We start from the raw sequence: 72,089 nt of genomic DNA, 5'->3' as shown, positions 1-72,089 counted from the left end.
AGCTATTAAAAAAGGAGGTGGCCAAGGAAAATATTACAAACAAGGTGGTTCTTATAGAAAGTATTATAAAACATTGGAACCACAATGCAAGATTGCAGGAAATGGCAGAAAACTGCATAAAAAGCATGCCTAAAAGGGTACAGGCAGTAATCGATGCAAAAGAGGGGGTTACAAAATATTGATTGTAACTAAGATATTATATGAATATTTTTTATTAAAGTGTATTTATTCTTATAAAATGGTAATTTTTTATTAACACACAACCTGAAATTTTATTAGAATACGTCTTTGGTAGATAAAATTGTAAAAACTGATGGAAAATCACAATTTTTCTAAAGTTTCTAAAAAAAATGTAGGTGGCCATAATAAATTGTCATACGACTGTATATATACTTACATACACACGCACACATATATATACACACATAAATGTATACAAACATACACATACACACATACACATCCATGTATCCATATACACATACATACATATACACTCACACTTATTCACATGCGCTTTTCACAAACACTTAACATAGATACACATATCTTTGGATTTATAAACTGTATTTGATTAGGAAGGAATGGAATAGGTTACTCTCAAAAACATAAATTAAATGAAGAGCTTTTAGGTCATAGGGAAGGTTATTCCAAGATTTTATACTTTGGTTTTTTATGGACTTATATCCATAAGTAACAGAACGATGATTGACTGCAAGATTGAGATTATTAGTTGATCGAAGATAGTATCGGTTATTTGCATTTTTTAGGAAGAAATTGTTGAAGGTAAGAGGTAGTTTTTTGTGTTGGTGGTTCCAGAAAAACTGGCAATTCAAGAATTGAACAAGGTCACATAGTTTGAGGATCTTAGAAGTAAGATAAAGCACATTAGGATTGGATTTGTAATTCTGAAAATGTATTATTTTTAAAGCTTTGTTTTGAAAATGAGATATCCTTAAAACTTCTTGATGTTGAGATTGTCCCCATATTTGACAAGCATATCGTATATGCGAGCCAAAAATGGCATGATATATGTTTAATAATGCTTTTAGATTGACATAATGGCGAACTTTAGCCAGCATTCCATTTGATCTGCTCAATTTTAAGGCTAAGTCTTTGAGGTGGGATACAAACGATAGGTTGGAATCAATTATAATTCCAAGATATTTGATTGAGTTTACAGGAATGATTTTCTGGCCACTTAATCTAAAGTTTAAATTTTTATTGATTTTTGTTTTTTTAGATTTGAATATGACCAGTTCAGTTTTGTTACAGTTGAGGGAAAGCTTATTTGAGCGAAGCCACTGAACTAAATTGGCAAGATCATGATTAATGTATTTTTTAATTTTTTTTAAAGATTTGTTGATAATGAGCAAGTTAGTAACATCAGCAAAGTGGTAAGGAGTTGCATACTTAATTGAGTTATTGAGGTCATTAATATAGAGAAGAAAAAGTAGTGGTCCTAATACTGAGCCTTGAGGAACACCGTTGGAACATTTTATTTGAGTAGATTTTGAGTCTCCGACTGAGACAAACTCAGATCTGTTGTGAAGTTAGGAGGTAAACCATTTAGGAGGTATTCCTCTGATTCCATAATATTCTAATTTCTTGAGTAGGATAGAATGATCTACTATATCAAAAGCTTTTTGTAGATCTACAAAGACACCGCATGTAATGTTTTTATTATCAAGAGCTTTTCTAATTGATTCAGTAATTTTAATAAGTGAGTGAGTCGTGGAATGATTAGCACGAAACCCATACTGGTGTTTGTAAAGGCATTTAAATTTATTCAAAAATGCATAGAGCCTCTTATGCATAGCTTTTTCGAAGAGTTTGCTTAGGTTTAAAAGAAGAGAGATAGGTCGGTAGTTAGACATATCCATTATAGAACCTTTCTTAAATATTGGAATGACTTTAGCAACGTTGAAAGCATCTGGGAATAAACCGTTTTGAAATGAGTTATTTATAATAATACTGAGAGGTTTAGAAATTATGTCTGGAATAAGTTTAAGAAGGAATGTAGGAAGGCTATAGGACCAAAGCTTTTTCCAGTTTTAAGAGTGGTTTCAATAAGACCAGAGATTTCATTCTCTGTGACAGGATCAATAAAGAACGTATTAGAATTTGGAGAGTTGAAATAGTCAATAAATTTGGATGTTGAAGGTATGTTTTTGTTTTGAAGTTTGTTTTGGATAGTAACAAAAAAAATGTTTAATATATTTGATACAGTAGTTGGATCTGTTATAATATTTTCTTTCAATTTAAGTTTGAGAATTAAACTATAGTAGGAAGGTTTTATATTAATGATTTCTTTTATCCCTTTCCAAGTATTCTTAATATTGTTTAAGTTTTTACTAAAATAGGTTGTGTAATAAGATTTTTTACTACTTTTTAGTAGATTGCTGATTCTGTTTCTATAAAACCTAAATTTAGAAAACAGCTCATTTTTAGTACTATTATCTTTACATTTTGTGTGTTTTTTATATAGTTTGTTTTTAATAGAAATAGATTTAAGTATGCCATTGGTGATCCATGGTTTTGATTTAAGTTTAATTTGCTGCTTATTTAGTTTTTTGTATGGAGCATGTTGATCTAAGATTTTTTCAAATGTCTTTAAAAGAAAACTGATAGATTGATTTACATCATCATCTTTTTTTATATATAGGGCCCAGTTAGTGTTGGAAACATCTTCAATAAATATATTTTTGTTAAAGTTCTTGAAGCATCGCCTGTAGAATATACTTTTGTGTTTTGTTTCTCATGTAAGTTGTTTGGTGACATGGACATACATTTGAAGGCAATCGGTTTTCGAGATTGGAAAAGTTTGCACAGACAGCTGAAGGATCATGAAACTTCTGAAAATCACATTTGTTCAATAAGCAAATGGATGGAATTAGCAAACTAACTAGGTACCAACAAAACAATTGATATATCACAACAACGACTTCTCAGTGCAGAGATACAGCGTTTGCAGTTAGTTCTGAAAAGATTATTTGCAATAGTGACATTTTTAGGAGAACAATATCTTGCCTTTCGTAGAAATTATGATGTTTTACAGAAAAAAAAATAATGGAAACTTCCTAAAACTAGTTGAACTGCTAACACAGTTTGATGAAGTTATGGCAGATCATGTTCACCGAATAAAGAATGAGGGGATTAACATCATTACTTGGGGAAAAATTTACAAAATGAACTTATTCAAATAATTGCATAACGAATTCGTGAAGGAATTTTGTCAAAATTGAAAATGGCAAAATATTTTTCCACTATAGCGGATTGTACCCAAGATGTGAGTAAGGTGGAACAAATGTCAACTGTGCCACGTTCTGTTCAGATGGAAAATGCTGAAGTTAAAGTCTGTGAACATTTCATCGATTTCATACCTGTAGACCAGACAACTGGTGCAGTACTCACAGATGTTATTCTACAAATACTGACTCATACTGGGATTCCAATTGAAAATATGCACGGACAGGGCTACGACAACGGTGCGAATATGAGAGGACATCAGTCAGGAGTGCAGAAAAGAATATTGGAAAAAAACAGTAGAGGCTTCTTTGTACCATGTCATGCTCATTCATTAAATTTGGTCGTTAATAATGCTGGAAAATTATCTAGAGAGGCTATTTTGGAATGGTGCAAGCCATTTTTAACATTCTTAGTGGATCATTCGTAGATGAACAGTTTTGAAAAATCATCTTTGAGTGCAACAAAATAGGAAGGCAGGATTGATGCTGTGCGGCCTTTTTGATACTGTGCTGGAGAAATCTTTGATGCTCTTTTTGAAATCAGCCAGGACATTTCTTATGATCCATCTTCACATCATGAAGCAGAGGTATTAGCTCAAAAGATGAAAAACTCTAAATTTTGTTGCTGTACTGTGATATGGTTCAATACTTTGTACCAAGTAAACTAAGCAAGCAAAGTTATTCAGAATAATGGAGTTGAGATTGCTGAAGTCAAACAAACTTTGAACAAAACTGTTGAATTCTTAAAGTTATATTGCTTAGATGAAGCTTTTGAAATAATTATTTCTGATGCAGAATTAATTGCAGCTTAATTAGATTTGGAGCCATTATTTTTATTTGAAGTTTCTATTAGACCAAAGTTTAAAAAACAAATGCTTTCTTATAAAACTTGAGATGGTCCCATTATAAAACCAAAAGATAGATTTAAAATAGAATGTTTTAATTGCCTTTTGGATAGTGCTATAAATTCGATTGAAGAAAAATTTAACCAGTTAAATGAACATTGTGATGCTATTCAATTCCTGTACGATATTGCAAATATTAAAAAAGATTTTTCAAAGGGAAGTCTGAGAGAAAAATGTTTAAATCTTCAAAAAACATTAAGCACAGATACTTCTGCAGAAATTGATGGCATGGAATTATTAGATGAATTGAACCAAAAAAGTCACCTTTAAAAGTACTAGCGTTTATTTTAAGAAACAATAATTTCACTCCAAATGTTTCTATTGCTTTACGAATTCTGTTAACACAGCCAGTTGCATCTGGAGAGCGTAGTTTTTCAAAACTGAAATTAAATAAAGATTACTTAAGATCTACTGTCACAAAATTGTTTGACAGGTCTTTTTTTAAATTCCATAGAAAGTGATATAGCCAAAAAATTAGATTTTACTGAATTATTGAAGCCTTTTGCATCTGAAAAGAGTAGGAAAGTAAACTTCTATCACTAAGTCATGTTAAAATATGCCCATTTTGTATGTATTTTGCTTGCTTTTTGTGTTTGTACTGTTTGGATTTAATGTTTTGCAAATATACAATTTTATACGCCACTCATAGTTTTACTTTAAGATATTTTTTTAGTATATTGGTGCTTTTTAGTTCGGGCGGCAAACAGGGATCTGGCCTTGGGCGGCAAAATACCTTGAGCCGACACTGTATATGACGAATATTTGTTTTATTGTATAATGTTTGGCTATATATTTAATAAAGTATTAATTGCTTTAAAAAAAAATCCCAGCATTTTAAAAACAATAAAAAAACTTTATTCTAGTATTTATGGTTTATTTTATGACAAACATTCATTTGCTTTACATTAAATACCATATTTTTACAATTGTAAATATATTTTTTTAAAATATGTGTTAGAGTAAGATAAAGATGGTACAGATTTGGTCGAAATTAATGATTTTAGAATGAAGAAACTAATTCCTATTAATAAAATAAAAATCATATTCAAAAAGGAGAAAAGTATTCTTAAAAGGCTATGTACCCAAGTTAGTAGTTTTGATCCACCAATTTTGAGTCAGACCTACCAATCTTTACGAAATTAACTTTAGTTTTCAATTTTTGAATTCGACCTTTAAGGTAAGGATTTTATGAGATCACATGATATCAAAATAAGTAAATATAACAATAAACATCTATATTGATATTCATGAAATGAGATTGATATGATCTTTTATTTAAATATGTTTTTTTACTTTATTTAAAGAAATTCAAAAATATTTTTAAGTTTTTCAATTGGATTTTATCTATTACAGTGTATATATAAAATTATTCCATTTCAATGTTTAAAAGTAAAATAATAGCATAATCAAAAAACCTTATATTTATAAAGCGATAATAATTGATTTTTAAATGACTCTACACCTTTTGTGACATTGATGTATATATATATATATATATATATATATATATATATATATATATATATATATATATATATATATATATATATATATATATATATATATATATATATATATATATATATATATACACACACACACACACACACATAAACTTATAAAAATGTTTTAAAATGTTTTAAATGATTTCAACAACATCGCTATAATGGTACTAAAACTAAGTATATAATTTTTTCAAAACAAAATGCGTTTTTAAAATACCTAGTTGACGTAATGCCAATGTATATATATATATATATATATATATATATATATATATATATATATATATACATATATATATATATATATATATATATGTAAATAGATTAAATAAAAAACTATATAAAAAAATTTATAAAAGCAAAAATTATATTAAAAAAATTTACGCAGCAAAATTTTGTTTCAAAAACTATAACCTATATATATATGTATATATATATATATATATATATATATATATATATATATATATATATATATATATATATATATATATATATATATATATATATGTATATATATATATATATATATATATATATATATATATATATATATATATATAAATATATATATATATATATATATTATTTTCAAAATGCGGTAAGCGCCATTTAAAAAAAAAAGGAGAAAACTTATGGTTACTTTTTAGTATACGAGAACCAAGACTTTTTGTGAATCTGAATATTTTATCAATGAGGTATAACCCTATATTTTTCAATGTTTAAAAATGATTTTATTTTCAAAACACAGTTTGGAGTTTTTTATTTAATATCAAAATGCTGTATTTGTTTTGTCCAATCCACGGCAAGTATAAGTTACTTTTGCGCAAGCGCAGCTAATTTTATCAACTTATGTTGTTATCAACTCGTGTAAAATGGCGGACTACGATGGTTTAGATGAAAGTGTTTTCCTGTCTCCTAATACGCGTAAAAGAAAGATACGTTGCTCGAAACGAGAAAAAAACAAACAATTTCTTCATTCTAGTGGAGGAAAGATTCATTTTTATTATGTAGTCATAAAATGGGCTTTTGCAAAGGGAGTTTAAATAACATTATTAAATGATAAGGAAATAACCAATAAAAAGACGATACTTTATTTTATATGGTTTATCTTTAGAAACAAATTATGAATTTTTTTTGTAGTACAAAACATAAGGTTAGGTTAGGAATGCTCTTCTTTAAAAAGAAATAATTGTTTCATTTAAAATTAAACGATTTTGACGTTTAAATTTTCTAGCAAATTTGACTATCAAATTTATTATTACTTTTCGAAATTTAAAAAAATAAAAATAATATTGTTATTGAATGCTATAAAAAGAAGATAAATAAGTAAGTGTTAAACAAATATGGATTTTTAGACACGAGAAATAACACCAGAGAACCTGTTGACGATTCATTCTAACTTTTACCAGCGCTCAGACAAAGTATCACAAGATTCAGCAATTTTGGCTATGATTGAAGTAGACATTGTTAAAAGAGCCAGAGTAAAAGATGATGTCAGGAAAAAGTTAAGACGTATCACCACCAAGTACTTCTTAAGTCTGGGAATTAAGTTACAAGTTTGTCAGGCCTCATTTTGTTCTGCGTTGCGTAAGTGCACCATTAATTATACTACTTTTGTATGATAGATATTTAACCATCTTAGAATATAATGCCATCAAAAAGTCCAACCACCATTTAATTACAGGCAGTTTTATAGCCAGATGGTAAAAAGTATAATTATTTGAATTCGTCTATAACATTATTAATAAAATAAACCTAAATAATTTGTATTCATGAAGTCAATTTTGTAAAATTAGTATAAATATCAAATTCAACAATAGTCTTATTTCTACTTCATTATATTTTTTTTTTAGCAATGAAGTCGGATAGAGTGTTAAGGATTGCCAATCACTGGATCTAGCATGGGACAGCCAGACTTGAAAAACGAGGAGGAAACAGAAAGTTAATGGCCCATGCAAATAAGAGAGATGCTGTAAAAAAACACATTCAGAAATTTACTTGTAGAACTAGTCACTATGGACGAAAAGGTTCTCCACATCGAAAATATCTCCTTTCTGACTTAAATATTAAACAAATGCTTAAACTTTACCTAGAACTAAATAAAAATCAAAATCATTTGATTGTGGGATATCATTTTTACTATGCAAGTTTTATGTATAATTTTAATCTTGGCATCGGTCATCCTGCTACAGACAAATGCTCTACTTGGCATGCCTTTAAACTGGCAATGAAAGATGTAAATCTCAGTGACGCCTCAAAACAGTCCAAAACAGTTTTGTACATTCTCCATCAAAGAAAAGCGCGAAAGTTTTACAGCCGTCTCAATGATATACGACCAAATGAGATAACCATTTGCTTTGATATGATTGAGAATCTGGTTTTGCCAAAGCTGCCTATAATAGAAGCCTACTATTCTCGGCAACTCTATCTTTATGTACTAGGCGTTGTTGTACACAGAGATGCAACCAGACTCAACATTTAAATGATGTTAACTTTTTCTTCCGGTTGGAATGTGATAATTGTAAAGATTCCAATATGATTTGTTCAGCGTTACAGCATTTTTTGATTGCATATCTTTTTGATTCGTGTTCAAATGCATCGGTTCTTCGTTTACTTTCTGATTCCTGCTATGGACAAAACAAAAACATAAACATGGTGTCAATGCTTCTTTCTTTGAGAAAGCAACATTTTAGAAATCTTCTTATCACTCATACATTCCAAACATATCAAAAAACATGAGTAGATTCTAGAACCTGATATCTATAGAGACTTTCTCAGCCGACATGGAAAAGTGTTTGTTTTTGGTTAGGATTGGTCAGCTTTAGACTTTAAAGCAGAAGTAAAAAAATTTGTGAAAACAATAAAAACATTTAAAATAAGCAAGGGAAAAAAATTGATTATCAATTCCGATCATCTGGAAATAGCATAGTGCAGCTATCATTCTGAGCCAACCTCACATAGCCTACTTAAGACAGGTAAGGAATAGGACACTTTTAAACCAAGCATCCTAGCAACAAAAAACTGTGTAAAACATGCTGAAAAAAAAGATGTTTTCCGTCTCCTAAATGCTGTGGGTGCAGATGGCACAGTACACACACTGTATGAGACATTACTGAAAGATTCCAGAGAAGATACTGAACACTCTAGTGATGACGATATCAACGATTTTTTTTTAATTTTTAATGTAAAAGATAATATCTGTTATTTTAATATTTAAGAGAAAATAGTTGATAAAGTTATAATTAAAAGTTATACTTTTAAACTAGAAAATAATATTTCACATTTTATTTAATTTACGAAAATAATTAGTTATTTTAAAGTTATTTACCTTTCCATAATATCTGTTAGGTGGATATTCATATTTATTAAATGGATATACAGCACTTTGAACGCAAATACGATTTTTAAATAAAAAATAGGTATTTTTTTATTTACTTAGATTTTTATTTTTAACATACCCTTATATACTTTATGTGTATATAAATTAGACAACAAATGGTTTTTGAAATATAAGAGACACCATTGTGCGGCAAAAAACTTCAATTATCTCAATACCACAAAAATAGATATACCGCAATTTGAAAACACACTCTTTATTTGTATATATATATATATATATATATATATATATATATATATATATATATATATATATATATATATATATATATATATATGTATATATATATATATATATATATATATATATATATATATATATATATATATATATTTTAACTCAGGGTGTATGTAAAAAGGTCCAATATTTGCTCTAAATGAAATAATAATTTGGATTTTTTTTAAACTAATGAAATAAAATATTTAAACAATAAAGTTTTGTAAAATCAAATATTATTAGGTATGCCAATTCAAGTTCTAATTAAGCTATACAACTCAAAAGTTAGTTTAACCTCAATCAAATTATTTTAATTATTTAATTAATCCCAAACCTTTGAAACTGAAATACTGCTACGATATCCGGTTTTTAATTTTTTTCCAATCGTTTCAGATAATTAACCGTCCATAATTTGTAATTGATTCGTTTTGACAGTTATATATAAAAAATTTTTTTCCACAATATAACAAAGTTGATAAACTTTTATTTAATTTTTTTGGTTACGTTCAATGACGTAGCAGACATCACTAGACACGCCTATGTATATGTAATTATTATTCTAATCTTAAATTTTTCAGTAGGAGTTTCGAGTTTAAGCTTTAAAAGAAAAACTCAAACGAGTTAGACGACATCTTGGTAATGATACCAAAGTCATTAAATACGAAAAAAGTATGGACATGTCGATGGAGGTCGTAAAAGAAAATCTGACATTTTAAATGAGTCAATGATTCAGATATTGCCTGCTAAGAGGCTCTGCCACTAGATTTCATAAGTATATATATTTTTTCGTATTAAAACGAAAAAGTCGAACGAAATAAATACACTAACAATTAGTTTATGGTTTTATATATATATGTTTGTAGCAATATATTTAAAAACATAAAATATTATTGTTTACAGTAAGAACATGATAACACTGATGACTTTTTAGCATTAATATCAGAAGAATGCAACTAGCAACATCCTGATATCACTATCTTAAAAAGCCAAGTTGGTTTAACCATTGACACTATAACGAAGCAGCTAGAACAGCATTGTGAAGGATGTTTTAGTTATTTCCCGATTAAAGGTCCGATTTTTGGACCAATTTCTATTGACCCATTTGTCCATAAAATATTTATTGCTAAAGACATACAAGATTTATCATATAGCTTTACTACCCAGCGAATCAGTATATACGGGCTTGGATGTGGGACCCATAAGTTTTACCCAACGGGATTCTTGTAGGAGTTGTTCACGGGCCCCATATGGGCATGTGGACAACTTCGTGGACATTTCGGTTTTAATACAACTGAAAGGGTTGCACTCTGGGTTGCCCATAAGAGTCCCGTATATTTCCCTTTTTTGCTGGATATGTAGAAGTCGTTAGAAAATAAGTAATTTTTACATAAAATACTACCGATTTTGGTGAAATTTTTTCTTCATTTATATCATTTATATAAAAAGAGATAACAAAAAACAACTCATCTTGAAAAACGTTGGACAATGTTTTTTCTTAATCCATCAATATGAACTGGGAGCCATCATTGTATTTTTCATAATTGCATTTCGATGACCATCAGTGCCACTATCTTTTACGTTGAAAAACTATTTAGATAATTCTATTTCAATATCTTAATCATTGCATTGTTTTGTATTTTGGTTTTGTGTAACAGCCTCTATGATTGCAATAAAACTACACTGTATTAAAGCGATAAATTATCTTATTTAGGGATATGTTACTTATGCTTAAATTTGACACAATTCGTCAAGTTTTTACTAAAAAAAACTTGACGAATTGTGCTTTAAACAATTTCTTCCGCTTCTGCCCTGTCAAAGTGAATTGGCGAGCAAACTGGCCATAAAGTAAACAGACATTGCTCTCATGATAAAATTTCAAGGTCTTCGCCACCAATTTCCGATATACTTTTTGCCGAAAAGAAATGACATACAATGAAAATACATAATTGTCACTCTAAATCGTGCAAATTCACGTTTTATCGCACTTTCTTTAAACAAGCCAACCTCACTCAAACACGAAAATATCTTGACCAAAAAAATTTTTAATAACGTTAAATATACAAACTTTAAGAGACAAGTCAAGTTTAATTAGAAATAATTTAATATTTTGCAGTAAGTGATGCGACTAAAGTAGAGAATTTTTATCAATCAGAAATCAGGAAACAAAATTAGTTTATTTTAAATGATATAATTACCCCAACATAAGAGTTTAGCCCAATCATACCTTTTAAATTGATAGCTTGGCATGCAATCTAATACCCAAATTATTTCATGCAATTAATTCTTACTTAACGTGAGTTTGTAAATATAGAGTTAAATTTATAAATATTTAAAACATTATGCATAAACAAAATTGATGCATAAACAAAATTTCTTTAAATATTCCAACTTTTGCTGTAAATTTCAGTGGAAACTTTATATCTTCTGGCAAACCATAAGTTACTTCTTCAATCACTAGTACTTTTGGTCTTATAGAATGTAATAATGTATGCACTTTTAAAATTTTTTTTCAATCTTCTCATCATTGCTAACCGATATTGTTTTTGTAACCAAAATTAAATACTGTTAGCAGGTTACCAGATTAAACTGGAGCCTGAGTAAAAAATTTATTACAAACTTTTATCGTGTAATAACATGGGTACAGATTTATTATTTAATTATAAATCTTTAACCATTACCACAAAATTTAACAATGTAGTACTCAAAGAAAACCTTTTTTTTAAAGAATTTTGAAAACATTTGTATATACATTTGTAAATGTCTCATATTAAACCGAAAAAATTATATTTTTTTATATGATATCGTCTATTTTATATGATATCGTCTATATATGTACGAATTTGAAACGTGGTAACCCTTAATTAGTTTATTACAAACCAAAGTTCGTTTGAATCCCGCTAATGTAGCAGGAGGGGAGCTAGTTGTTTTGGTTAGCGCAATCCCAATTTTTTGTAAAAAAAATTCTAAAAGAATAGTCAATATCTGAAAAAAGGGGAAAGAACATGACTCTCTAGTCACCCTGTTGTTCCCTGCACTAAAAAAAATAATTATCGGTTCTTCAAAAAAGCGATTTGAGTTTTTAGAAAAACGCAATATTAGAAATTTTTGAAAAACCAATTATGATTTTTCAAAAATCCAAAAAAAGTTTTAATCTAGCTACAGCCTAAAAAACCGACTTTGGTTTATTGTTGCCGCGTTTTATTTTACCGTGTATAACGGATTAAATTAACGCCTATTTAACGGCTAGTATTCCATCAACATAATGGTAATATAATGCGGTAATATAAAACAATAATATAAAACGGTAATTTAATGCCAATATAACGGTAATATAATGCTAATATAACGGAAAACTGGTGTTATATTTGATCAACTAAGGCGCTATTTTTTTCTTGTTATTTTGGCGTTAGTTTTTTTAGTGAGTACTTTAAGAACTATATATCTACACTGGCGTATATATAAAAAATAGTCTATTAAATCAAAAATCCATATTATTATTTGTTGCAAAATTTAACGGGTTTTCTAAGTACACTTTAACAAAAAAAAAACAAAATTCCTTCCAAATTAAGGCTGTTTGTAGCAATTTTCCCCGCTGAACTTTAAATTTGTTGTTGTTTTGAAGCAATAAAAAGACTTTATTCAGTGTACCAACTTCCACTACGTCAAACGTTTCATATACAAGGGGCTATTACTGCAACATTACTTTTAATTGCTCTAAAATATCCTACGTCTAGAAAATTCATATCTGAACTATTTGATGGTTGACAAATTATGCAAATGTCAAACTGATGCTGTGAAGCGTTGACCATAAATTCAATATTGTCAATGGCTAAATGCGGTTTTGCATTGTTCTAAATAATAGTTTAAGTCTCTTTAGTACGATTTCCCAGCGATTTTAAACGTATGGTAAAACCTTGTTTAAAAGCATGTTGTGATACTCAAATTTATTTACAACAATTGGAGTTGCAACTAGTATTACCCTAATTCGATTCTTATTGTTTCACTTAGCAAACTCTTACTTTACAAATGACCAAATAACAATCTTTTTACTGAAAGATTCATTTTTATGTTCGTCAAATCTTGGTCTATTAACGGGTTCCAGGAACATAATATTAGTAATGAATCTCTTGATTTCACCTGTTGATGGGGTTTAGATTCATCAAGCTCTTTGTAGTACCGCCTTCATTTATTTGTTAAATAAAACTATATTTTATCAACATAAATGGTGTTGAACATTATTGAATACAATTATTTATATTTTTACCTGTTAAAAAAAGCTTTACAGCTGACGTGCACACTCTCAAATCACAATTCTTTAGTCGAAGATTGGGGATTGTTGCTGGAACAGTTAAAGGTTCTGTTAATCCTCAACTTTTTCGTTTTTTCAAAGAAATTTCAGAAATTCTTCCTTGCAGTTGAAAATGTTTTTTTTTTCAAATTCTTTTAGATCTACTCTTTTTTTAGAGTACACGTTTAATTTTGCCCCTTTCCAAACGCCACAGATTACTGCTTGTGCAGTACTGCTTGTAAAGATCTTGCTCCTTTCTCGACACTAAAGATTACTGATTGTTTATGTAAATAATAAAACAAACGTTAACTTTTTCAGCAGTTTTTTTAATAAAAACCTTTTCTTAGTTTTCCATGAATGCTCTAGAAAAAAAATTCAGTACAGAGCAACTACTAGTTAAACAACAATTTTAGGCAATTGTATATTACATATTATTTTTATAGCAATTATATATTTACATAAATACACTTTTTAATAATATTATTTTACATTTTTTTATATTATATTTGCATTATATTTTTATGTTTACATTACATTAGATTATATATTTATATAATATTTTTATAGCGATTATATATTTACGTAAATATACTTTATAATAAACTATATCATTAAATAATAAAAAAAAAGCCGCCATATTTAAAAGGTAAAATTCAATTTGTTGAAAACGTTTATAAATTATCCCTTTTTTATAAACTGTTTGACTTATAGCAATTAAATGATCTATTTTATAGTTGTTTTTGATATGTACAATAAGCATAGATTCGCAACTAAGCTACTCTACATTTTTAATTGCGAAAAATCTGGCCTTTATTGTGATCAAGAAAAATTTGAGGTAATGTGTTGAAAAGGTCCAAAAAAGCCTGAGAAATTTTGCATTAGCAGCAAAAAGACTTATACCACAATTCTTGTCAAAAGTGGTGCTTTATGACATTTTTGACCGTTCATGTTTTATTCCAAGGCTAAAAGTAATAATATTTATAATGAATTTGGGTCTTTATTTTAGAAGCATTTAAAACAGACGCGCAAAGAATACGGAAAACCTCGTTTTTTACAAAACTACTATTTAACTATTTGAATTTTTAGAATAATATGAAAATGACTTTGAACTCAGGACAAGCGTGTAACTGTATGGTGTCACGCAATCTGGCTGGATGGAAAGATCTACTTTCGCTAGATAGTTTAAAACGATATTTGCTCCATATTGTGGCATGCTTGAATATTGTTTGCTTCATACTGTCGAATACTTAAAGATTACAGAGTTCTTTTTATAGATAGCAATGCCTTAATTGTAACACTGAAACTAGTTCACTCAGCAAAAGAGGAGAGTATTATTGTTTTTTTTCGCTACCAGCCCACACATCTCACATGCTAGAGCCACTTGATTTAGACATATTCAGGACAGTGGAAGAAAAAGTTTGAAAATTTTCTGCTTTGAGAGAAAAATTAAAAAAAACATTTATTATAGTTGATATGTTACTTAAAAGAAATAAATTTTTTCGAGATTCATGAATAAATTTAAAGTTAACTTTAAAATTATTTAAATTTCTTAATGACCAATGTGTTTTTAGACAATGTAAAGATTTCTCAAGACTTAGCAGAGGTTTACACAAAAATAATGTAATGCCAGGTCGGAAATTCTGCAGCAAATTGTTGCAAAGTCGGTAAAAACTAATGAAGATTTTAGTTCAGAGGAGGAATGAGAATCAAGAAGTGAGAAAAAACTTAAGTTTGATACCTTAACAGAATTGCTTTGGACTTCACAAGTCATATCGTTTCAAAACACTGCAAATTACCTGCAGCAAAATTAAAGTTTGGCGACATTATAGACAGAGTTGCAAAAATAGTATCATTAGCATATGATATTGATGAAGCTTTTTTTTTTGTTCATTTAATTTCTTAAATATAAGTTTGAAAATATAAGAATGAACAAAACACATTAAGTAAGAACTACAAATTTTTTTAACCTTACAATATATACGCGGATACTCGCAGAAGATCATAAGATCTTGCCATCGAAAACCGCCTAAACAAATTTTAAATAAAAATAAGTCTTTAATAATTCATATATAAATATTCCCATATAAATAAAAATATAATTATTGGCATATACGTAAACAACAGACATATAAATATATACACTTACACATACAAATTTAAATATATAAGTTAAGATAAAACATTTTGTATATATAGAAATTACGACAAAAGATTTCTTAAGAGTAGTAATAAAAAACAAAACAAACTTAAAATATAATAAAATGTTTCCAATTAAGGAAAGAACTTTTTCAATTTTCTTATAAATAAGAAAAGTTCCATTCTTAAGAAAAATCAAAAAGATTTAATAAAACTTTGTTCCGTAAAAATGCTTCTCTAAATGAAATACAAAATTTACCAAAAATAGTTTTGAAAACTGGTTGAAGAATAAAATTTTAATCACGCAATATATATTTATTTTTAACTTTTATAAAATATAAATTGTGAAAAGAAGTTGGAGATGTACGAGTTATACACTTAAACATAAGACACAATACATTGAAAATATTAAGTTTAGGGATTGCAATGCCACACACTTTTCAATCCCGCGGGATCCGCGCGGAAAATTTTAATTTCTGTGCGGATTCCGCGGTTGGTTGACTTCTTATGCATATTATAAACGGCAAAATGACAATTGTATTTTTCTTTCAAGTATCTCAGAAAAAATATACTCTACTTATTAAATTGATAAGATGAGGTAAATAAAGCCAAAAAACACAATTCATTTGTAAATCAATATAATTCGTAACATTTTATGAACAAAAAGAAAAGCCAAAATACGTAGAAGATCTTTTAGCTTTACGTAGAACGTCTATTAGCTTTATTTATTTTTTTAAATATCAAATATGAGACAATCATTTTAAGAAATGCGCTCCTAAGAAACAGACCCTATTTAAAGTATCATCACTTAATCAACTCCTCATATAACCAGCAGCTGAAAAAGCTCGCTCGGCTTCTACGTTTGTTGGTGGTATGGTCAACTATGCGCTATATCTAGAAACTTGCCTCTTACTCCATTACTTTCATAGACAGACATTACCTGCTTCAATAATTTATCAAAGTCTAAAAAATATAAATTGGGTATCTGTTTAACATTTTCTGTCCAGCTTTTCTTGTCTTTCTGGATTTGATTTTGCAATTCTTATTCCAGCGATAGAATTGTAGGAGTAAATATATATGGGAATTGTTAATAGAATCTACAGCTTCGTCTTTATTTCTTTTAATTATATAAACCCTTATCAACATTTTTTTGTTTCTTGACGCATAACGGTTTTTTTGACATTGAAAAAGCATTTTCATTTTTTTTAATTTCATGTTCATATATTTTAGGATTTTGAAAGTAAACTAGTAGTCCATTTAAATTCTTATTACGACGTTGTGTAAACCTCTCACGAAGTGCCGCAGCTAAATCTATGCTCAAAAGTGATGATTGCTTTTGTAATTTGTATATCATAAATTGAAAAGTTGTTTCCGCAGTGAAAAGGATCGATTCTCTTCTGCATAGTATTTCGAGACCAAGTTTTGGTGGAGCCCGGCGAATAATTAAGTCATTGATTTGGGACCATTCTTCTTGCGTGAAACGAATTTCATTAAGGCTTTTTCATTACACACTTTTAGCCTATGAAATCTTTTAAACATTTCGAAGATACTGTTTCACCTAGTTTTACAATCAAGAATCAACTTAAGCTTTTTCCCGTGTTCTTGTAGGATAGACTTCTGTAAATATGAATCGTTTTTGACAGGAGAGTTTTTAAATATTTTCACAACCTTTCTCACTTTTTTTATGATGAGATTTTTGTAATTGCTAACCAATTCAGCAGATGGTCGGTCCAAAATTATTTTCACACTATATTCTTTTTCTATAACTTCATCATCATCAGTATTACCATATTCATTTTCTTCCTCACAATTTTCATATGTAGTAAACGATTCTTCAACTTCTCCCTTTAAGTATCTCTGACTATTTTGTGATATCCATTCGTCAAACTTTATTGAAAACTTTTAATTTTACTTTTGTAAGCCATATAAATTTTTGCATTATATCGGCTTTGCAGAATCTGAGAATTTAACTACCATCGTTCTTATAGTATTAGGTGGAGTAGGGAGCCGGAAACTGAAATCTGAAGACGTGCAAATCCTATTAAATGTAAAGCCATCTTTTGCAACCATGCGCGATACCATTTTTTCCATATAAATTTCTTCTACGAAAAACCTGTCAATTGCTCTGACCTTTTTTGATAGAATTACTTCTTCGTCTTCGCAGTCTATGTATATTTTAGACTCTAGTTCAATTGATTCATGCTGTTTTGAAGTTGAAGCTCCGTCTTGTTGTAAAACGTTTGATTTTAAATCGGTGTTATGTTTAGTTTTTAAATGGATTAATAACCCTTTAATTGATCTTTGACGAATTTTTAAAATACCCAAACATAACACGCACTTCGCATTTTCTTCTTTATCACTTTTTTAAAAATAAGTCCATATAGTTTTAATTTGAGACATGCTTAGATGGTACTTTTGTTTTAAAATAATGATGTAAATAACTTTTAAAGTCTTTTTAAAAAGTAGTTTTTATAAGCATATTTTTTATTAATATGCACGCACGTTTTCAATTTCACGTTTTCAACATACTCATTAGCAAAAATTTCAACATAATCATTAACTAAACAAAAAAAAATTTGAACGAGTTCGACTAATGTTTTGCTAAATAATTGTTTATTATTGAATAATTTTTTTATATTTATAACTAAAAAATATTTGAATAGCTGAAGATATATATACAAGCACTAAAAAAAAAAGTTTACAAACTTAGACAGTTTCTGATAAGTTGCTATTACTTATTTATTAATAACACATCGTTTCTCAGACAGTTATTAAAACATTTCAAGCAATCCTGACTCAGTATCGTCATTTCTACATATAGTACAGATGTTTCTCACTATACAATTCATTGTGCATTTAATGACTAGTAAATTTTTAAATGGATTTGTTTCGCAAACACATTAAACACTTTAAATTTGATATCTTTTTTGATTATAAGAATTGACATTTTGTTTAAAAGCAATAATTTCAAAATCCTGCAAATCCCACGGATTCTGCAGTAGATTTTGCGGGATCTCGCATGCGCTAAACTAATGCGGGATCCCGTTATGCGGGATTGCAGTCCCTAATTAAGTTGATATATATTAAGAATATTTATTTCATTTAAAGGAGGATTAGCATGATAAAAACGATGTTTAACATTAATAAGTCGCGCAGCATGTTTCTGTTGGCGATAAAGTGGTTTTAAGTTAACTTTACTAACACTACCCTAAGCCACATTAACATAGTTTAGATGATAACGAATAAAAGAGTGGTATAGCTGAATTAAAGTTTGTCTTTATTGCTTACTTTTTAATTTGAATAATATTCCTATACTTTTGCAAATTTTTGAGAATATCTTTTTAATCTGTTTTTTCCACGTCGGATTTTCATCAATAAAAACCCGTAAAAAACTTGTAGCCGTGACTCTTTTAAATTGCATGACATCTATAGCAGGCAATTCAGTTGGTAGAAGAGGTTTCTTGTAGTATGGATGAAAAAAAGACCATTTTTATTATTATTAGAAGAAAGTTTATTCAATTTAAACCATTCAGACATTTTAATTAATTTAAAAAAAATGTTCATCAACAATTTTTTACCAGCAGAAACAAACAACACTATTTCTATTAATACAGTTATGGCCATTGAAATCCGACTACTGCTGAATATAAAGAAAAACAGTCTATGCATGCGAATAATCAATTTATTTTCTTCCCTGATATCAATGATTAGTTAATTAGCTTTTAGCCAATCACATTAGCGTTTATTTTATTGCAGTGTAAAATTTATTAAGCTATATATCTCATTGTAGGGTATGGATTATCATTTAACTGTCACAATTTAATTATGACTACGAAGGAAGGTCTTCTTGCTAATATTAAACTTTTATGGGAGGATGGTGCAAGTGAGCGTCAGATATCAGCAAAATTGCGAATGCCAAAATCTACTGTTCATGATATTATACAACTAATCAAAGACACGGGATCCACTGCGCCCAGAAAACGTTTTGGTAAAGCTAGAATTACTAGCAAACAAACAGACAATATGATACGCAGGGCTGCTGTGAGAGATCCAACAATATCCAGCACACAAATCAGGGCAGATCTTCCTAATGACGTAACAGTCAGCACTCGAACAATTAGAAGACGTTTATTGAAAGATGCAGGTCTACGTTTTTGTCGTCCAGCCCTCAAACCGCGACTGTCTTTAAAGAACATCCGTGATAGGATCGCATTTTGTAGAGCTCACAGACACTGGTCAATAACCAAATGGCGCCAGATAATGTTTAGCGACGAGACACAAATAAAGCAATTCGCTCCGCATAAGTCATTAGTTCGTCGCCCACCTAATCAGCGTTTTAATGCAAGGTATACCGTACCAGCTGTCAAGCAATGTCCTTCAATTGTGGTGTGGGGCGCAATAGCTTCATCTGGTCAATGTGGTATTTATTTAATGCAGAAGGGACAGACTGTTAACTCCCAACAATATCTAAAAATCCTTCAAGAAAAGGTTCCAAATTTGATGGAAATTCGTCGTTGCAAAATATTCCAGCATGATGGTGCACCGTGTCACCAATCTCGTCTTGCAAAATCTTGGTTAAAGGATCACAACGTTCAGGTTCTGGGTCCTTGGCCGGCATCATCCCCAGACTTGAACCCAATCGAAAATTGCTGGGTCAAGTTAAAGTCAGCAGTATCCAGAACTAACCCTACATCACTGGACGATCTAGCGCACAAAATTCGTCAAGCTTGGATTACTGAAATAACGCCAGAATATTGTCAGGCTCTCGTGGATTCAATGCCAGATCGCATTAATGCAGTCTTAAAAGCATATGGTGGTGCCACTAAATATTAAAAACATTGAATATGTACGATATGTTACATTATAATCATTAATTGTTACTGTTATTCTTTTATTGCTATAATACAATTGTTTATTACTACATTAAACTAGTTTTAAGTAAAATGATTCTGGTGGTCGGATTTCAATGGCCATAACTGTATATTAAAAAAAATTCACGATCTTGACATTTTATTATATGAAATCAAAAAGAAAATTTCTTCAACTGACTTTTATTGCGATAAAGTACAAATTTCAACACTTGTAATAGAATCTCAGACACGTAAAAGGATATTAAGTTATTTTGAAGTGTTTAAGTATCAAGTTTAAGATTAGTTGTTTTTGAAAACGCGGATTATTTAATGAATTCGATGTATTATTTGATGCTCCAATATATTCAAGCACTATAAAGTTGTTTATTGCATATTTGTTTATAAGAACTAAGAAGATATGACTAAATATATCAAAAAGAATCTGCTAGATTTATCATGTGTAATGTTTTTTTTTGATGGCTGTGCTGCACAATTTAAAAAACTTTAAAACTTTATCAATCTTTGCCATCACAGTAGAGACTTTGATTTAAAAGCTAAATTAGTATTTTTTGCTAACAGTCTTGGTAAATACCCTTTGACGGTACTGGTGGGGTTGTTAAATAAGTAATTTGTTTAGAAACTCTAAAGCAAGTAACAATAGGCAACAATTATTTAGAAACTCTAAAACAAGTAACAATAGGCAGATTTTGGATGTTAGTTTAATAAACTATTTTTGTAAAGCAAAAATAAATGGAAACTTTTAAAGTTATTTTCAAAGGCTAAAAATAAGGAACTTTAGAAAAAAATATTTAGATGGTAGAACGATACTTGGCACAATGATGTATCATCATTTTATTTCCTTAAGTTTAAACACAGTATTTGAAAAAAAACAAGTGTTGATACACGTATTGAAGTATTTGATATTATTCCAAAATCAAAAATAATAGAGATTAAATATTAAAAAAAAGAAGTATATTGCATGTTTTTACGATGAAATTTAGTGGATAGGGAATGCTGTCAGATTTATGCTACCACATGACCCAATTATAAATTTCTTTGGTCCAATGAGAAATGATTGCTAGGTGCTTAACTCTGAAGTTATATAACTAATTTTTACACCTACAACAATATCAGATTGTGCGTTCAACAAGTCTGATCTAGAGTTTAAGAATATAAGGAGTTGGTTAGAAAAAAATAAATAAAAGTAAAAACATTAAAAATAATGTTGTTGTAATTTATTAAGAAGTTTTTAGTAAGTTAGTATTTGTTTTTTTATTTCAAATCCAGTGGGAGGTGGGGGTTGAATTGGTTAGGGAGAAGTTGCACTTCCTCTTGCCTCCTTTGTATGACCAAGACTAAATATGTGCTAAATCTGTCTGCAATTAACACTATATTGAAATTTTAATTTAAAAATTGTTTTAAAAAAGGATTTTATTTCCATTGTTTCAAGATTTTAAAAATATGAAAAGACCTTTTTTTAAACGTCTACTTTATTAAAATCAATGAAAGAAAATGTATGAATATAACTTTTTTCAGGAGACCAAAAATAAAGTAATATTATAATCACACTCTTAACTTTTTTTTCCATACTAAACTGATTTGGGTATTGTTGACTGGCCGACTTAACTGATAACATAAGTGCATTGTGATAATTATAGTGTCAATTTAAATGAATTTAATGTTCATATGATCTTTTATAATGCGATAGGAGACGATTGACTTTGATTGAGTTTGACTAAATTCATGGAGGACTATTAAGTTTGACTAAAATTTTCATGAGGAAAATGTTTTGTTTATAACAAAGCTCTTTTCAACAAAAGTTTGTACACGCTTCTGAGTTGAAATCATTTTGATAATTTAAAAAAGTTCTTTATGTTTGGTTTTATCCAGTTGATAAAAAAAGAAAGCATCTAAATAAGTTTTTTTATCAAGGCTGAGGAAAAGATTTATTATCATGTAATTACTTTAGTAAATACTAATATACTCATGTAAATACTAAAGTATTGAATACTAATTAACGTTTGATGTTGAGAAGATTTTATACCTGCAACTCTAAAATGCTTATCTACCTTTGCACAAGTATGACTTATTTGACATCGCCCACTATATACTTTTCGCCCATTTTATTTAGGTGTTAAAAATTATTAAAATGTCATAAAATTTATGTATAAAATATTATGTAATAAAACGTAATAAAATTTGAGAAAACAAGAAAAACGTGAAACTATATTTTAGCTTTGGTTCTCAACTTTTGACGGGATAAAGTTATTAAAACCATTTGCCTTTTGGAATTGAACAAGCTTTCGTTAAAAATAACCAACTTGGGTAGCCGATCATTTATAAAAACAATATTAAGTGATGGGCGGCCCATATGGGTCCCATGTTGATTCTTAGAGCAAGCGCATATCAGCTCATATAAACTTTGTAAAACATACAAAGGTTCTATAAAAGTGTTTGCTGGGTAATATATTTACATGTATATAGTAATATATAAATTTTCGAATTTCATTTTTATAAGATTTTTATTATCATTATATTTCGTATTTTTTGATTATATTCAAAAATTAATAAATACTTTTTCTGTACGCAAGCAAAATTAAAGATGTAGAAAAAAGAAAATTGAAAAACTACTGACAACGATAGTTATTTTTTTATAAAATGTTAATAAATATGTTTGAAAAATAAAAATTCGAAATTTGCAGTCCGATCCGTATTTAAAAATCTTTGCTTTGGTTTACGACTAACGTTTAATACTCTAAAACTTGGAAACATCGAATGTTAAACCTGGGAAAAGAAAAAGCTCATTATCCGCATTAATATAATTTGTCTAAATAGAGTAGTTTTAATAAATGTTTGTTTGTTCTTGGTTTTTTACTTATTTGTTTTCAGATTCTTAAGAACAAGGCAACTTAGCTAAGCAGGATTTGTTTTATTTTTTACACCCATCAGTATGGATTTCGTGCCAATCACTCCACAACTCATGCTCTCATTGAAATGACTGAACTGATTAGAAAAGCAATCGATTATAAATATTTTGCATGCGGTGTATTTGTCGATTTACAGAAAGCGTTTGATACAGTAGATCATTCAATTTTGTTAAAAAAATAAAAGTATTATGGGATCAGAGGCGTACCCCTTAAATGGTTTACTTCAGACTTAAACAATAGAACACACTTTGTTTCTATTAATAACTCAAAATCTACCCTTGTAAAATGTTCTAATGGTGTTCCACAGGGTTCAGTATTGGGACCACTGCTTTTCCTTCTTTATATTAATGATTTACATACGTCCATTAAGTTTGCTACTGCTTACCACTTAGCTGATGACACTAACCTAATGATAATTAATGAATCCTTAAAAAAAGTTAACAAACACATTAACCACGATCTTGCCAATCTAGTTCATTGGCTTCGCTCCAACAAACTTTTTCTAAACTCTAATAAAACTGAACTTATTATCTTTAAATCAAATAAAACAAAAATCTATAATGAACTTTAGACTAAGTGGCAAAAAAATTGAACCTGTTAACTCAATTAAATGTCTTGGTATAAAAATTGATTCAAATATTTCCTTTTTATCCCACTGTGAAGACTTAGCAATTAAACTAAGTAGATCTAATGGTATGTTGGCCAAAGTTCGCCATTATGTTAATCTTGAAACACTTTTGAACATATACCATGCTATTTTCGGCTCACATCTTATAAATGCATGCCAAGTATGGGGGCAGTCCCATTAAAAAGCTCTTATTAGGTTATCCCATCTCCAAAACAAGGCTTTAAAAAAAATTTATTTTCAGTATATTAAATTTTATGTGCTCTAACTTCTAAAGTATTAAAACTATGTGACTATATTCAATTTTCAAACTGCCAATTTGTCCGGAACCACCAACACAATAACCTACCTTTAACTTTCGTCGGTTTCTTTTCCAAAAGTGCCAACACTCGTTATTACCTTCGTTCCAATAGTAATTTAAACCTGTCTGTCTCTAAACACTGCTCTCTTAAATACGGGCATAAATCTATAAAATATCAAAGCATTAAAACTTGGAACAACCTTCTTTATGAACTAAAAGCTCTTAGTTCATTCTCAACCTTTAAAACTAGATTATTCTACTTTTTATTAAAAAAATATAGTTAATGTTTATAATTTCTATAATCAATTTTTGTTGTCTTTAGTATTTTTATTATTTTTTAATTTCTATTAAATATTTTGTTGTCATTACTATTGCTTAATGTTATTTTTATAAATATTTACATTACTATTATTAAATACTTTTAACTATTACTACTAATATTAATTTTGTTATGATTATTATTATGATTGTTATTATAATAATTATTATTGTTGTTGTTATTATAGTTATTATTATTATTGTTATTATTATTAGAAGTATTATTAACACCGTTATTTTAATGTTATAAAGTTATTATTAACACCGTTATTTTAATGTTATAAAGTTTATTATATTTATTATATATTATGAAAATTAGCATTATATTTATTTGAACTAGATATTATTAACATTAGCAGGAGTTTACTTTATATTAGTAAATTTACTATTTCTAAACATCCTTGAATGTAAAATCTTATTTCAGAAATGAATTATTGATGGATTGATTGATATTTTATAGTGCAGTTAGAAAGAGCTGCAGTGCTTTTTAGTCACTTTAAATCAATTGTTATTTTTTTTTAAATAGAAGGGTTATTAATAAATAAAATTTTTAGACATTGAAACTGTTACTGGTTTGAGCAAATTTAATATTTTGTTTTATTTTATATTAGATTTTTTCTGTATCTATATAAATATTTTTTCTAAGAAAAATTAACTGAGAATAGACAAAATAAATAAAATCCTGCTGGAAGTAGGTAAAAAATAATTAGTAGTGCTTCTCCATATTTTGTTATATATATATATATATATATATATATATATATATATATATATATATATATATATATATATATATATATATATATATATATATATATATATATATATATACACACATACATACAGTGCTGGCCAATGAATTAGGAATTCAGAAGGATTTGATCAATTTTTGTTTGTTACATAAGTTGCTGTCATAATACTTATTTTATTGTTTGTTGTCATGGACTTTTCAAATTTGTTGCTAAAATATGATTTTTTCGTAATTTGTATAAAATTTGCTTTAGGTTCTTAAAGCACTTGATTGCGGTATTTGGCGATTTCTGGTCATTAATTTTGGCGTCTTTTGTAGCTTAATTGTAATTTTACTTGTATTATCGCCCATAAGTTATTACTTTGCTGTTATTGAAACAAGCTTCAAGTGGTAAGAGACACTATTTGACAGAAATGGGTAAGAAACAGGACATCAGCGTAGCAAAAAAAAGTGAAATAATACTGTTGTTAGAAAATACTGCTCTTCTGAATTCCGAAATAGCTCGCAAGTTAGAAGTTTCGCGTCAGACTGTTGGAAGAATCAGAAATAAGCTGTCCAAAGGCCAATATGTCATAGCTACCAAGAGAGAAAATTGTATAAGGGCTTCCAAGACTATCCCTAAGAATGATCGCGTACTTCTGAACTTGTGCGGAAAAGGACGTAAGAAATCTTCCGTAGAGTTAGCACAGGAATGGAATGGCATAATAGGACTAACAGTAAACTTAAGAACTGCTTAAAGACGTTTGTTGAATTTTGGCTACAAGGCATACAAACCCACGAAGAAACCCAAGATGACGGTTGCAATGAAGAAGAAGAGGCTGACGTGGGCACGTCAACACGCCGATTGGACCGAAGACGATTGGTCGAAGGTAAGCAGTTTACATACTCTTATGAAATTATTTAAAGTCAGAAATATATGCCCACTTTATGGTGATAATAATATTTATTTTTTCATTAGTTTTGTCATTTTATTATGTGTATTTTCCATATCATAAAATACGGTATGTAATACCGTACTGAGTACCGTTATTTTATAGGTTAATATTTGTTATTCAGGTGTGCTTTTCTGATGAGTCTACGCTGGAAGACATGGCTGAGAGGGCACGATTTGTTCGAAGGAAGAAGGAAGAGACAAGCCTCCCCGACTGTATCCTGGACACTGTAAAACACCCACAAAAGATCATGTTTTGCAGTTTTATTTCTGTCAAAGGACCGGGGCGTCTGTATTTTGTGGAAGGGATATGCAACAGGACCAATACAAGAGAGTAATGGAAATACGTCTCATACAACAGGTAAAAGAATGGTTTCCACGTGGAGATGCAATATTCATGCAGGATGGAGCTCCACGCCACACAGCCAAATCCGTGCTGAAATTCCTGAAGGACCAGAAGATTCCTGTTCTGGAATGGCCGGGCAACAATCCCGACCTCAACCCGATCGAGGGGGCTGTGGAACGAGCTGAAGAGGGAAGTTCTGAAAACTGCATCTACTAACAAAAGAGAATTAACTGAAAAACTATTTAATATATGGTGCCACAGTGATCGTATCCGTCGTCTCTGTGCGGAATTTATCCAGTCGATGCTATTTTCGATGCCATTTTCGTCGCGTTTTTCAGCCAATCTAAGAAATAAGGGTGGACACACCAAATATTAGGCAGCAAACTTAATGATCTTTCAGAATTTTGCATTTGTGACAATTTTTACATGGTGCTTCTATATTTAAGTCATTTTTAATATTTTTCGGGGTTGTTAAGTTATTCTTGTTGTTCTATTTTATTTTCTTCCAATAAATGTGATGTGATTCCTAATTCATCGGCCAGCACTGTGTGTATACATACACATACATTCATACATATTACTTTAGAGTAAAATATACTGACTGGCATTGCTTCATTTTTTATACAAGATTCTGCATTTATTATTATTTATTAGAAAAGATAATAATTTGTAAATTTCTTTTACGTTCATTTATTATTCAGTTGTAAGAGTAGTATTATTACTGGTAATATACTTAATGATAACAGTGAAATTGAAATTAGACAATATTAGGTTCGAAGAAGTTGCTCGTGTAAATGGTAATAGACGACTTGAAAATAATTGTTGTTAAATGAAAGAAATAGATCATGATGAAATTAATTGTCATTAATATGTAAGAAATGATGCTCAACGAGCAGAAGACTTACTTACCAGAATTCAGTGACAAGCAGTGTAAATGTCTGTTAATTTGATTTTACATTAGACACTTTAGAACAAAGCAAAGAGTGAATTTGACTATTTATAGTAACAATTAATAATTTTTATTTTTGTAACTTAAAACATATTTATGTTCTTTCTGTTTTTTTGAGTTGCCTTTGTCATCACTTTATTATTTTGCTTACTGTTGAAACATGGTTTTAATTTTGTAAACTTGATATGACGTGAAATTTACTCTATTAATCATTAGTCAACAGTTTGAAAGAAGCTGGAACCTAATTAAGAAATACTGGAAATTAATTTTAGCTAGGGTAAAAATAACTTTGTTTATTGGTATCATAACCCGTTGCTATTATTTATTGCATGACTTTTTGATTTTTTTAACATGCTGCATTGGAAAAACTTTCTCTTCCTCTCTCTTAGATAAGACTTAAATGAGAATTAGTATAGGAAGAATTGATAAAACTTATGTAATTACCGAGCTCTTGGGTATTTTTTAATACTACAATTAATAATGACCAAGTTTAAGAAATATTTTACGAGTTGCTTGCTATTTTAAAATTTAATTGTTCAAATTGTTGACCTATAATTGTCCCTTGATTGTTCAAATATTGTAATAAAAAAATATTTTTTAGTTTCAAGTATTTTAGTTAATAAAATATCTTATTTAGTTGAGGTGTTATTTGCCAGTGTGTTGTCTAGCCTTTTTATAATATTTTCTTTGTTAATTCTGGAGACACATCAATGTGTCCTTACAAATACCTTATGTTATGTGGTATTGTTACTGCATTTTGTGTAAATAGAACTAGGCTGTTATTATCCTAATTCTCCTACTAACAGTAAAATGCAAATAATACTTTTGTAATTGAAAATTGTGAGTTTATATTTCTTTTTTTAAGAATTAGCAGGCTTAACTTGACTTTCCTTTTCTGCTACCTTGTCTGTTATAACAAATTTTAAAAAGAACTTAACTGATGTTTATGCTTATGATGTCATTTTATGTCGTTAATTATAAGCAATGCAATTGCTGTTATGGAATCAAACCAAAATAATTATTAATGATGTATTTTATTTAATGTTATTTTTTAGATAATATATCAAGTTAGTAATGTGTTTTTATTGTTATTGATGATTTAATTACTAATAATACGTATTACGGGTTGCTTACTGCCAGTTAATATATAATTAATAAAGAAACTAGAATCAGTCGTACCAGCGCAAACGTTTATTACACTAAAAGATTATACACCAAATATTTATAACAAACTTACTTGCAGGCTACTAGTACCTTCCAAAAGTGAACTAGGGCACGCTAGTAGAATTAAATTATAGAAAATAAATAATATTATTCGAAAAAAAATTAAATATGCAACAGTGGAAAAATACCACTGATGCAGAGTGGGCCAGATGGTGGAAAAGAGTATTTAAAAAACATTCTCAAAAATGACATTATTATATACCATTTTATAGCTTAAACATCTGGCGTTTTTAAAATGTATATATTTCTGCATAACTATCATGTCGTTTGCATTTTTAACTGTTTTTAAAAAAGGTATTTTTTAATTTTTTAATTTATTTAATAATATTTTTCGTGTTACTAATAAGCAAAAAAAATTTATTAATATTTAGAGCGTCATTTTTTTATTGCATAATTTAATAAAACTAAGTATTATCTATCAAATGGTTTATTGCAAAGTTATTTTGCACGTAATTTATATCAAATAAATTGATTTCTAATGATTGCGTATTTAAAGTACTTTTCTTAGTGAAAACTTCACTTAAATAATAAAATACTTTTGCGCTCCAAGGTCCTCCAGAAATTTGAGACTTGAAATATCTTATCTTATATGTACATAATCGATATATATTTTACCTATTGTCGACGGATGTCGACTGCGTCTCTATACATAATTTTTATGAGTTGCATGTTTGGGACAGGGGGGCCAATATTCTGGTTTTTTTTTGTGTTTCCAGGCTCCCATCATTGTAATTTTTCAGCAAAATATCTTTTTTATCACATTAAAATGAACATGTAAATATGTGGAGCTTGTTTCATGTCTGGTTGTCCAAATGTCTCATGAATAATATATTTTTTGTATTTGTAGGATGAAAATGAAATATTTTGATATCTATGAATTCTTAGTGCACAAGCGTAATAATCTACAAATATCTGACTGTGGTATTGAGGGAACACTTATTGAGGCAATGAATTTGAATTGTAACAAGAAGTAATTAGGAACTATACTAGCACATCTAAGAGATAGGTGGCGCAAGTCAGATAGCAACATGGCTCGATTTGAAAAAAAGAATGAAAAATGGCTGCAAAGCCATGTTCCTGAAGATATAAATATAACACCAATACCTATTGGAAGGCCAATTAAGGCAAACTTTGATGACTACTCTACTAAAACCAAAAAACATAAAGTTAGTCACTTAACTGAAATGTATTCTGCTTCTGCGTTGCAATTTGCTTCAGAAATTAAAAGGAGAAAAGAAAATCCAATTGAAAAAACCTCAAAAAAAGATTTTAGAATGTCTAAAAATGAAGCTCTTTGTCTTCTATTAGATGCTAAATTAACAAAAGCTTCCTACCAAATTATTAGAAATCAAGCAGTTGAAAAGGGATTTGATATATATACGCCATATAATGATGTTCGAGATGCAAAGTTGTTATGCTATCTTGCAGATATATCTGTCTCAGATTTTTTAGCTGAAATAAAACTGCAAGCTTTGGTGAATCATACATCAAATAGAATATGCCAGGCACAGTATGATGTCCTTAGCACTGAAGGCACTCCAGATAGTCTTTCTCTGAGATACAAAATAGGCTTTGATGGTGCCACAGGACAGTCCATATATAAACAAATATCGCAAGAAACAGTAACAAGAAATTTAAACGATGAGCAGGCACTTTTTATTACTTGCCTAGTACCATTGGACTTGTGTGGCTTTTCAAATGGAAAACGTTACCCAGCTTGGCGAAACTCACGACCATCACCAACAATGTACTGTAGACCTCTGCGTTTTAAATTTGAAAAAGAAACGGCAGCAGTTTCTAAATCAGAGGAGGATCTCATTAGGCTTGAGATTTCAAACTTGAAAGATACTGAAGTTGATATAAATAACAAAAAAATCAAATTACATCATATAATACAAATTACTATGATTGATGGAAAAGTTCACACTGCTCTTTCAATGTTATAAATTATAGATGTTACAAATTCTAGTCAATGCTGTACTGTATGTGGGGCAAGTCCCAAAGTAATGAATGATATTGAAAAAATGATTTTGAAAAACGATATGACAGGCAGTTATTCATATGGTTTATCATCCTTACATGCTTGGATACGTTTTTTTGAATGTTTATTACATATTGGATATAAAATGACTTTGAAAAGTGGCAGGCAAGAACAGTAGAAGATAAATCTAAAGTAAAGGCTCTGAAACAACAAATTCAAAATAGATTTAAAGGTGAAATGGGCTTGATAGTTGATGTTCCGAAATCTAGTGGTAGTGGAACATCAAATGATGGAAATACGGCTCGAAGAGCATTTCAAAATGCAGAAAAGTTTGCAGAAATTTTAAATATTGATGTTGAACTGGTTCTAAATTTGCATATTATATTGGCAACAATTTCATGTGGTTCAGACATTGACACTGGAAAATTTGAGGCTTTCTGTTGAAAAACAGCTCGTCTTTACGTTCATCATTTTCCTTGGTACTATATGCCACAATCTCTGCACAAAATTTTAATTCATGGTTCTGAAATTATTAAAACTTTAGCATTACCCATTGGTATGTATTCTGAAGAAGCTCAAGAAGCGCGCAATAAAGACTTTCAAAACTATTGTGAACATTTTGCAAGAAAATCATCTCGTGTGAAAACGAACCAAGATTTGTTAAATCGACTACTGTGTACATCCGATCCATTTATTGCATCTCTGAGAAAGACAGCAGGAAGTAACACCAAAACGAAAAACTTACCACCAGGAGATATTGACTTATTGATGTCATCCACAGATTATATTAGTTTATAGATGTGTCTTTTGTATTTTTTGTATTTAATCTTAATAATTTTGGAAATGTGCGTACTAATATTAAAGTGTGACTGTAAATTAAAACAAATAGTTATGCTCAATTATATTAGAATCATCAAATTATTTTAATTTGCAAAACAAGTTTAGAAACATTTGGCTAAAAATAACACTTTGGAACTAAGCATAAAGATGCGTTTCTATGCAATCGGGGTTGCTATGGCAACCATCAAAAAACCATGCTTACTTAAATTATAATCATCCAATTACTTTATATACAAATTTTTAAGGCCTATGGATGAAAGGAAAAAAAGTTATGACTTTTTTCCAAAAAAATGGGATTCTGGCCCACTGTGTGATGTTATAAATTAGATTTCTTAAATTTGTAATAAAAATAAATTCACATTTATACAAATTGATATTCATGATTTTCACCCCACAATTAGAGCAGAAATTTTAAATAAAACAATAGAACTTGGGAAAAGTCTAGACTGAATTTACATTACTATTCATCTAATTAAATATTGCAGAAAAACATTACTCTATTTTAATAACGAGACGTGAAGGAAAAAACCACGTACGAAAGCTTTGATGTAACAATGGGAAATTACAACGGAGCAGAAATTTGCGAATTAGTAGGCTTACTTATTTTAAATTTCCTAGCAAAAATAGTTTAATTTAATTAACTAGGCTTGTATTGTGATGATGGCTTATTAGTAATGCAAAAAATGTTAAAAGAATCATAAATGCAATAATTTTGCATTAATTAATAAAATTGAATTTCTAAAACAAGAAAATACTAAAAACGACAACTGCAAGCAAAAAAATAAATGCCCTATAAAACACGAAAGTTTTTCAATAAAACTTATTTACAAATGCATTGTTTCCTCGCATAAGAATTCTGATAAACAATATATATTGGCTTAACCGAGGGCAAATGAGAAAAACGTTATTTCAACCTTAACAATCTTTTAAACATAAAAAATACTATAAAGAAACTATGCAGTCAAAATATATTTGCCAACCAAAATAAACAAATACTATTTTTAAATTAAAATGGTCCATTATAAAAACTGTGCCTGCCAATAATAACATTTCCAAAAACGTATTCTATTTTTACAAGAAAAATTTGAAATTATATTTAGATCAAGAAAATTTACTGAATAAAAATTTGAATAATTTCTTAATGCAGACATGAATATATATATATATATATATATATATATATTAATTGTTCTACGGATTTTGTATTCTCTCTCTCGCTACAGGCATGTATATATATATATATATTTATAAATATATATATATATATATATATATATATATATATATATATATATATATATATATATATATATATATACACACACATATATATATAATAACCATTAGCGATGCATCGGCCAATGCCGATTATCAACCAATCCATCTTCCGAATGGTTGCAAAAATTGGTTGCTGGCTACAAATACCATACACTACCATACAATACTATAGGTCAAATAACTTTCGATGAATAGGTTCATGTTAAATATAAAATTTAAATCCTTAATATTACGATAATACCTTTAAATAATTACATTTAACCTATTATTAGCCATAATCGGCATTAGACGATGGCACGTCACTAATATATGTTTATATATATATATATATATATATATATATATATATATATATATATATATACATATACATAAAATGTTAGTTTTTAATATAAAATTAGCATTACGTTAATGTTAAGAACATACTCGTAAAAACCCCTTTACTTTTTTAAACTAGCTACGGTCAGCGTGTGGCAAGATCAAATCATCAGCTTGCTTTGCTTTAAATTTTTGTTGTTTATAACGCAAAACAAAATAATATAATTGTTTTACGGATTTTATGTTCAATAATATATATATATATATATATATATATATATATATATATATATATATATATATAAATATATATATTTAATAGTAATAATAATAATAATAATAATAATAATAATAATAATAATAATATATATAGCATATATACATATATATCATATATAATAATAATATATATATATATATATATATATCTTTATAAATATATATATATATATATATATATATATATATATATATATGTATATAGTATATATACATATATCATATATAATAATAATAATAATATATAATGTATATAATATAATGTATATATATATATTATTTGTTCTACGGATTTCGTATTCTCTCTCTCGCTACATGTGTGTACATATATATATATATATATATATATATATATATATATATATATATATATATATATATATATATATATATATATATATGTATATTTATATATATATATATGCATATAATAGCTATTAGCAATGCATCGGCCAATGCCGATTAATCAACCCATGCCATCTTCCGAATAATAGGCCCATAGTTAAGCCGATTAATTGGTTGCTGGCTACCAATACCATAGGCAAGTAGGTCGAATCACTTTCGATGCATAGGTTGATATAAAATATGTAATTTAAATCCCTAATATTACTATAGTACCCTTAAATAAATACATTAAATCTATTATTAGCCATAATCGGCATTATACGATGGCACATCACTAATACATACATATATATATATATATATATAAATATATATATATATATATATATATATATATATATATATATATATATATATATATATATATATATATATATACACATTAGGGGTATGACTGGTATGACCATGAGTGGAGAAATTATATTTATAAACATAAAATATATATTTTTTAAGTAAATTGTCAAAAAAGATCACCCCTCAAGCTGAAAATAATTTTTCCTATCTTTTTAGTGAGTTATAAATTAGAAATATAATAGAGAACCCAATCTTACTCAATATACGACTGTGATCACAAACATCATAAATTCTACAGATTTCTTTACGAGATAACTGAAACTTTTAATAACTGCAATTTTCGATTTGAACCCTGTTGGACCGCCCGGAAGTGCTTCAGCATTTTATAATTGGTTTTTTGTATATAACCGGAATTGTCTTCTTTAACTTTGTCAAACTGTTATCTTGTGTTTTGAACATTATGTCCAAAAATAGAGTTGCTTCAAACAAGAATAATAAAGTTTGGGAATCAAATTTAGTAAGGTTTGAAAAAGCTAAAACTTCCAGAAAATGTACTGCTGTTGTTAAAAGTATTAGTGAAATGAATAAGATGCCAACAGAACAGCGTATCATTGATCGATTTAAAAGTTTGTCATCAAATGTGAAAAGTAGAAAGGAGAGAATTGCAATTGTGGCTGAAGAAACTAAATTGCTATGGAGAAAGCTAAATATTCCTATTCAACAAGGGAAATCGGCAGCAGAAAGAAAAATAGAAAATGTATTGAAAAAACTTGACAAAGATAGTCGAAAACCCGGAACTCAAAATTTTACACGATTGTTTGACATAACCGATGAGAAAGGTGAATGGTTGTGTCAGGAAGATAAAGAATTTTATTATCTTCAAAAGTAAACAAATGGAAGAGCTGGATATTGTACCACAATTAAAGATGCTGAAGGTATTCATCCAAGAAAATTAGTGTTGATAAAGAAACAAATGTCCATCAGTCAAGGACAAGATTTTGTTGAATCAGCTAGTGAAGAGCAGTGTTCCAGCAGTGATATTGAAGCTGAAGGTCCTTCATCATCATCTAAAAAACAAAAAACAAATTCAGCAGTAAATTTAGTGATTTCTGCTAAGATAGTACCAAAAAAGCACATAAAGTCTGTAAAACTCTTTCAGAAAGTGGTATTTCTATTCATACTCCAACGCAAAGTGGTATCTACAAAGGTGTTATGAAAGAAGGAGAAAAGTTGAAAGCAAATTATATGGAAAACCTAAAAAATGAAAAGTGGTCTTTGCACTTTGATGGAAAACAAATAAAGAAAATGGAACATCAAGTAGTTGTTTTGAAAAATGAAAATGGAGAGGTTAGGCTTGCTGTTCTGGAAATGACGAATGGAAAAAGTGAAGCAATATATAATGGGATAAAGCATGTGCTAGATGAGTATGAGCTGTGGCCAGCCATAAAATTGATTGTATCTGACACAACATCTACAAATACAGGATTAAGAAATGGTGTAGTTACACGGTGTAGAAACATTTTAAAACCATTGGACTAGAAAAGCCTGTTTTTATTGGATGCCAACACCATATTCTAGATACTCTTTTGAAACATGTCATGAATGATCTTTTTGAAGGATCGACAATGTCACCATATCTCCATTACCCTTTTGTGACAAGGTTGCAGCAAGATTGTGAGAACTTGAAGCTATTGTTTAGTAATATTGGAAATCCTTTGACGAAAGTTAAGCGAACTCGCTGGAGAGATGACATGGATTTCCTGAATCACTTAATAGCATGTTATAGAAAGTTTAAAAGCACAGGTAACTTTCCAAAAGTTAATTTCAAATCACTTCCTGCTATAAGCAATGCAAGGTGGAATTCGAGAGCCATTTTTATTCTACTTGCTTACATTTTAGTACCAGAATACCAAGAATCAGAATCAGCTCAAGCAGCATGTGACTTCATCTGTGGTTCATGGGGTGAAATATGGTTTGGGGGTCACTACTTCAATCCTGCAGACTTTGTTAATCTATTAGAAGCATGCAATGAGCATCCTAAAGCATTGAAATCATTTAAAGGTTTTGGTCCACTGAGCCAACCTCAATACCAACACAACGTTCAAATATATGTGCAGAACGTGCTGTGAAAGTGATGCAAGACTTAATGCCATTATGCCATAGCATAAAAAAATTAAATATTAAATACTTATTGTCAAATAGACAGTAGACAAATTTTAATTATACATCTTTATTGGTTTCTACAAAGTAGTGGAAGATGTGTTGCAAAACTACATTTTTTAAAAAAAATTTACAAACATTTTTTAATTGGGGGTGAACTTTTTTGACATATAATAAAAATGCTTGTTATTTTTCTGATTTTTGCACAAAATCTCCACTAAATTTAGTATGGGGATATAGGGCTGCAAAATTGTCATATCCCTAATATACATATATATATATATATATATATATATAAATATATATATATGTATATATATATATATATATATGTTATATATATATTATATGTATATATATATATATATATATATATATATATATATATGTATATATATATATATATATATATATATATATATATGTTATATATATATATTATATATATATATATATATATATGTTATAATTATATATATATATGTTATAATTATATATATGTATATATATATATATATATATATATATATATATATATATATATATATATATATATATATATATATATATATGTATATATATATACGCACACACACACATATATATATATATATATATATATATATATATATATATATATATATATTTATATAATATCTTAGTTTTATATTTAAAATTAGCTTTACGTTAATGTTAAGAACATAGTCGTAAAAACCCCTTTACTGTTTTAAACTAGGTACGGTCAGTTTGTGGCAGGATCAAATCATCAGCTTGCTTTGCTTTAAATTTTTGTTGTTTATAACGCAAAACAAAATAATGTAATTGTTCTACGGATTTTATATTCTATAATATATACATTTATATATATATATATATATATATAAACAAATATATATATATACATATATTTATATATATATATTTACGTATTTTATTATTCTTTTTTCTTGCACGAACTTAGTTTGAAAAACTTGAATTTCAAAACTATAAACATAAATCACAACTACCCATTTTTATAAACTAAAATTTTTTTGAATTAATTAGCACACACTTTCTTAAACTGCATTGTTGTTGGTCTGTCACTCAAGCCTACTTTGCTTCGTATGAATGCAAAAAAAATTTTAAACAGTCTTGATTAAATATAGCTGTGCAAGCCTAAAAAAAACCTTTACGAAAGAAATTGGTTGAAAGACAAAGAATATTAGAAATATATTTCTATAATATATCCAAATGAAATAAAATATCAATATTATTATCCATATTTAATAAAAAAAAATGTTGACAAAAATTTTTCAGACAATAGTTTTGCAGGAGCATATTCAGTCAAAGCAGTAGCAACTTGATTACTAAAGATTTGTTGCCAACTTTACTCGCATGGCTAATTAGTGATCCTGGATCTAAATGACGATCTTTTAACTTTGGCACAAGTCGGACAGCATTCACCTAGTTAAATTATAAAGTTCTTTCAGATGCTTCCATTATGTTACTTTACTATCAGAGAAAATGTCATGCTCCATTAAATTCTTTTTAACATTTTTATTAGATGTGGTGGATCAAATGTTATATTAACTTTTGTTCCTGTAGTTTTTGGATGTGAAATTTGTTGATTTAATAATGAAAATCCTTAAAATTTGAGAGCTCTTATATTACTTGAGCTTTGATCACAAACAAAACACTTTATAGCTAAACCTGTTATAAGTAGATGAATCATAACATTATTTACTATATAACCTAATTTGGTTGAACAAATAGAATTATTAGATAATTATGCAATTAGTTGTATCCATCTTGTTAATAACCTGCAGACTATCAATACAAATACTTGGTTCACTGGTTTGCCATTAGATTGATTTTCAATGATCTTGTCATTGTTTTTGTCAGAATCAAGATGTTGCTTCAAAGACAGTTTATCAAAAACAAGACTACAGTTTTATTCCAATTTTGTTAAGGTATCTACTCGCATTTTTAGTAAAGCCAATCTTATTCGAAAAAACGAGATTCTGGGGTCCCAAAAGATTTTTCAAGAAACGTTAAAATAGTGCTTGAAGCAGGTAACAAAAAACGTTTTTAAACATATTTAAAGCTTGTGGATACATGATTCTCCAAGCCAAAATTTTTTCTTTAACAGTCCAACGTTTTCCTTGTTTGACACGATGGGTGTTAGTTAAATAATTTTTAGACAAATTAATACGTTCTATTGAACCATTGCATTTTTTAAGATTCTATGCTTTACTTTCAGGTTTTAGAGTGTTTTTTCAAGTCGAGAAATCTTAACTTGATATGATAAATACTTATTTTTAAAAGTCGTTTTGACAGTTTCGTTATTTGTACTATTATTTTAAACATTATTTATTTTACTTAATTCAACTTTATTGTTGATTTCTAACTTTGTATTTTATCATGTAAATGAAGTCTGTTAGAGTGATGTCATCTGCACAGGTGTTATATTGATTATTGTAAATACGGACCATTAAGTAGATAATCTAAGTTGTAATAGCACATGTATCAATATGGCCGCTTCCTAATATAAATATACAGATTATATATTCCTTTGTTATGACTAACCCCATCTTAACAGGTTATGGGCCTAGAAGCCAATGTCAAAGTTTATAATTCGATGGAGATGAAAGAAAGTTTGAATTACGGGAAAAAAAATGTTTAGATACATGAAACTAAAAGGTTTAAAAGATGTTATTACTGGAACTCAAAAAGTAAATGACGATGAAAACGAATTAGCGTTTGCAGAACTAATTCAGTACCTAGACGTAAGATAGCATTACTAATATTAAGAGATGCTCGAGATAAAGAAAGAGAAGCATTCTCAATACTTAAACAACACTATGCTGGTTGTAGCAAACCAAGAATTATAACATTATACAATCAGCTTACAACTCTCCAAAAATTGAATTTGGAGTCAATTACCGACTATATCATAAGAGCAGAAACATTAGCAACAGCTCTGAGATCTGCAGACAAAATTGTAAATGATTCAATTCTTGTAGCAATGATCCTAAAGGAATTACCAAATGAACGTAAGTCTTTAATTGCGGTTGTAACACAATCAGAAACTTAAATATTTTCAAAAATTTAAACAAGCCCTTAGAAACTTTGAAGAAACTGAGAATTTAAGAAGTAATCAGGCTGAACCAAGTATAAGCAGTATTATGAAAAATAATGTTAAATTTAAAAATAAAAATGTTGCAAAATGTTATACATGTGGCACTCCAGGTCAGAAAATTTACAGATTGTTATAAAAATAAAGAAAAAGGTGTAAACTGTGTAAATCAATACTCATAATGACAAATCTTGTTGTAAACAGTAACAGAGAAAAGATAAAGCTGAATAGTTAACAGAACAAAATATTGATCAAAGTTATGTATTTAAAGTTGATGATGGAGATTTTTAACTTTTATCTGAAAATGAATCATTCCTTGTTGATTGCGGAGCAACCAAGCATATAGTTAATAGTGACAAATATTTTATTCATCTGGATGAACATATTAATCCAGACAAACATTATATAGATTTGGCTGATGGCACAAAAACCAACAACGTGGCCCAAAAACGAGGAACTATTTCAGTAGAATTAACTACTGAGGATGGAAACGTTATTCAAGTTAAACTAGAAAGTACTTTATTTATACCAAGCTACCCCAATTGTATATTTTCTGTTCAAGCTGCTGCACAAAAAGGTGCAATTGTTAGCTTCAAAGGTAATATAGGAGAATTGATTGCTAAAAATGGGACAATATTTTCTATATACCAGACAGGTAGATTGTATTATCTACTTATAACTTCAACAAGTATAGTTCGAAAAAAAACATTGATACATGGCATAAAATTCTAGGACATTGTAATTTTGCAGATTTGAAGAAATTAGAAAAAGTTGTTGGGGTATGAAGATTATTAATAGTAATAGTAATTTTTGTGACATATGTATTTTAGGAAAACAAACAAATATACGTAGCAGAGAACCTAATATTAGAGCAGCATACTTATTTGAGTATACCGATTTAGCTGGATCAATTGTGCCAACTACAAAAGACGAATATAAATATGTTATTAGTTTCACTAACGATTATTCAGGATGTTTATTCACTTATTTTTTAAAGCATAAGTCAGACGCTGTATATGCAACAGAAAAGTTCTTAATAAACATTACTCCATATAGTATTGTAAAGACTTTCATATTCAAAAGTGATATACCATTCTTATTCAAAAGAGATATACCCATCTGGACGTGTTAGTCGAATAGGAAGCGATAACGGAGGTGAATATATTTCAAGAGAACTTTAAGAACTTTGAAGAAAGTACGATATTAATGATGAGCATACCTCACATTTTCTCCCCATCAAAATGTTAATGCCGAATGAAACTGGCGAACTTTGTTTGATGTTGCCAGATGCATGCTTATTGAATCAAAGTTACCAAAATTTCTATGGGCGTATGCTATAATGACTGCAACTTATGTTAGAAATCGTTGCTATAGTAATAGACTCGAAAACACTTCATATGGAACTATCACAAAGACTGAGCCAAACCTTTCCAAATATTACATATTTTCAGAACAATATGCTATCCCTATGAAGATGATAATAAAAAAAAAGGATCCACGTAGCAAAATTGGATATTTTATCGGATATGACAGAGAAAGTACTTCATATTTAGTATACTAACCTGAAACAAATTCTGTTTTAAAGCATAGATCAGAAAAGTTAACTGAGAGTTTTGGACTTATAACAGCTAATGATATTGACGAAGATGGAATCAAAAACTCATACCAAAATTAGTAGCACCAACCTACCACGTTACAACATACTAAAAACCATAAGAAGCCAGAGAGAACTAAAGAAAACCAAAATATTTAAATGATAACATTATTGACCATTCGGAAAACAATGATTACATTAAATGTATTCACTACTGCTATTGTGTAAAAGTACCCACTTCTTACAGTGATGCCATTCAAAGCAAAGAAGCATGTAAGTGGACGGAAGCGATGGATGAAGAAATAAAGTAATTAAATAAAAACATTACATACACCCTTACTACCTTGCCAAATGGTAAGAACCTAATAGGATGTAGATGGATTTACTCAGTGAAAGGTGAACCTGATAATCCAATATATAAAGCTTGATATGTAGCAAAAGGTTTCACGCAAATTGATGGAAAAGATTCCTCTGAAGCATTTTCACCAATGGCTAGAATTGAATCATTAAAGATAATAATGAATCTATCTGTACATGATAATCTAATTGTACATCAAATGGATGCAAAAAGTGCATATTTACATGCTTTAATAGAATGTGAAGTTTATGTCTCACAACCACCTGGCTATGATCAAGCTAATAGTAAATTAATTTTGAAAGTTGAATAAGTCGCTCTATGGTCTTAAACAAAATGGGAGAAACTGGAACAAATTATTAAAAGATTGCCTTATTGAAATGAGTTTTACTTAATCTGAATTCTATGTGTTTTTTTATACAATAAAAATAATTGAAAAGTTATTATTTTTATTTGGGTTGATATTATTATAGCCACCAGTTCCACTTAAGTCATAAACTAATTTAAAGAAATACTTAACCAAAACTTTAAAATTAACGATTTAGGAAAAATACCAAATTTTCTCCGAATAACTGTTGTTCAGAGTTTTAACAAAATAATTATGAACCAAAAGGTTTACCTCACTAATATATTATATCGATATGGAATGGGAGATTGTAAACCTAGAATAACACTATGTGAAACGAACCTAGAATCATATGATGAAGAACCGCAAAACGAAATAAATTCAGACGAACTTTATCGTAAGTTGCTAGGCAGTTTAGTTTAAGCAATGATATGTATTCGCCCTGACCTTAGTTTTGTTGTCACAAAATGATCACAAAATTTTACCCAATCCTAAAGGATTTATCTGTAAAAATCACTGAACAAGAGAATGTCAAAAGCAATAACTAAGGTTCAATTGCTTTATCAAAGATTCCAGTGAAATATTCACGTTTAAAAACATCGATATATGATTCCATTTTAAAAGAGAGTATCTTCATAATGGAAAGATAACCTTGGAATATATACCATTAAAGAAAAACTTAGCAGATATTTTAACAAAACCATTTAAAAAGGACTCAATGAAAATATTCAGAGACAGATATTTGGAACTTGACTTTTCCGTAAATTTAGATTTTGACATTATGTGGGGGTGTTTGAGTGATGTCATCTGCACGGCCGTTAAATTGGTTATTGTAATTACAACCATTAAGTAATTAATCTGAGTTGTAATAGCATGCGTGTCGATATAGCTGTTTCTTAAAATTTATTTTATAGATTATATATTTAATAAGTGTTTATTCCTCTATTATGACTAACCCCAACTTAACATGCATGCTACTTTCTTTTTAAATTTAAAGTAGAAGGTTGATTTGGAAAGTTAAAAATTGTTGGTACAGCAGTTATAAGTGCTCTTTTACTACCATTATTGTCAAGATAGTATTAGAAAGAAACAAAATGTTCACTTCAAATATTATAGTTGAGATTAATACATATGACTTTGTACCGAGCTCTTCGAGACGACAAATACGAACTCCAAAATTTTTTTTTCATAACATTTAAAGTAAAACAAGGTTTTAAAAGCTTTTTTTAATTCATGATAAACTGGTTATTAATTAAATTTGATTTGTCTAATAATTACTCACTTATTATACTAGTTATTACTGCTACTTACTTATACTATATTACTTACTATAATAATTACTTACTTATCCTTTGGAAATCCAAAAAAAAAATATTATTTCTAACATTCTTTCCACCCTTGTTTACAAAACTGATGGCTGAGCAAAAGACTGGCATATTTAATATTGCAATTATTTAAAGAAAAACAACTTAGCTCTTAAAAAGCCAAATCTACTAATATTATAGTATATAATATATTTAATGAACAACAAAAACTTGTAATAAATTATGTTAACAATATGGTCCCACAAGACTTCTCATAATTCAATCTACGGCAAATTACCAACAAATAGTTAAATTTATAGCCAAGTTGACAGGCACAGGATGTAACTTAGCTGATCAACGAGTCACTCGAAAGTGAAATTTGGTCGACATTAGGAGAAAGAATTGCTTGTTAGAAAATCTAGTAATGATATAATTTGTTGAAAAAGAAATGCCAAAACAAAATAATTAGACACAAACTAAACCTCGTCAGTTAACGCAAGTGCGACTATATTTGCAATACCTGTTTTAAAATAGCTAACTTGATAAGAAAACGTCGCAGTGTAATGAAATATCTAAGATAAACCTCAAACTTACAAGCATTAAACTTTAAGATATCCAAATTAACTGTAGTAATGGAAGTTCTAACAAATAAATCACGTTAGCGGTAAAGTCACTTTAAAATACCTAACGAAAGTTTAAAGCTGTTTAATAAAAAAAAAAAGAGTTAAAGCCCGATTTTTATTCATACATAAGCATTTACTAAGTTGCTAATGCGCCTTAGAAGTAGTAAGTGGTAATGTATTGTTATATATGCTTTAAACTGATTAATATGTTATTAACTGATGATAAATTAGGAATGTTAGTAATAAGCTTATGTCGTTGTTACGAGTCCAACCATTATCAAGTCTTTCATTCAAGTAATTTTTTTATTTTTCTTTGATAACTTGGGCTGAAATATTGCACACATTTAATGATAATCGTTGTTATATGTGGGTTATATGTGTGTCCAATTACATACATGTGTGTATTTCTTGATCTCCCAATAACATGTAACAAATCCGGAATATAACATTTCAATATTTATCGCAAAGATGTAATAACTAATGTGCTAATAAAGCCGTATTGTTGTCATGATCCAAATATAATTTATGGTTTATATCAAGGTTTTATCCAAGAGCTTTTGCATAATGCAGTATAAAAAACATATCATGAAGTAAAGTTTATTACAGAAATGTTTATAGAAAATGGTTATAATAAAAAATACTTCAAAACTTTGTCAAAAAAACAAAAGACGATAAGCAAAATAACTAACAAAAACGACTATAATAACATCATAATCCTGAATCTAATTATATTAGATAATTGTTAAAAATCATAAAACTATTTTATTGCTATCACAATCGCACTTTCGCATGTGCGAGCCTATAGCATAGATCATTTTTGTTGTTAAAAGGCATTGGATATCTGTTGTTTAACACGCACGAAATATTCCAATTTCAATAACAACCTCTTTATTCCATAAAATTTCTGCTTATACAAACTCAACACTTTCTATACATAGCTATTATATTTTCCCAGAAAACCCTCGAAAAACCTGCAATGTAAACGGCTGAGTGTAAGTAATTGTCATTGGTAAAAATATTATCACGTGACGCATTTAAAGTTTATAGCGCATTTTAAGTTTATTTCGCCGTGTAATCATAAAACTCCTCCTTGATCTTTCAGGATCACACTCGAGAGCAGCAATTACCGGATAGATTCAGCGGTGTTCGTCGTTCTCGATTGCTTCGTCGTAAGGGCGCCACGGCGTTGTGGACCTCTCTGCCAACCACCATATTATCTTAATTGCTACTTGTTGGTGTATCTACCTCCACATTCTGACTGTCTTTAACATGTTCTTCAACGGTCTCGTTGTTTCTTACTTCGCCGTTACTAACTTCCATTTCCTCATCTGCTATTAACTTAATTTCGCCGTGCTGCGACCCACTTCTTGGTCTTACATGCTTCACATGGCGCACCATCCCATCCACCTCAACGACATGCTCCGATATAACCTTAGTGATGGTGCCACGTCTGTTTCAGACGAGCTTTACGGCTTCTTGTTATTGTTAGAAAATATTCACGTAAGGGTTGTTATTTAAACCTTTATAATTTTATAACATTAGAGATAATTTTGTTCTGTTAAAAGAATAAAAACACCAATAAAATGTTTGATCTGATGACATTTCACAAATATAATATAAAACTTCTTTAATTTTAGAATAAAAGCGTCAAATGACGAACTTTGCTGAATTTTAGTAACTTGATGTTACTTTTTATCAGAAACAAAATCACGAAGAATATATTTTCGATACTTATTATTAGATGTTCACATTGTAGGACTGTTTTATAAACTAAAAAATTTTTCCTAAGGGGTTATAATTATTTACAACAGAATTATTATAAGCCAGTAATAAAAATTGAGTTTTTGCAAAATTACGAAAATGTCGTTAAAGGGGAATAAACTGTTAACCCTTTATAGGCCGAATTAGGAAATTCGCTATTAAAAACTATTTGATATTATTTTCCCAACAGTTAAAGGCCGAATAAATTCATTAGAGTCAAAATAAATTAATTTTTTGCTGACATCAGCAATTTCCTAAAAATAATTGTTGCCAATTACCAACATTGGCTTTTCATAGTTTATTTAGAAAATGCAAAGTTTTTTTAGAAAATGCAAAGTTTTTCTACACGTAAATATATATAAATATATATATATATATATATATATATATATATATATATATATATATATATATATGTATATATATATTTATGTATATATATATATATATATGTATATATATATATATATATATTAGGGTGGTCCTTAAAGCAATAAAATATTTTTTTTTCGAAATGTTAAGCTCCCACCCTTTTAAAATGTTCCTTTGGGTAACAAGAGAGCCTGCAAAAAATATTTATGCAATCAGACAGTGTTGTGAGGTCGCCCAGCTTGTCTTTTTATAGGGTATAGCAAACATGAACACCGATTACGATTATTCCGAAAAGAGTAATTGACTGAAGTGACAGTTCAACAGTATTCTTTTTAATGTTTGTAACTCATAGTTAATGTAATGGCAGTGTAGAGATATAGTATTACTAGTGTAGTGTGTTGTAATTGTTCAATGTTCAAAATCACCACAGTAATGACTAAATTAGCAGGCCTATAAGACAGTCTGTGCCTGCAGTGTTGACTTGAGGCAATCCGGGTAGCGACGTCGGTGATCGGCCACAACTTGCAAAAGGAATTGGAACTGGTCCTCATCATGGGTTATGAGTTTATTTAACTCCTGCACAAGGGCTGCACCCCGTTTAGCATTGTCATTTGTGACCAAAAGTTTGTTCACAATTGTTGTGCTTTGCTTGCAATCATCTCTGCCTTCCCATGTTTCGGGGTCCGCGCACAAGAAATCAGAACCAATGTGGAGACTGCTGAGAAGATCACGAGTGTTTGAAGTTACGAAGTCCTCTAAGTTGTATTGCGATGACTCGCTGGCTTTTAGAATGATTCGTTTTGGACCAGGTTGAACAGATTGTTTGGACTGTAGTGCATCCACCATGTTTCGTTTTGTCTCGGATGAAACGTTTGGATAGAAAAAGGCAAGGCCCACTAAATATTCCGACAGATACCACAAGTGATGTTCAAGCTTCTTGCAAGTAGCTATGGCAATTTTTTCGTCAAACTGCCTGTAGCTGTAGAGATTCTGAAGCAGTTGAAGGTCATTACGAGGAGCGCTGACAGCCAGTGGTGCAGTGAACCAGGCTTTCAGATATATGATGACTGAAGACGCACATCTTACGGAGGCCTTTCTCTTCAAAAGCTGTGAGCTTAAATTGTGACCGGAACATCCAGACTTTGAGTGAGTATATAACTTTCGACATCCATCTAGCGTGATGCATGGCACCTGGTGCCATGAAGTTGATTCCACGTGCAGGATCGGGTGAACCTCCGATTAAGATGATGGACAGCTGGAGGAGTTCACGATAGTCGTCTCGCACTGACTCACGGAGCAACTGGCTATGAGCAAATTCCAGTGTTTCCTGCTTCATTGCGTACGGAATTTCACGCAACTCTGAGCCTGTCTCATACTTTGTCTGATCTAAAACGGACCATTTCTGCTGAAATCTTTTAAAAAGCAGAACCTCTGGGGCAGACGAGGGGGTACAGCTTGCTGTAAATGCAGCTCCGGCCAACAGCTCCATTATATGATGGCGACATGCCAAGTACAGCAAATCCTTGCCAAGTGCTCGCTCAATTTCAACACAGGCCCCAATGTGAATTCCAGTATTTGAGCTGGTTGTGTCGAAACACATTCCAATAACACGATCTTGGACTCTCCACTCTTGAAGTGCTTGGACTACCGCTGACGCCTGATTTTTTCCTGTTCCACCAACCATCTTGCTTACCTTCAACAACTGACAGACACCAAAACCTGTAACTATTATTGGAAGGCGGTCAACATGATCTTTGCCACAAAGATCCTGCATTAACTTGCCATCCCAATGTACTGTCAACGGTACATCACTTGACAAATTGTTCTTCAAAGCTGCTGCAATTTCCGACCGATATCTCTCACTTCCACGCTTTATAGTGCTACGGTTTATACTGAGGTCGCTGATGTCATATCCCAAACTTTGAGCAGTTTCAGCAATGACGAAAGTGGCTTTCCTGTCGCTCATTTTGGTGCGATCTAATGCAGCAGCTAACTGAGGTGTTATTACTTTTTTCGTTGCTCTTATTTTTTTTTTTTGGTGGAGTACAGAACTTATGCGCACTGAATTCACCATCATCATCGATGCGCTCTTCTTCACTGATGTAGTGTTTTTCATCCAACACTGCACTGGCTGAAGCCTGAGCCCATTGGTCCTTCGCTCGTTTTCTTCTAGCATTTTCCAGCTCAGTACGCTTTGCCTTCCGTTCTTCCTTGGCTACCAGTGCTGTGTCGATTGAGCCCATATAACCTCGTCTACCAGGTTCCCGCTGTGCGGCAAGAAACTCGAGATCTTCCTGGATTTTTATCATCGTGACAGCGTTAGCGTGAGCGATATCAAGGAGATCGTTCATTTTGCCACAAAATTGGGTTTCATTTGATGTATGCGACTCCGACTGGCGTGTTTTGTGCTTTTTTAGAGTTGACCATTCCTTACACAGTAGCTCCAACTTGGCAATGGCATGATCCTTCCGGCAAGCTGGAATACGAGCAATGTTCCAGACTTTTGTCACCTCTTCAATCACATACGATGATGCTTGGCGTGTTGTGAGTCCAAGATTGAGATGATGATGACAGAAAAGCCCTAGTGCTTCACCATTTGATGCAAGGCGGATGCTGGAAACTGCAGTAGTTGGTTCACCCAGGAGATATAGTGCCGACTTACTACGTGTTGTCATGTTTCGCCTACAAAGTGAAATAAAGAACAAATAAAGTTCACACAGTGCGATGGGACATGCGTTAGGCCCATAGGCTATTTCTTAAAATGATAAAATGGTCAATCGCTCATGAAATTCATATTAATTGTAGAAAGTGTTAAGTGATGCAAAATTAATAAGTAGTAAATTGCTTTCAATGCATAAAAAAAATTACAGCAATTGATTTTTTGCGCTGCCTACAAATACAACGAATGACGCAATACAATTTCAACTGGTCAAGGAGCAAAATCAAAATGAAACGATAAATTTATACTCACTATTCCTGGTTTGAAGATTCCTTTGACTCCTTGTATTGTATTTACTGAGTTGAATTGCAGATAGTGAGACGTTTCTATTGCATTAACTGGTAATTATCTCACAAAACACGCATTAATATTTTGAAAAATGACGTTTATGCTAAATGACGTCAACCAACATGCATCAAAGAATACTTATTACTTAATTAGTTGATGGTTGATATTACTAAACACCTGAATCGACCACAAGGTGAAAGTGTTGATTAGTTTCAATGTTTCATGAACAAGTTTCATAAACTAATTTTTTTTTAAATAAGCCAAAATAACATTTATAGAACATGCTTGGGCGACCTCTAAACATTAACCAAATGTATAAATATTTTTACACAAACATCTTATCATATAAACGAACAATTCTAGGGGGTGGGAGCACAACATTTCAACTTTTCATTTTTAAGGACCACCCTAATATATATACATATATATATATATATAATCATACAAAAATGACAAGATATAATAAAACGTTGTTATAAAGATAATACAGAATTTTTTTACTGACTTAGGCCGGTGCTGACATACGGCAACAAATGTTAAAAAAAAATTAAAAAAAAAATGCAAGCAAGAAAAAAAAAACAATTATACTTTTTGGAAACTAAAAACATATGTTAACAATATACTTGAAAAATTTTTAAGTTTTATTTTATATAAAACCCACACTATAGATTATAAAACAGCAAAATCAGAGTCTAAAAACTGAGCGCAAGTATAAGGACTTAAAAGACATTTAAAAGTTTATGGCAACCTTTTTTTTTCTTTTTCTAAATGCTGAATCATAAAATTCAATGAAACTTTATTAATAAACGAATTAATGAGCAGAAGTTGAAGTAAATGACTTATATTTTATGTTGCCAAACGGCAACAAGGGCCCTTAAAGGGTTAAATGACTAGTTTTTAAAAATTGATTCTATCAAATAAAACCAGATTTAAATTTGGGAATATTTAGCCAAAAAATAAAAACTTAAGCTTAAAAAATCTTTTTATTATGTGCACACAGTTCTAAGAATATGTTGCGAGAATGTTAATAAATAAAGACTTGCCAATTTTAATTTTTTTTTGCGTGTTTAAATATACAAATAAAGTTTGAAATTGTTTTTATTGTCCTATAAAACTAATTTCTAATCAATTGGTCCATTGATAAGTTCTTTAAGTAGTATTTCTTTGTACACCCAGTTGATACTAGACTCATGCTTCATTTTAAACCAGAACAACGGTTGCTTGACTTGTGACAATAACTTGTACTGATTCTTAAATTATATTTTTACGCCAATTTATATGAGAATTACATTCCATTCGTTAACAAGAGTGGAGGTAGGTAGAGCAGTGGTACCACGGAGGTAGAATTAACTTCAAATGATAATAATCAAACGGACATCTAATATATAAAATACATGTTACATACAATAACTGACAATAAATGTTTCAAGCAAACTGCACAAACATACCAGATCAAACACAGTAAACATACTAGTTGCCTTGCGTGTAGGTACTAAAAATAATATGCTATATTTTTACACCCATTTGATGCTAGACTTATTCCATTCTATAACCTGAGCGGAGTTTTTGCTTAGGTAGAATGAACTCCTGAGGATAAGAATGGAACTGCCCTACAGCATGTTAAAGCAATATTACATATAGTAAAAAACAATTTAAACAAACGTTACAGACATACTGTAACTGAATAAAATTCCTTAATTTCTAAATGAAGGATCAGTTTTTTTTATTTTGTTTTTTTTATACTCATTCTAAAATATTTAAACTAAATTTGATGACCACTAACAAGACAGACCTTAGAGGCTTTAAGCATCCTATCAGCTTTGCTGTGCAATTCAAAGCGTTTTAGAAGAAGACGCAGCTTCTGGGCCAGATTTCTTAATGAATGAAACTGTCTTAATTCTTTTTTTACGCTGCTATGCAAAGACTCTCCCTCCTCTCCTCTTAGTAATCCAATAGTTTTATGTGAATTTACAAATAGTGACACATTAAAAATGAGTTCATGCTTTTTTAGCGTAATATTTTCATTTGGAAAGCAAGCATGAAACTCAAGAGCAAATAAATTTACGTATTGATGAAGGTCAGTAATTTCTGCATCAGAAAGAAATTTTCGCTTAAAAAGAATAGGTTGCAATTTTTTAAAACACTAATCACACGTTTAAATTTATTTTTAGTTGCTTTATCATCAATAACACTACAAAGTTTATAGTGGTTTTCTTAAGACTATTTTACAATGATAACCTACAAACGCATTACCGTGGAAAGCTTGGCGCTCCACCTCATCAGTTTCTCACCAACCCTCTTCGTCGTCAGACCGAGCTCTCGTGTTCCGTCAGAACATCCTTCAAAAACCATCCTTTAGACCATACTTCAAAAAGTGTTTCCTAACATATTCCGCGCTCACCTCATCCTCGTCAACAAAAATGTCATCCGCGTATGTTGATATCCTTTTCTCATCTTCTCATCTTGTTCAACGATGGCATTCACCACAGACTACATTATCATTGGTGCCACATTGAGTCCGAAACCAAGCGGTTCAGAGAGTATTGTTTGTTCTGAAACTTCACCCTTTCAATACGGCCAAAGTGTCTCATCCACTTTAAGCTTTGCGCAGGTCGATGATTGCCGGTCTGTTGCTTATTTGTCTCCAATGCCTCAATTTTCGGCGCAGATGCCTGAATCTCTTGTAAACCTTTAATGAATTTGTTAGCTTCTCTTCAGTCCAGTACCGGCCGAACTTTATTCTTGTTTTGTTGTACTACTGCTATCAGTGGAAGCTGAACCTTTACCGGTCTTATGCTATCATTACACTCCAATAGCCATTTTTCATTAGACTCCAATAGCAAGTTTTCATACTCTTGCTCTAATTCTGCCGAAACCGCGTAGTGATACACCATATTTGCAGATAAATTAGGATTCTCACTATCTCTCCAGATCCACTCACTTTCCACTCCGTTTTGGTTACAACTTATTTAAACGCAAGAGCTTGTTTAACTATATAAATCTTATGTAATTTACGCTATGCAAGTTTTTAAATGAAAGGATTAAAATATTAAACAACGCGTGACGCTACCGAAATTTTGTAAAAAGATGCATTATATACAATAGATAAAATTTAAATTTTTTTTTTTCCTAATGCAAAAATGCGTAAAACTATGCAAGTTTTGTAAAAAAAAAATTTTTTATTGTTAATTTTTTTAAAAAATTAATTTTTTTTCATTTCATTTTCATTTCATAAAACATGGTTATGGTATTGTCTAATACATCATCTAAGGATTAGTTTTGCTCCATATATTCCAAAGACGAGGAATGACAGAAAACTCCTTTTGTAGAATTATAGTCATTGTTGCTAGTTTTATTATTACAATTGTTATTGAAATAAAACTAGCAACAGTTATTTTTAGTGATCGACCGAAATTGGAGTTTCGGTTTCGGTCCATTCGGCAAAACTTTTACCGAAATTCAAACCGAAACTTCGGCGCAACCGAAATTTTTTAAAAGTAAGAAATAACGTGTTTAAACAATGCTCTTTTGATATTTGTTTTATTAAGAGTTAATTTGTTGTTATAAATGAAATGATGTAAATTAATAACGGAAGTTAAAATTTGATAGATTTTCTCGGCAAAACAAAAGTTTTTTAAGATTTTCTGGTAAAAGTCTGTTTCGTTCGTTGCTTAGTATATCTCCAGCAGTTGATGTTGGCAGGGGAGTCAGAAACTTCTAGGCAATTTTGGCAAGGGCCAGCTTGACTCCCACTCGAATTTTTTTCATAAATCTTCCAGAAGTCCAGACAGTAGGAAGATATCTGAGAGTCCAAGTAATTCAGCACTTCTTTTGTTAGTCTGGAGTTTGAACTTTGGTTTGTTGTTGTTTGAGATTGGGCAATGATGTTTATCATCAAGTTAGAAAATCCTGTAAGGGTGGTTCCTTTGGAAATTGGTTTTGGTTCATTGAGAGATGGTAGCAAAGAATCCAGTCATGTCAAGATGGATTTTTTGGCAGCATGACAGGCATCCTGGGATCGGAAAAAATAATGTTTAAACCTTGGGTGAAGTAAGGTTGCAATGGAATAATGCTCAGTCTTTTCTATGTTCAAGAAACGATTTTCCATAGCAGTTTTCATTGCTTGCTGCATTGTGATCATGTCATTACTCCAGTTGTAGTTTCAAGTGACTGGATTATAATTGTCACAATCGGAATGCAAGAACTGATGCAAGATTCACTTCCCGAGAGCAGTTTTGTGGCTTCTTCAAAAATACCCAAATTTGTAACCACTTTTTCACAAATATTCCAGTCTTCTCGTGAAAATTCAATTCCAGAGGATGGCAACTTGAGCCAGCAATAGCTAGTTTAAGATGCAAAATTCTTTCCAGTATACAAAAAGTCGAGTTCCATCTTGTTGCATCATCATTTTTCAATCCAAGTCGATCTTTGTTGCCCATCTGACACTCTTGTTGTTTGTAGAGCTTTGTATAAAACACATTTGAGTGAGAGGCATGAGTGCAAAGTTTTCGGCATTTCTCAACAAGGGTTTCAATTGTTTCCATAGAAAAAAGTTTTTTTTTGATAACTAGTTAAAGAGAATGGTTGAGGCATCCAGCTGATTCATAGACACATCCTGATTCATTGAAGGCTGCCTTGACATTTGCAGCATAGTCCCTCAAGCAAACACCAATTTTTGAAGTAATGTCCCAGTGCTCGGCTGTTTCTTGAATCTTCTGATAAATGATTGCCTCTGTGTGACGATCGTCAAATTTAGAGCAGGATAAGCAGAACTTCATCCTTTCCCAGTCTTTTGAAATGAAATGATTTGTCTTCCCTAAATATCCGTGGTGAAAATTTGATCAAGCATCCAGACCAATGGAGACCGTTTCGACTTCTTCTTCTTCCAAACGTTCTTTATAAGCAGTTTTAATCTTCTCATATGCAGGGTCCAGCATGGTTCTGTAGTATTTTTCACTAGCAATTTCAAAATTTGGAGCAATCATGGCATGGTGTCTCAAAAAACCAGCTTCATTAACAACAGACCATGGTTGCATGTCAAGTATAATCAATTCAAAGATAGACTTTTAAAATTTCTGCCCTGTTTCTGATTTTGATTCATTTTTTGAACTGGTTTCAACCCAGTATGGAATTGTAGACTGAAGCAGCTCTGTTATTTGCTTTCTAGACCTGATGTTAAAGATAGGAATTGTTCTCTTTCGGTTTTCTTTTGGCCCGGAAACTTCTTTTTTAAGGAACTTCTGGTTCTGGAGTTAATGTCGTTAAAGATGCTGGCCTGGTGTTGGTGACAAGAGGATGGTGAGTCTTAAGATGAGACAAAAGGCCGCTGCTGGTCTGTCCAATTGGATCATCAGAGCCACGTGACGCTCTTCCATTGCAAATTTTGCAATTGACGTACTTGGGATCACTAATAGAGATAGCAAAATGCATCCAAACCCAATTTTTTTGGCGACTTTTTTCCATCTTGGTAAAAGTTATGTTTGAAAACAAATCACAGTTTTGGTCAACAAATAATTTTCTTTGTTCACTTCAAGATTCCACAAATGTTGGAAAGTTAATGATCTATTCAAGAGTATAACGTAAAATGTTAACTTGTAATTAATTAAAAAAATAATTTTTGAAATGTCAACAAAATTTTATTAAAATTTTGTTTTCAACAAAATTTGTTACAGAAAAAAAAACGTTTACATTTTATATGAACGACGTTTATAGAATAAATTATAGAATTAGATTATAAGCGTTTATAATCATAAAATATGCATAACTTAATTAAAAAAATAAATTTATAAGACAGGCATATTAATATATTTAATATTTATATTAATATATAATATTTATATATAAAAAATTAATTAAAAATCTGTTAACAAAGTTAAATTTGAAAAAAATTAATTATTATTTAATAATGCTTTTTGAATTACGGTTTTTGGTTTGAAGTTGAACCGAACATTCGGTTCAACTTCAAACTTCAAAACTTTGTATAGCAATTCTTGTTTCCAAAAATCAAAACTATTATAGTCAGGAGGATCAAAATATACCTATATTGTGTTTATTATAAATTCACGTCTGTAGTATGTATGGCTCTCGCTTCTAGTGATTTTTCAAAGAGCTTAAAGCCCTTTTGTATGGATTTAGTTATTCCAATTTAGTTATAATAAAGTCGTTTTCGTTGTACAGTTGGTATGTATACCAATGGTCTGCCCAGCCATACGATATAAATCGACACAATATCTGCAGAACTGTCCTTGTTGAAGGAATTCAAATGAAGGCCAGGATCGCTAATATAGCTCTGGAATTTTACCTCGCATTGCTGATGATGGTTAATCTCTGAAACCTGATTAATGGAAAATATCCCTTCTTATCAAAAAATCGGAACACTAGAGTAAGATGAGATAAAAATTCTGTATCATCTCTCGCGCCTGATGTTTTGAGAATTACTTCTATTCCGTTATCAAACTGTGTTTTCAGTTGTTCGTACGCAACAGTCGAGATACAAGATCCCATCCATCAGAAAACGGAAGATTCTAGCTAATACATGGTGTTGACAACTGATAAACTGATGTTTGTTGAGGCGTTTCTCTGTGATTATTTGTTGCAATATTACAACAACACCATTCTTATATCCAGTTTTAACGCTGGTGGTATCTGCAGCAACCATTTGTATTGAATTCCATTGGTGAAACTTATCGAGGACTTAGAAAATTCTTTGAGCAATAGTTTTTCCCCTGCCATCTACCAAGTTCAGTATATCCAATTTGATTTCTCTTCTTTCATTTTTATTGACGACCTCTTGTTAATCGATTGCGTTGATGTGCTTGCCATCGAAGTTTAAGGACTAACTTTCCATATGCAACTTTTCAATCATTTCGTTGTTCAGCTTGATTGCTTTTCAGATTAATAGATGTCAATGACTTCACTAGCCAATTGCTTACATATGTTAGCAGCTTTGTTTGTTGATTGTGTGGGTGACCAAGTTGACTGCAGTTTTGCTTTTTAATGTTTTCTGCTTGGTGTAGGAGTAGTCTCATCTTTTTGATCGTTTTCACATTCACTGTCGTCAGCCTCAGAGTCAGAATCACTAAAACCAGGATATTAAGATAATGAGTTTTATGACCGTTTCTTTACTGGCCGTTTGGCCTGTAGAGTATCCCACTGTCTCTTTCCTTTCCACTTGGAGACAGTACAATCGCTTGTCCTCGGTAAATAACCATGTTCTACCAACTTTAGTAATATGAAAAATTTCATCAAGGGGTTCGTAGCTTCCCCGCTTGACACATTCATCATAACATTTTAGTATTTTATCAAGCTTTGCTCGTATAACTTGATCAGATATTTCAGTTTAGTCTTTCACAATTTTGTGACTTCTTTGGAAATTTCCGCTATTCGCTCATGTTTTCCTTTAATTCTTGGTCCAAAGAAATGGTAGCGTCCGATAATTTGCTTTTGGAGAGGGATTCTGCACTTTTTTTCCAGTGAATATTCTTCCAAAGGGACCACTGTTCTTTCATGAGAGTCTTCAAATTATACCAGATTATTGGTCCAGACATTCTTGTTCATCCAAATGCTTCTAATGTTAGGCTTGTTTGTCGCCATGTGTTGCATCTGTAATAACTATAAAATTCGATAAGCAGCTATATATACACAGTCTAGATTGTTCTAGAATATTCCTAATTGTTCAACAGTGTTCTAAACACTTCTAATCTACATAAGTTTTAAATAAATTTTAGCAAAGCCACACGTATTAGTAGTAGTAGCAGCAACAATTAAATTAATGACGATTCGTTATTTTAATTGCGGGGTGACCTTTTTTTACAACCTAGTGGAAGTCAAAACGGGTTATGAACCCTTGTCTTCATCCGTATTCTCATAAACACGCTTATTACCTTTCTTTTTTCTTGAATTTGAATTTTAACAAATCAATAAGATCTTATGTAATCTTATTATCTTTTTAAAGAAATTCGTTGATTCTTTCCTTAAACCAAAAATGTTCATCTACATCCTTTCTACGTCTACGTCTCCTACGTCTTTCTTGATTTAAAATATTTCCACAGCAAATAATTACCAATTTCTGAAACGAATAATTTTGTTTAAAGTTTTAAACTCTTTTAAACAAAAAACAAAAAGATAAAAGATGACCATACTTTTGCTGTAAATTGATATCTTAAGAATAACGTCATAAAATATTAAAAAGTTATTTTATAATTTTAAAGTAATTAATATTTGAACTTTTTTTTTAAATCTTTGCTTTAAAAAAAAGAGAGTAAATAGACTAATTTTTTAATTTCATTTAATAATAAAAAAAAATTAGACTTAACAACAAACAATTTTGAAATTGCTTATTGCAACGAATTACTAAACTATTTAAAATTTGGCGATATGGCAGCCGCAACAGGGTGTAAATTTGACTTGTGCGAAAGATCTTAATAAAGGTCAATATTCAAAAGTTCCAATATAACTTGTGGCGCAATTTAATTAAAAAAACAACAACTTATTATTCTTCTATAATGAACGAAGAGTTAATTCCTTTATCATCGTACATTCGTAATCAATGTTCCCTAGCAAGAGAACAAAGTAAACTATGTATATTAGAAGTTAAATTAAACAAAGACGACATTATCTTTAAAAATACGAATAATACAATGTATTATTACCATTATTACTATATAGTAATACGCTGTATTACTACATTTAAAAATACGAAAAATTCAATGTATAAATTTTTTAGAATCATTAAAATAAAAATTAACATAAAAATTAAAATAAGTTCAAAATAAGAGTTACTATTATTATTACTATTATTATTATTTTATTACTATTACTCTTATTAATATAGTAATAGTACTTAAATAAGTGTCTTTTAGCGGATTCAATAATAGTTTATTAAAAGACAACGAGGATATGTATTATGCAGAAAATGAAAGACTTGCATCAGTAGAGCCTTCTATGATTATCAGCGAATTTCCTTCTATATATTCTGTATACCCTTCTATTACCTATGATTACCCTTTTATGATTACCTATGATTACATAAAAACGGGCAGAATAAAAGTTTTTATCAAAATTTAAAACGAGCCGCTGAACTTTAAGCAAGATACACAAGATTTTAAAAAGCAAAAGAAGCAAAAGAAAATTTATTAAATATAAATGAGGAAAACAAAGAATAAGTTTTTCAAAAATTTTTTTTTAATAAAAAGCCTAGATTTTTTGAAATTAATTTTAACCAAAAAAAAAAAGTTGTATTTTTTAAAAAACGTGTATTTTATTCCATATATTGTCATTTAAAAAAAAATATAAAAAGACCTGAAAAATTGTTGTTTGTTTATTTGAAAGAAAAATAACTGGCAAGCAAGTCTTTTAAAAATGCTATTCAATTTTTCTATCCTGATAACTAGAAAGACATTACTCAATCTTATTTTGAAGAATAGGATTTACAATTGCATTTACCAGAGGAAGATTATGAATTTGCATTTTGTTTTTATTGCAAAGGATCATGAAAGCAATCTAAATTTTTATTTGCGAATTCAACTCAACATTATTTTGATTTTGCAATTCAAGAACCAAAATGGGAAACCAATATGTATCAATTTTGACATTGTAAATCGAGATTTTCTAAAAATAAAAAAAAATTTAAGAAAAGTATTCAAGTAAAATTAAAACATATTAAAACATACCAACAATATTATCGAGCAACAATGCAAAGTCATTGCAAAGTCATTGCAATTCGTAAATAAATTAAAGAATTCTTTCCCCTGATATGCTCGTTTTCGGCGTCGTTTGCTATATATACAATATCCAACAGCCAAAACTAAAAAAGTGTAACATTTTTTAATATACAAGTAACGTATTCATTTTTTTAAATTTTATAAACATGATAAAAAAAATAGCCATAAATTTCATATACATAAAAAACAAGAAAATAAATCGTGTCGACATATTAAAAAAATCATAATAATTGTGCTGTTTGCGCATTAGACACGAAGTATCTAAAAGACAAAAGTCAAGACTGCGCCTTCTTCCCTTGTTATCGAAGAGGAGCATTATACAGACGAAAATTCGAATGCTTTTTTTAAACACGTACTAAATTGAAAACACATTACATTGAATTTATATTCTACCAAAAATGTTTTAAAACAAGTCAATTTGTAACTTTGCTAGAACATCCACAACTCTGCTATCATCATTAGGAACAATTTGACAAATTGAAAGAAGAGCACGTAAACGAAAGCGTTATTGCAGAATGTTACAAATCAAAGCTAATTATTTTATTGGTCGAAAGAGCTATTCAAACAGTTCAAATTTAGGCAATCAAACTGACGGATTCGTAGATACTTTTACAACTATAATATTACCTACCGTCTCTTCTCTTATAGAAATAGTAGACAGCGCCTTATAAAAGAAATCAGTTTAAAAAAACATTGAAGGAATAATAAAAGACGGAACATCTAATAAACACCCATATTTTTTAATATATTTCACGCTATTGTAAGTATATTTTTTTTGAGTTTTTTTAATGTGTACCAGTAATTCACTGATTCGTTATTTTGATCAAGTTATTTTTTGGATTTACGCTTTTGACAAATTAAGTCAAACTGAAACCTATGTACACATTATTAAACACGAAGAACAGTTCTTATATTGTATATAACAACAAAACTACTGAAGGGAAAGGTCAGCATTAAAGAATCTTAATTATAGACACAAATCATTTTATTTTTGTTTATTAAATTAATGTACTGAAAACGTACTCAAACAAATACCTTTGTTTTTAAGGTACAACAGACATTTGTTTGAAGCTGTTGACAATGTGCAAACAATCACATAAATTAAGACAGTCAAATAAACTATAAGGAAATTGAAATTAGTTTACATGTATGACACACAAACCATTTTCCTTAAGAATGGGCAGCCGACAATCACGAATTTTAATTGTTCACTAAATTTATTTTAAAATTTAGTGCTATGACTGGACAACAAAACACTTCGTTTTCTTATAATATAATAGCAGTTTATGTGGTCCATTTTCAGATATCTTTATTACACTCTTGCATCGTTGTATCTTCATTGTGCAGATTGCTGAACTTCCAGTTTTTTGAAATTTCGATGGTTCATGTTTCCAAATAGCTCACATAGATTTACTTCCACTTTGCGATCGTTTAAAAATTTTTTTTTTAAATATCTTATATTATAATCATATTATATCGTAATAATAATTTTTTTAAATATCTTCTTGCTACTGCTAAACGACTTAAAATTAAATTTATATATGAGAAAACAAGAAAAACTGGATCAAAATATATTGTCTATGAAGACAAAAGAAATACCTTTACGCAACGATATTTATGAAAAACAAGTACTTACAAACAACAAGATTAAAAACTATTTAAAGGATACCATTTTATCAAAAACAAATAGCGAATGTCAATGGGACAAATTATCAATACTAGATATTAATACCATTCCGGCTATTGTCAACGAAGTCAATATTCATTTAATGCAAGAAAAAGAAATGAAAAGAATTTAATAACTCAATATCAGAAGAATAAAAACAATAAACGATTTTATTGACAGACCTATCGATGACGTCATGACTCAAAAACAAATAAAGACTTTATTAATGCAAAACGTTATAAAAGAATGAAACGAGCTTTATGTCCTATACGCGAGAAAACAATTGAGTTAAAATGCACAGCATGTAATGGCTATGGAAAATATTTGTTTTTACCCTTGAGAAAAAAAATTGTTTGACTAAAAAGGCGAAATGAGGTTATTAGACAATATAACAAAACAATCCAGAGCAGAACATAACAATCCGTTGCAATGATAAAAAAAAATAACTAAGAATCAAAACAAAATAAAAACTGTCCAAACAAAAGAAGTAAAAAACTATATGTATATTTTTATTGTCTTGATGATATACGACAATAATATATGTGTTTATTACACAATACAACAAAACATTTCGGACCTGTATGCACGACAAAGTTCATATGCGATCATTGCAACGATAAAAAAAAAAGTAACTACAGGGTTTCCACTCCTCCTTTAAAACCTTCAATATCCTTAAAAAAAGAATTCTCCTTAAATGTCCTTGAATAACCTTAAAAAAAAATTAAGTTTGACTGCTCTCCTTAGTTTCTCCTTATTTTTTTTTTTGTTTTTTAATTATCTAGAAAATTTTATTGAAGTGAAAGATTATACTTATCAAAAAATTAAAAAAATCTATAGTTCATATAAATATATATGTAAAGTAATATATTAATTTATAATAACTTTTCTGTTTATATTTAAAATTTATTGAAAAAGTAAGATTCTGTTTCTTATGTTTTCTCCTTAATTCTCCTTACTTTTGCATTAAAAAAAATGTCGTTTGTGACCAAATCTTCTTTAATATTAGGAAAATATCTCCTTAAAATCCTTACTTATAGCCTCAGTTTTAATAGTGGGAACCCTGAACTATAAAGCAAAATTAAATTAAAAACTGTCAAAACAAAAGAAGGAGAAAAAAACAAATTTTAATGTACTTTTTTATTGAATCGATGATGTTTACGTATAATATACAGCTGCGAAAAATAAAATAGCACCACCACCAAAAATTGGTTAAAATTAGAATTTGTAACTATTTTTGATAGTTTGTAAATCTCTTAAATATTTATAAGTAAAATAGCTTATTTAAAACATATTTAAAAGTAAAATAGCTTATAATTTTTATAAAAAACAAAATATACAAGTTTTAATATTCACCGTGGCTGCGGTGGGTGTTAGGCAGTAGATAAATTTTTAGGCATGATGTAATCCGATAAACCGCGTTTGCGTCGAGTTCTTCGAGTTATACGCTTTAATTGTTTATAAATGTCTGTTTTTATACGCTTTCTTCTAACAACCATAATATAAAAGAATCTTTCATAAATATTTGCAAAATGGTTATACGACTATATCAAGTTCTTTTTGATTTTGTTCATATATAAAAATCTTTATTTGCCTAATCATTTAAACGACTTACTTTAATTTGCTTACTACCGTTCAAGCGAAAGAATAATTTAAAATTGCCCTTTACTGTTTTTATTGTTTCTTCTACTGTTTTTTTGTTTCTTCTATTGTTTTATTGTTTCTTCTACTAAAAGTAGGCAATATTTTGACAAATTTTTAGTACCGTAAAGTTGCATTAAACACGCTTTAAAATCCATTTTTTTCTAAATGAATATTTTTTTTATTAAAGAATATTGATTGTTTTTTTTTAAACAACAACAAAAATAAACATATATATATATATATATATATATATATATATATATATTCTAATATTGTTATTTCAATTCCAACATGCAGTTTTCATCTATTTGCATGACTTATCATATGCAAACGACTTACAACATAATCTAAAATAAATCCTCCTAAAAATGTTGAAATGTTTTGATGTCCGTTTTCTTTGTTTCCGCTTATTATTTTACATGCATGCTCGTTTTAATATTTGTAAGTTAAAATGTAATCGCCTTGATCTGTTACGTCTGTTCTCAAATTTTGTTTAACTCCTCTGTCAACACTCGTATTTTGAATTAATAATTCGTTTAAGTCAAAATTTTCTTAAACCAACTCAACAAAAGTTAATAAAACTTTTCTTTTGTATGATAATAACGTTTTAATTGTATTATAATAACATCTGCTTTCTTTTATAATTTTTTTTTTTAATCCGAATTAAGAAATAGTTTGAAAAAGAAGAACAAGTAAAGGTATTGGACCTAGCACCACTACCAAGGACACCTTTTCCACGTTTTTTTCCTTACGAAACCAATATTTTTCTCCCTCTTCCAATTAACGCGTTATATAAGTTCGAGAATGCGGTCTTTGTTTTTTTTGTACAAATACATATCTTCTAGGTTTTCCATAATGATGTGTTTTTCTTATATTTTATTAAAAAATTCAATTTTTTTCTTTTTGACAGTCTACTTTCGTCCAAACAAACTTATATCGGTTTTCCACTCGATAAAATTTTGATTTTGACGATTATTTTTATAAGTACTTTTTGTTTTTTTCTATTACAAAAATGTCCGTTTTTACAAATTTGATGCTTTTATTTTTTAATTTATTTTTTTGTCTTTTACGGCTTATAGTTCTTAAACCACCAATATTAGGATCTGTTATATCGTTTTCATCAAAAGAACTTTAAGCAAAATAATCATAACAAGTATGTTTTATAGAAACTCGAGGTTAACTACCGTAAAGTCAATATTTACGTTTAAACGCATGTCTTAAAAAAATTTACTCATCCTGTCTTGTAGTTAGAGACAAGAATTACCGAAAAACGATTCCTTCAATAAATTTCGGTTCCTAATTTGATAAGGAACCGAAAACTTCGGTTCCTTTCGATTCCTTATTTTAGGGAAGATTCGAAATTTCGGTAAATTTCGATTCCTTATTTTAAGAAAGAATCGAAATTACGGTAAATTTCGATTCCGATTCTGATAAAGAACCGATAACTTTGGTTCTTTTCGATTCCTTATTTTAAGCAAAAAATCGAAAATGCTACAAAGAATCAAAATTGTTACTAAGAATTGAAAAACTTGTATTTTTTTATATTCAAAAATACAGTTGGAAAATACAGTTATTCTAAATCACTATCAGTGAGATCAGTGACACTGTCCTTGCTGCCCTTGCTGCCCTTGCGACTACTACTAGCTCTGCTATAAGCTACGCTAGTAGAACTATCACTAGCTTCAGTATTAAATAATTCTTTAGATGCATCATATAGGGTTTTTTTTCATAGGTGATTCAATTACAAGTTTCCTTTTTTTAGCTCTTTGTAGTAGACTTTGAGACTGTGATTCATTTGGTTTCAAAAAACTTTTCATTCTTGTCTGTTTAGTTGATTGGGTTTGTGTAGATGGAGATGGTTGAGGTTGAGTCTGAGAAGGTGATGGTAGAGGTTGAGTCTGTGAAGTTGATGGTAGAGGTTGATCTTGAGAGGTGGATGGTTGAGGTTGATCTTGAGAGGTGGATGGTTGAGGTTGATCTTGAGAGGTGGATGGTTGAGGTTGATCTTGAGAGGTGGATGGTTGAGGTTGATCTTGAGAGGTGGATGGTAGAGGTTGAGACTGATAGCCTGGTTCACCAGGGCATTTTTTGTCCCAGGACCTTATTTTTGATTTGACTAGTGGAAAGTTTTCTTTTATGAACATTATTTTTTGAAGGGTCTCTGGCTTCATATTGTGTCTTTTATCACTAATAATATTTCCTCCTAATGAAAATAGCCTTTCTGAAGAGCATGAAGTCACTGGTGGACACAAGTACTTCCTTGCCATAGCAGCCTAATGGCAGTTCCTTTTGATTGACCTTCCACCATTCCAAAACCTTCACATCTTTAGCTGGCTTTTGCGTAGACAAGTACCTCTTAAATTCCATCTAAAAAAAAAATTGAATTTGAATTTACCGCAAATAATCGAAAAAATATTTATAAGTATCGGAAATATTTATAAGAATCGAAATTATTATTAATAAAAATGAATATCTACCTTTAGAGGAGGCTCTGATGGTCCTGCCAAAGTTGGTGCATCATTTCCATCATTATCCATGGCCATTCTCTCAAAATCATCCATATCTTCATCTAAGTTTAGCTGTGCAGAAGGTAATGAAGCCTCATAAGCCTCATTGTATTCTCTGGTAGTTGGATGATTGTTTACCAGTTGGTCTATTATTCCATCTAAATGATCTTTGTTGCCCTTGATTAATGCGATAGAATAACCTCTTTAAAATGGATCAAACACTTGCAAGATTAAAGTCATTAACTTCAGTGCCTTTATCTGGAATCCTAGTTTCCAAGTATTCTATAAACCTGGTCATTGCATCTTTAGCAATTCTTGAACCTGGAAAAGAAAAAAAATATATAAATAATCAAAATTGCATAATTTGTTGATAATTATTCGAAAGAATCGAAATTTGTTGATAATTATCGAAATTATTAGTAAGAATCGAAAGAATCACAAAAAAATATTTTTTACCTGAAGTATTTTGTGTAACTGTCGTATGGCACATAGTAATCAATGAAAAGAGGTGTTGCTGGATCTTGTGATAGGTGTTTTATCTGAGGACCAAATCTCTGAGTATTCTTGACATTTTGCCAAGAAAGGATGAAGTTCTGCAATTACTTGAAAATCTTCATCACTTGGTATAAGTATTGTCAAGTTTGCATTCAGGCTGTTATCTCTGACAGACTTCAAACCTTGCTCATTTCTTAACACTGACTTGAACAGCATTGCATTTGAATTCCATCTTGTTTGCACTGGTTGGATTAGCTTGATTGGATTACACCCTAGAGATTCACATTCTTGTTTGATTTCATACCAATCCTTAGTGCTTTGATGTTTCCTTTGAGCAAGTCTCTTGCACTTATTAACAATTACCTTAACCTCACCATTTTCTAATGTGTCTTTCAAACAATTGTTCAACATGTGATCAACACACACCAATTGCTTGTCCAATAAAGTTGATAAACTGACAGCTGCCTTCATGTTAGCTGCGCCATCAGTCACACATGTTCTTTCTAGGTCAAGCCTTGTCAAGACTTCATATTTTGAAATCATAGTGTCTAATCCTTTGGCAAGTAAAGGACCTGTTTTCCTATTTAAATGAGCCTGGCAGTCCAAACTGTACTTTTTCAACTCAAAATCACTGTTGATGTAATGGAGTGTGAGAGATTCAAAAGGATCACCATTTTTTGCAGTCCAACCATCTGATGTAAAAGCTACACTTTCACATTCTGTTACTTCTTCCTCAAGTTGATTGGTTATTGCCTTTTCAACATTATGATGAATCATGTCAAGCTTTGTTGTAGCAAGTGTTTTTGGTGTTTTTATATTTAGTGTTGTAGCAAGTGTTTTTGGTGTTTTTTGCTTTTGGTGCCAAATTATATTTGGTATTTTATATTTGGTGTTGTAGCAAGTGTTTTTGGTGTTTTTTGCTTTTGGTGCCAAATAGTTCAAGAGCAACTTCATTCCTGGAGTTTCCACAATATTGAAAGGAAGATATGACATGATGCAGGCCAGAGTGAGAACTGTATCAAAATCAAGCTGACAGCTGCTTTGTGAATCCCATTTAGTTATCTGAAATAATAAAAAAATGTAAAATATCGAAAGGAATCGAAATTATCGAAATTACCACAAGGAATCGAAATTACGTTAAACAAGACCTGACAACCTAATATATATGGGTAAGTTGTTGCAGTTTCTAGAGACAGTGCTAATCACTCCATCTATTAAAACAAAGAAGTTTAAAGTTAAAAGCCTTTAAAGTTTTGAAACGTTTGAAAAACACGTGTTTACTAAATCTACATGCACGTGTTAGGTGACAGGTCAAATCAAAAACTTTAAACCTCAATAACTTTGTTAATATTGAGTTTAGAGCAAAAAGGACATTAATTTGGAATCATTAAATTGTTGTCTAGTGTGGAAATTTAACTTTTTATTAATTTACTTTATAATTTAATTTTTATTAATTTTATTAATAAGTTATTAAACTTTAAAGTATATTATAAATTTGGAAAAGGGCTCAAAAGTTTCTAATTGAATATAAAAATAGATTTCTAACATTAGTTTCATCAAAATCAAGCCCGAATTGGTAAATTGAGAAAAAAAAAAATTTCTGCATGGCCCAAACGGCGCCCAAAAGATCTGAGTTTTTTTTGAAGAAATATTTTTTCTCAATTTACCAATTTGGGCTTGATTTTGATTCGAATATTTACAAATAAAAACGGTAAAATGTTATAAAAACGATTATTTTAAGCTACTAAAAAATTACAATATTTTTCTCACCTTAACATACTCATCCAGAGTTACTTGAAGTTTTTCATGACCACCTTGCTGACTGGATGGTGGAGACTTTTTACTAAGGTTATCCACCCTTTTTTTACGAGTGGTTGTGGCTGGAAAGAAACCTCTCAAACTTAAAGATCTATCAAGCTCCTTTTCAACTTCCTCCCTGTTAGCAGCCAGTTGCACTACCTTGTCATTCTTTGCCTTAAGATAAGCTTTGGCTTGAATGGGATGCTGAGATCTGTATTAAAAAAGATTTAAATTAAATAATTATGGGGATTGGAATCGAAATTACCGAAATAATTGAAAATATTGAAAAGTATCGAAAAAATTGAAATAACTCCTATAGATGGCGCTATATTTAATTAAATGTAACAAACAGTATTACTGTTAGCTGTTACTGTATAATAAATGATAATCAGTGCTTATGTTTATTTAATTATTCAGAGCTATTGTTATTTTTTTATTTTTTTATAAAGTAAATCTTTACTTAATATTAACTTAAATTGCAAAAATTCTAAAAATATTTAAAAGAATCGAAATTACCGAAAAAATTGAAAAAACATTACTTACCCTTAATTTTACTCGTTCCTGATGTACTTCCATGGCAGCAAGTTAACACTGCTTGACATTGATTACAACTTGATTTATAAGTTTTCTTTTTGGTGACAGAATTCACTGTCACTTCTGGTAGTTTGGTAAAGTAATTCCAAATTGCATTATTAACTTGAGACATTGTTGTAAATTGTTATGTTGTTGTTGTTTGTAAGAGTTGTTTGTGAAACAATAAATTGTAACTGATTAGATTTTCAAAAAACCCCACTATTTTTTTTGGTAAAGGGGAATCCCTTAGGGGAGGTAAATTAAATTTGAATGAATTTGAATTTAATTTCGCACGCCATTATTAAAACGTATTTGTAATAAAAACGATTCTTTACAGTAAAAACGATTTTTTAATTAATAATTGAAATTTACCGTTTTTATTACAAAGAATCGAAATTACCGAAATAATTGAAAATATTGAAAAGAATCGAAAATAGAAGGGAGCGAAAAATCGAAAAGAATCGAATACGGAAGTATAATATTAAAAAAAAGGTGAGTAACCAATTTACGGTTCTTTTCGATTCCTATTCTGATAAAGAACCGATAACTTTGGTTCTTTGCGATTCCTTTTTTTATAAGGAACCGATAACTTCGGTTCTTTTTGATTCCTATTCTGATAAATAACTGAAACCTTCGATTCCTTTCGATTCCCCGAAAAATACCGAAGAACCGTTTTTCGGGAACTTCAGTCCTTACTTGTAGTTAAAAAGCCTTAGAAAGCCTACTTAAATATTCTGTTTTTAAACTGTTTCTTTTACAATCGCGATTTTTCATTCCTGAACCTTACTTGCTTAGTTCTTATTGTTTTATTAATTTATTTCTGAACTTTACTTACTTAACCCTCCTAAGCCTGCTCACACAGTCGCACGCACACTTGGACTCACGCTCGGACCATCGCCAAGTCTTGCGACTTCATGTTTTAACATAGAACTTTCTAATCTTTCTAGACACACGTTACCAAGTCTTAGGACTTAATGTTTTTAACTCTTATATATTTAAACTTTTTAGACACATGTCACCGAGTTTACGCAACTCAATGTTTTTTACATAAAATGATATATGACACGAGGTGAGATTTAAACCCGAAATGGTTCATGGCCTGGCGATTTAAACTTAGTGCGGAATGCACTAAGCTACGTCGACGTGATGGTACACTGTTTTAAAATATTTTTAAAGCATTATTTTAACACTTTTCATAGAGTTTTTTTGATTACATTTTTGAATTAAAATTTGTTAGGTAATTCTACATTTTTGAATTAGAAATTTGTTATTTTTTTCGCAAAAAATATCCCTGATGATAACACTACATGTCTTTCTCTGCCCTCTTTACTGAATAAATAGCCTGCTGTCCTCAATTATTTGTGAAGTGATTTTGTATGATAAAAGTTTTTTTTTGTAAATGATCATTTTTATTTTCCTTTTTAAATTTGGCAATACATTCAAGCCAAACTTGATTATTTAGTTAAAAACGGTGCAGACTAGTTAGCTATTTGACAGTTGTTTAAATAAACGTGAAAAGTTAAAATTTTTGTTTATCGAATTATAAATTTGAAAAAAAAAACAGTTTGCTTTTTGTAACTTGACACATGCTACATGAATTCATTTTTTTCAGTTTTATAATTAACTTGTTTATTAACCTCAAATTTAAGATTAATTAATATGGGATATTATATATCGATAAAAAAAGATAACTAGCAATATTTTTGCATAGAGAGACTTACACTGTTGAATATTATTTAGAACCAACGCAAACAAACCGAAATGTGGTTCTTGGTACTCAGTACTAAGTATAGTGTTTCAATTTGTTACAGTAACTATAAAATAGTAATGTATACTCTTTGAATTATAAAGTTAAAGTGCCAATCTGAAGTCCAAAAATAAACCAAAGCATTTGCTGAACTATTATAATTAATCATTTGTATAGTATATTTGGTTTTAAATATATGGACAGAGAGTTTAATGTCAGGGTTGAATTTTGATAGTAACTAATTATTTATCAAAAAAATCTGAATATTTATTAAGATCTTTATTAAGATCGAATTATGTAAAATATGAATAAAATAAAATCGAAAAAAATCAAATCAAATTTAAAAAAACAATATATATTAAACAAAATCCAATATGTTGTAAAAGAATACATCGATATTACGCATCTTAATCGCATAATGAAGTATATTTGATTAAAGACAGCAGATGGCAAATTGAACTTTCTGTAGTTCGGTTTACATCTTTTGCATTTACTTTGCTTTGTTGTGATAATATTAAACAAATCATTCTATGATGGTATCCTGTGCTCTTTGGAGCTTAAATACATCCTATTAAAAAAAAGCCACTTATATACATATTTGACAGCATCAAAAAATGAGTTTAACATCTTCCATGTTTTCGTTTATTTTCTTTTTTTTATTTAGGTTTTTCAAGGACATTTTTCTGTAGTGTTTAGGAATACTATTGAGCTGTATTCAAACACACATAAATTATTTTTTGATGAGTATTTCGTTATTGTATTGAGCATTTCATCATTGAACGAAAATATTGTAAAGCTTTTCACACAATACAACATTTAATAAAATTAAGAAACAATACTTTTAGTGTACCGCTAAATTTATATTGTATACTACATAAAAGTAATTTATAACCTTTATCTTTACTTGTAAATCTAGCTAGAGTAATAATATTTTTTTAAACTAATGTCATTTAGGCATGAAAACCTGGGTGCGAAAAGATGTAAATTCGTTTATTGTGATAAGAAGTTGTTAAAATTGCTTTAACGCAACAAAATTGTTTATGCTATTTTAACGAAGCCAATTTTTGTTTCTGGAAAGCGATTAAAGAAACTATAGAAAAAGAAATTTAGTTTTGAAATTAACTAGTTTAAAAACCTGAAATTAATAAGCATTTGAAATTAATTAATTTGGAAGATAAAAAAAAGCAGGTAAATTGTTTATGTTCTATGCAAAACTTTACATCTGATGAATATCATTTAGTACCAACACAAACAAACAAAAACGTTGTTCTTAGTATTTAGTACAGTGTTTTAATTAGTTACAGTAACTTTAAAATTGTAATTAGTATTCTTTGAAACATGAAGTCAAACTGTCAATCTGAAATCTAACAAAAACCGAAGCTTTTGCTGAATTTATATAATTAATGATTTGTTTAGAATATTTGTTTTTAACATATGGACCAAGACTTTATTGTCGGGTAAGAATTTCGACAGTAAGTAATTAATTATCAAAAAAAATTTTAAACTGGTTAAGTATATAGTTTTAATGCATACAATATAGATTAGCTATATTTTTATACATCATCTTCTTAAACCCTCATTATGATTTTTTCTGTTTAAAGTCTTATTTAAGATCGAATGAAATAAAGTTAGAGTAAAATAAAATCGAGAAAAATCAGTCAAAAATTATAATAAGTTTAACTAGGATAAACAAAATCCTATTTAAATCTGAAAAAATTGAAAAAAAAAATGGTCATGGTGTTAAATATTTTGTTCAAAAATGTTGTAAAAGAAGACCACCACATTAGGTATTTCCCTTCCTTCTCCTGGTGCATTACTTTAACAGTACTTCTTTTTTAAGTTATAAAGAAATGCATATTGCCAATATAATATGGATTATTAAATATCACATAATTATAAAAGCAATAATTGATTAGAATAAGGCGCTAACATGAGAGAACTATGCTTTTAAAAAAAAGTAAATAAACTATATATAATTGAGTGCATTATTAATAACCGTTTAAAAAGTTATAAAATAACTAGATAAAAGATCGCATTAAAATTGTAATTATTAAACTGATCTTAGTCCTCATCTTTAACACAAGTTAACCTCAGAAATGGCATCCAGTTATAATAATCATTGCTTTGACTTGAAAATTGTCTCTATAATTAACATAAATACTAATACTAATGTAAGGTATAGTACATTGTAAACCCATCTAAACCACATAAGTGAGGGAACATGGGCACTAAACTTCTTAAAGAAAGCACTTCAAAAAGTACTTAAAAGAACTTAAAGAAAGAACTTAAAGAAAACTAAAAGAACTAAATGAACTAAAAGAACTTAAAGAAAGTACTTAAAGAAAGCACTTCAAAAAGTAAAAACACTCCTTGTGTTAAGTTATAAAAAAAAACAAGGTTAAAATGTCAATATTAAAGTAGCAACTGATAGGATTATGAAATACATCATAACTTTATTTAAAAATGAAATTTTTTATTATATAAAAATTTAAAATCTAAAGCTCTCTGTTAAAATAATGAGTCAAGATTGGCATTGATTTACTAAATTAAATGGTCATTAATTCTGTATATGTAACATAGACCGAAAATAATTTTATACGTGAAAAATCTTTAAAAAGTAGCAACTGATTTAAATTATTAAATCTATCATAACTTGATTTATTTATAAAAAAATTTATAATCTGATTTGTTTTTAAAATAATTTATTATCTGTTTTATAATAAAGATAAAATGAAAATGAAATAGTTATAACTTATTTTTATACCTTAAGTAAATATAAAACTGCTCACTACTGAACAGAGTTAATCCATATATTAAATATTATTTTTTCATAATACTTGTTTGTTGTTTAGAAACTTTAATGTTCATAACTCATGGTCTGGATGATTTCTTTTTAATTTCGACAAAAATTTTAAAAAACTTAAAATTTTTAAAATATGATAATTCTTGACATATTTTCGGCGTACGTTAATATATTTTATTA

The sequence above is a fragment of the Hydra vulgaris genome, chromosome 08, assembly GCF_038396675.1.
Source record: "Hydra vulgaris chromosome 08, alternate assembly HydraT2T_AEP".
In the NCBI taxonomy this organism is placed as follows: Eukaryota; Metazoa; Cnidaria; class Hydrozoa; order Anthoathecata; family Hydridae; genus Hydra; species Hydra vulgaris.
Note: the sequence above shows the minus strand (reverse complement) of the source record.